Source organism: Oncorhynchus masou, chromosome 15 (genome assembly GCF_036934945.1).
Source record: "Oncorhynchus masou masou isolate Uvic2021 chromosome 15, UVic_Omas_1.1, whole genome shotgun sequence".
Taxonomy (NCBI): Eukaryota; Metazoa; Chordata; class Actinopteri; order Salmoniformes; family Salmonidae; genus Oncorhynchus; species Oncorhynchus masou.
This window is the reverse complement of record NC_088226.1, coordinates 62152288-62221864: the sequence shown is the minus strand read 5'-3', so window position 1 is coordinate 62221864 and position 69577 is coordinate 62152288. Positions and strand designations below refer to the sequence as shown.

Genomic DNA, 69577 nt, shown 5'->3' with positions numbered 1-69577 from the left:
CATGTATGCCTACATTTCCCTAACAAAGACATATTGAGTTGGCCTTCATTAAACAAATCAAATCAAATCAAATTGTATTTGTCACATTCACGTGTTTAGATGTTATTACGGGTGTAGCAAAATGCGTGTGTTCCTAGCTCCAACAGTGCAGTAATATCAAACAAGTAATATCTAACAATGCACACAATCTAAAGTAAACTAAGCTGCAGTTGAATAGGATAGAATATAGTATATACATGTGAGATGAGTAATGCAAAATATGTGAGCATTATTAAATTAACTAGTGTTCCATTATTAAAGTGCCAGTGATTTCAGGTCTATGTATATAGTTATGGCTATTTAACAGTCTGGTGATCTTTTTGGCCTTCCTGTGACATCTGGTGCTGTAGGTGTCCTAGAGGACAGGTAGCTTGCCCCCGGTGGTGTGTTGGGCAGACCACACAACCCTCTGGAGAGCCCTGCGGTTGCGGGCGGTGCTGTTGCTGTGCCAGGCGGTGATACAGCACGACAGGATGCTTTCAATTGTGCCTCTGTAAAAGTTTGTGAGGGTTTTAGGTGCCAAGCCATATTTCTTTCGCCTCCTGAGGTTGAAGAGGTGCTGTTATTGTGACCACAGTAAAGATATTTACATATCAAAGTGGGCCTTAATAAGGACTATTGTGTCTGTTGTATTTTGACAATGATTCCGCACACATGCATACCAACATACACACACTTCCTCTCTCACACACACACACTCATTCTCGCTCTCACACACACACACATTGGTTTTACTATCCAAGTGGGAACATTTATTCCCATTCAAAATTATATTTTCCCTAACCCCTAACCCTAAACATAACTCTTAACCAAACCCTTAAGCCTAACATTAACCCTAAGCCCAAATCTATGACCCTAAAACTAAACCTAACCCTAATCCCAACCCCTAACCTTAATTCTAACCCTAAACCTAACCCCTAAGCCTAAAATAGCATTTTTCATCTTGGGGACCTGTGAAATGTCCACACCTGTCAAATTGTCCATGTTTTACTATCCTTGTGAGGACTTTTGGAACTCCAAAAGATAGTAAAGTGGACCACACACACACATGGGCACGCACATTATTTTCTAGAAAACTCTTTCCAGTTTCTTATGTAAGATCCCCCCACATCTAATTGCAATTGGCGCCCTCTCCCTTTGCAGTTCCCTTTTTCCGAGTGCAGAGAGAAAAACCATGACCCCACTCTCAGGATACATGGCTACTGAGGTTGTCTCCAAGAGAGACATGGAAACTCAGCAGTCATTTTCGCCCACCACTAACACGGAGCAGGAGAAAGGGAAACCACTGATGGGAATGTGATTGCTCCATTAATTTAAGAATTCACTCACTCCTAGGAAAGCAGCTTTGTATGTACAGGCAACAGGCTCATTGTATGTTGTCAAATCAAATCAAATCCAATCCTATTGGTGACATACACATATCTAGCAGATGTTTTTGCGGGTGTAGCGAAATGCTTGTGTTCCTAGCTCCAACAGTGCAGTAGTATCTAACAGTGCAGTAGTATCTAAAAACAATTCACAACAATACACACAAATCTAAAAGTAAAAGAATGGAATTAAGAAATATATAAATATTAGATAGACAATAATCAAGATAGATTTCGGTTTAATTTTGACTAGTAACTGATTCTGGGGGATTTTCAAACTTATTTTGTTATTCATAAATGTTTCAAACCAGAAAGAACCATATGGTTGTTGATGTTTTGGGTAATTAACTACTGTGCCACTCCACAGAATTCCTGAAAATGAATATGTAGTTATAACTGAAGAGGAAAAGGCTTTAGGCAGGGAGTCCTGTACCATGCTTTGACGGTCAAACTGTATAGTAATCACTGCCCAAGACAAACAGTCTGTGGTGAAGTCTCTCAGGCCGTCCTCAAACCACAACTAGTCACAGTGCCTCCAGAAACACCACTCGTCCTAGCCACTAAAAAGACCCCCCCCCCCCAAAAAAAAAAAAAAAAACAATGTCTGAGTCAAAATGGACAAAAGACTTCATATTTGATGTCATGTCTTTCCTCAAATAGACACAATTGCACTCAAACGGGAGCCAAGTTTCCTGACTGTGCTGATTGATTCCAGATGAACGTAGCAGTGGTGAACTTTGAGAATGGAAGCTAACCTTTCTCTTAAAACTTCAATGAGCAGACGAAGCAAGTATCATAATCACTTGCTATAGGATAGCATGATCTGTCCATGTACATATGGACTATGTTCAATCAGTCATTATAAAAATGTAATACATTATCCTCTATTAATGTCATTACTTAGCAATACTGACAGTTATGTCTTGTATCATCACTAGCTTTCAGTTCATATATCTTTCATACTTTGACATATGAACTGCAATTTTGCACGGAAAATAATCATCAAACTATTTGAATTTGTTCCCATAAAATACTGGGAGCAGCTAAAATGAAATGAGTCCCTCGGCAATAGTTTGTTGTAAGAAAATAATATATATACTGTATGTGTATATATGTGGCATATCGTCACCATGTGTGTGCAATTGTCATATATGTTGCTCAGGGCAACTTATCCTCATCCATGGTTTGCATGAAGACCCTGTTCGTACATGTGTTTCATTCACAGGCTGTTCATGTAATTTGGAAAATATGTGACCAACATTGGAAGTAAATGACCCATCTTTAAGTACCATGCCTACGGGCTCTAGCCTTTGTGTAGAACAATCATAGTCATTATATCGCAATTACATTAATTGTACAGTGTTTACAGTAACATTTGTGCAACAAAACTGTGTATCCTAAAGTGTGTGTATGTGTTTGTGTGTTCGGATGTGTGCATGTTTGGGAAGGTGTACAGGTGTGAGTGCATGCATGTGTCCTGGCCAGCACTGCACTGTCTGTGGATCTTTTGTCAATGTGTTAATGTACTTCTGGGGGAGCTGGGATGGCGTGAGGTTGAATGTTGAAAAGAACGAGTGTGGAAATAAAAGTAAACATGTGGAGACACTAATCTGCACCACAGTCCTGGGCAGAACAGATGAGTCAGACTCTTTCTCTCTGCTTATTTTGGATCCAACGCTAGTCTCGTCAGCATCCAGGGAGATGTTTATTGATGCTATCCCTGTGATCTGCATATCATGTGTAAGGTCTTTCCACCGTGTGTGTCTGTGTTCCTATCTGTGTAATCATGGGTCTGACAATTGTTATGAAACAGGTTGGCCTTGATGAAAGCAGGCTATTGTCGGCTTGTCATGAACTTGATGCACTTGTCACTATTCCAGTTCTCATTAACATTATAACAAACTGTGCTCTAATAACACCCTCCCTACATAATTCACACATGAAATTGTGCACGCACGGTATGCAGGTACACCACCACCCATGAACTCATTTGTGGGCTGTTCAAAAGCTTTGATCCGGTCCTCAAATCTTGTGGTCTTTCTACCCCCCTCATAATTTCCATATGTGATGGTGGTTGTATTCATATTCCCTGCCAGTTCATCTACTGTGGCACCATGGCACCATACTTTTGGCTCAATACGTCATCTTTGAGTTTCAATCTTAATGATCCTGCAAGTCTTAAATATTATCATTATCAGATGCTGCAAATTTGATCCCCTCAATGATATGTACTGTAAGGCCTATGAAACGAAAAGCTGTAGAAGTGAATATGTCTTATGATAGAAATAAGCTTGATCTGAGCTGTGATTACTACTTCTTTATTTTTTTAATTATTATTTTTATCTTTATTTAACCAGGAAGGGCTCTTTGAGATTTGAAATCTCTTTTTGAAGAGCGTCCTGGCCAAGATAGGCAGCACCAAGTCATTACACAATTATAGACAGACAACATGAAAAACAACAAGTAATCTATAAAAAAAACGTAGAAATCAAAGAGTATAAGGAAAATCATAAAACAACAAATTAAAACATTGACAGGTCATGACACAAGGCGAGACCCAGATGCAGACACAGGAGGCAGATGGTTGGAGTCATACAATGTTTATTAATCCAAAAGGAGTAGGCAAGAGAATGGTCATGGACAGGCAAAAGGTCAAAACCAGATCAGAGTCCCGGAGGTACAGAGTGACAGACAGGCTCGTGGTCAAGGCAGGCAGAATGGTCAGGCAGGCAGGAACAGAGTCCAGAAACAGGCAAGAGTCAAACCGGGAGGACTAGAAAAAGGAGAATATCAAAAAGCAGGAGAACGGGAAAACCGCTGGTTGACTTGGAAAAACATACAAGACGAACTGGCACAGAGAGACAGGAAACACTGGGATAAATACACCAGGGAAAATGAGTGACACCTGGAGGGGGTGGAGACAATCACAAGGACAGGTGAAACAGATCAGGGTGTGACAAGGTCAAGGAATCAGCTTCAAAATCCTTCATCAATGATTTAAAAACACCAATTTGGATATAATACCATGAGTAAGACTTAGCTATGATCTAAAGCAGGGGTACTCAACTCTTATCCTATGAAGTCCAGAGCATGGTGGTTTTCCGTTCTACCTGATAATTAAATCAGTCTCTGATTAGACGGGAGCAATGAAAACAAGCACTGGAACTGGCTTTGAGGTCCAGAGTTGAGTTTGAGGAATCTAAAGTCTCACATACCTCTTTCCAAGCTTCTACTGATCTAGTCTTGTCCTGTGGATCCTGAGGCACATGTCCAGGTCCTCTTGAAACGATAAGTGTCAAACGATGCTTTCCTCTCTCTGAGATGCCTCTTTATATGGGTTTTTGGGGGTTTTGGGGTGCAGCAGTGCCCTTCACTTTGGAGCCCCCCTTGGTATCTATGTGGCCAGAGATGCCCCTCTTTTGTTGGATTGGCACCTCCTCATTGACCTGGCTAAGTCAGGCAGTGGAGATGGCACAAAGGCCAGGCACAGGGGTACACCGCTCTTGCAATAGAGGGGACCCATCTCTAGCAGTCGCTCTCACTCTGCTAACTATCTCTTCTCAACTGGAGGATTTTAACCATAGAGTGTTATGTTTCAAACATGAAAACAGATGGCATGTATCATCATGGACTTCAAAAGAGACCTGTTACAATGTAACCAAGCTTTTTAAATTATTTTTATACAGAATTTGTGTACTGTTAAAACCCATGACTACATCTACAAGGTAGACTCCGCACACAGGTACAGTAGATGCTTTCAGTTTTCAGGAAAAGAAATGTGTGGCTAAGGTGCATATGGATAAGGTGCAACGTGGGTAAGGTGTAGAATATTACCATGGACGACCATTGTAATAAGGTGTAGAATATTACCATGGACGACCATTGTAATAAGGTGTAGAATATTACCATGGACGACCATTGTAATAAGGTGTAGAATATCACCATGGACGACCATTGTAATAAGGTGTAGAATATTACCATGGACGACCATTGTAATAAGGTGTAGAATATTACCATGGGCGACCATTGTAATAAGGTGTAAAATATTACCATGGACGACCATTGTAATAAGGTGTAGAATATCACCATGGAATACCATTGTAATAAGGTGTAGAATATTACCATAGATGACCATTGTAAAAAAGTGTAGAATATTACCATGGACGACCATTGTAATAAGGTGCAGACTATTACCATGGACGACCATTGTAATAAGGTGTAGAATATTACCATGGACGACCATAGTAATAAGGTGTAGAATATTACCATGGACGACCATAATAATAAGGTGTAGAATATGACAATGGACGACCATAGTAATAAGGTGTAGAATATTACCATGGATGACCATTGTGAAAAAGTGTAGAATATTACCATGGACGACCATTGTAATAAGGTGCAGACTATTACCATGGACGATCATTGTAATAAAGTGTAGAATATTACCATGGACGACCATTGTAATAAGGTGCAGAATATTACCATGGACGACCATTGTAATAAAGTAGAATATTACCATGGACGACCATAGTAATAAGTAATAAGGTGCAGAATATTACCATGGACGACCATAGTAATAAGATGCAGAATATTACCATGGACGACCATAGTAATAAGGTGTAGAATATTACCATGGACGACCATAGTAATAATGTGTAGAATATTACCATGGACGACCATTGTAATAAGGTGTGGAATATTACCATGGACGACCATAGTAATAAGTTGTAGAATATTACCATGGACGACCATAGTAATGAGGTGTAGAATATTACCATGGACGACCATAATAATAAGGTGTAGAATATTACCATGGACGACCATAGTAATAAGGTGTAGAATATTACCATGGACGACCATAATAATAAGGTGTAGAATATTACCATGGACGACCATAGTAATGAGGTGTAGAATATTACAATGGACGAACATAGTAATAAGGTGTAGAATATTACCATGGACGACCATAATAATAAGGTGTAGAATATTACCATGGACGACCATAATAATAAGGTGTAGAATATTACCATGGACGACCATAGTAATAAGGTGTAGAATATTACCATGGACGACCATAATAATAAGGTGTAGAATATTACCATGGACGACCATAGTAATAAGGTGTAGAATATTACCATGGACGACCATTGTAATAAGGTGTAGAATATTACCATGGAAGACCATTGTATTAAGGTGTAGAATATTACCATGGACGACCATAGTAATAAGGTGTAGAATATTACCATGGACGACCATAGTAATAAGGTGCAGAACATTACCATGGACGACCATAGTAATAAGGTGCAGAATATTACCATGGACGACCATTGTAATAAGGTGCAGAATATTACCATGGACTACCATAGTAATAAGGTGCAGAATATTGCCATGGACGACCATTGTAATAAAGTGTAGAATATCACCATGGACGACCATTGTAATAAGGTGTAGAATATTACCATGGACGACCATTGTAATAAGGTGTAGAATATTACCATGGACGACCATTGTAATAAGGTGTAAAATATTACCATGGACGACCATTGTAATAAGGTGTAGAATATCACCATGGAATACCATTGTAATAAGGTGTAGAATATTACCATAGATGACCATTGTAAAAAAGTGTAGAATATTACCATGGCCGACCATTGTAATAAGGTGCAGACTATTACCATGGACGACCATTGTAATAAGGTGTAGAATATTACCATGGACGACCATAGTAATAAGGTGTAGAATATTACCATGGACGACCATAATAATAAGGTGTAGAATATGACAATGGACGACCATAGTAATAAGGTGTAGAATATTACCATGGATGACCATTGTAAAAAAGTGTAGAATATTACCATGGACGACCATTGTAATAAGGTGCAGACTATTACCATGGACGATCATTGTAATAAAGTGTAGAATATTACCATGGACGACCATTGTAAGAAGGTGCAGAATATTACCATGGACGACCATTGTAATAAAGTAGAATATTACCATGGACGACCATAGTAATAAGTAATAAGGTGTAGAATATTACCATGGACGACCATAATAATAAGTTGTAGAATATTATCATGGACGACCATAGTAATAAGGTGTAGAATATTACCATGGACGACCATAATAATAAGGTGTAGAATATTACCATGGACGACCATAGTAATAAGGTGTAGAATATTACCATGGACGACCATTGTAATAAGTGTAGAATATTACCATGGACAACCATTGTAATAAAGTGTAGAATATTACCATGGACGACCATTGTAATAAGGTGTAGAATATTACCATGGACGACAATAGTAATAAGGTGTAGAATATTACCATGGACGACCATAGTAATAAGGTGCAGAATATTACCATGGACGACCATAGTAATAAGGTGCAGAATATTACCATGGACGACCATAGTAATAAGGTGTAGAATATTACCATGGACGACCATAGTAATAAGGTGTAGAATATTACCATGGACGACCATAGTAATAAGGTGTAGGATATTACCATGGACGACCATAATAATAAGGTGTAGAATATTACCATGGACGACCATAATAATAAGTTGTAGAATATTACCATGGACGACCATAGTAATAAGGTGTAGAATATTACCATGGACGAACATAATAATAAGGTGTAGAATATTACCATGGACGACCATAGTAATAAGGTGTAGAATATTACCATGGACGATAATTGTAATAAGGTGCAAAATATTACCATGGACGGCCATTGTAATAAAGTGTAGAATATTACCATGGACGACCATTGTAATAAAGTGTAGAATATTACCATGGACGACGATTGTAATAAAGTGTAGAATATTACCATGGACTACCATTGTAATAAGGTGCAGAATATTACCATGGACGACAATTGTAATAAGGTGTAGAATATTACCATGGACGACCATTGTAATAAGGTACAAAATATTACCATGGACGACCATTGTAATGAAGTGTAGAATATTACCATGGACGACATTGTAATAAAGTGTGGAATATTACCATGGACGACCATTGTAATAAAGTGTAGAATATTACCATGGACTACCATTGTAATAAGGTGCAGAATATTACCATGGACGACCATTGTAATGAAGTGTAGAATATTACCACGGACGACCATTGTAATAAGGTGCAGAATATTACCATGGACGACCATTGTAATACGGTGTAGAATATTACCATGGACGACCATTGTAATAAAGTGTAGAATATCACCATGGACGACCATTGTAATAAGGTGTAGAATATTACCATGGACGACCATTGTAATAAGGTGTAGAATATTACCATGGACGACCATTGTAATAAGGTGTAAAATATTACCATGGACGACCATTGTAATAAGGTGTAGAATATCACCATGGAATACCATTGTAATAAGGTGTAGAATATTACCATAGATGACCATTGTAAAAAAGTGTAGAATATTACCATGGCCGACCATTGTAATAAGGTGCAGACTATTACCATGGACGACCATTGTAATAAGGTGTAGAATATTACCATGGACGACCATAGTAATAAGGTGTAGAATATTACCATGGACGACCATAATAATAAGGTGTAGAATATGACAATGGACGACCATAGTAATAAGGTGTAGAATATTACCATGGATGACCATTGTAAAAAAGTGTAGAATATTACCATGGACGACCATTGTAATAAGGTGCAGACTATTACCATGGACGATCATTGTAATAAAGTGTAGAATATTACCATGGACGACCATTGTAAGAAGGTGCAGAATATTACCATGGACGACCATTGTAATAAAGTAGAATATTACCATGGACGACCATAGTAATAAGTAATAAGGTGTAGAATATTACCATGGACGACCATAATAATAAGTTGTAGAATATTATCATGGACGACCATAGTAATAAGGTGTAGAATATTACCATGGACGACCATAATAATAAGGTGTAGAATATTACCATGGACGACCATAGTAATAAGGTGTAGAATATTACCATGGACGACCATTGTAATAAGTGTAGAATATTACCATGGACAACCATTGTAATAAAGTGTAGAATATTACCATGGACGACCATTGTAATAAGGTGTAGAATATTACCATGGACGACAATAGTAATAAGGTGTAGAATATTACCATGGACGACCATAGTAATAAGGTGCAGAATATTACCATGGACGACCATAGTAATAAGGTGCAGAATATTACCATGGACGACCATAGTAATAAGGTGTAGAATATTACCATGGACGACCATAGTAATAAGGTGTAGAATATTACCATGGACGACCATAGTAATAAGGTGTAGGATATTACCATGGACGACCATAATAATAAGGTGTAGAATATTACCATGGACGACCATAATAATAAGTTGTAGAATATTACCATGGACGACCATAGTAATAAGGTGTAGAATATTACCATGGACGAACATAATAATAAGGTGTAGAATATTACCATGGACGACCATAGTAATAAGGTGTAGAATATTACCATGGACGATAATTGTAATAAGGTGCAAAATATTACCATGGACGCCATTGTAATAAAGTGTAGAATATTACCATGGACGACCATTGTAATAAAGTGTAGAATATTACCATGGACGACGATTGTAATAAAGTGTAGAATATTACCATGGACTACCATTGTAATAAGGTGCAGAATATTACCATGGACGACAATTGTAATAAGGTGTAGAATATTACCATGGACGACCATTGTAATAAGGTACAAAATATTACCATGGACGACCATTGTAATGAAGTGTAGAATATTACCATGGACGACATTGTAATAAAGTGTGGAATATTACCATGGACGACCATTGTAATAAAGTGTAGAATATTACCATGGACTACCATTGTAATAAGGTGTAGAATATTACCATGGACGACCATAGTAATAAGGTGCAGAATATTACCATGGACGACCATAGTAATAAGGTGCAGAATATTACCATGGACGACCATAGTAATAAGGTGTAGAATATTACCATGGACGACCATAGTAATAAGGTGTAGAATATTACCATGGACGACCATAGTAATAAGGTGTAGGATATTACCATGGACGACCATAATAATAAGGTGTAGAATATTACCATGGACGACCATAATAATAAGTTGTAGAATATTACCATGGACGACCATAGTAATAAGGTGTAGAATATTACCATGGACGAACATAATAATAAGGTGTAGAATATTACCATGGACGACCATAGTAATAAGGTGTAGAATATTACCATGGACGATAATTGTAATAAGGTGCAAAATATTACCATGGACGGCCATTGTAATAAAGTGTAGAATATTACCATGGACGACCATTGTAATAAAGTGTAGAATATTACCATGGACGACGATTGTAATAAAGTGTAGAATATTACCATGGACTACCATTGTAATAAGGTGCAGAATATTACCATGGACGACAATTGTAATAAGGTGTAGAATATTACCATGGACGACCATTGTAATAAGGTACAAAATATTACCATGGACGACCATTGTAATGAAGTGTAGAATATTACCATGGACGACATTGTAATAAAGTGTGGAATATTACCATGGACGACCATTGTAATAAAGTGTAGAATATTACCATGGACTACCATTGTAATAAGGTGCAGAATATTACCATGGACGACCATTGTAATGAAGTGTAGAATATTACCATGGACGACCATTGTAATAAGGTGCAGAATATTACCATGGACGACCATTGTAATACGGTGTAGAATATTACCATGGACGACCATTGTAATAAAGTGTAGAATATCACCATGGACGACCATTGTAATAAGGTGTAGAATATTACCATGGACGACCATTGTAATAAGGTGTAGAATATTACCATGGACGACCATTGTAATAAGGTGTAAAATATTACCATGGACGACCATTGTAATAAGGTGTAGAATATCACCATGGAATACCATTGTAATAAGGTGTAGAATATTACCATAGATGAGCATTGTAAAAAAGTGTAGAATATTACCATGGCCGACCATTGTAATAAGGTGCAGACTATTACCATGGACGACCATTGTAATAAGGTGTAGAATGTTACCATGGATGACCATAGTAATAAGGTGTAGAATATTACCATGGACGACAATAATAATAAGGTGTAGAATATGACAATGGACGACCATAGTAATAAGGTGTAGAATATTACCATGGATGACCATTGTAAAAAAGTGTAGAATATTACCATGGACGACCATTGTAATAAGGTGCAGACTATTACCATGGACGATCATTGTAATAAAGTGTAGTATATTACCATGGACGACCATTGTAATAAGGTGCAGAATATTACCATGGACGACCATTGTAATAAAGTAGAATATTACCATGGACGACCATAGTAATAAGTAATAAGGTGTAGAATATTACCATGGACGACCATAATAATAAGTTGTAGAATATTATCATGGACGACCATAGTAATAAGGTGTAGAATATTACCATGGACGACCATAATAATAAGGTGTAGAATATTACCATGGACGACCATAGTAATAAGGTGTAGAATATTACCATGGACGACCATTGTAATAAGTGTAGAATATTACCATGGACAACCATTGTAATAAAGTGTAGAATATTACCATGGACGACCATTGTAATAAGGTGTAGAATATTACAATGGACGACAATAGTAATAAGGTGTAGAATATTACCATGGACGACCATAGTAATAAGGTGCAGAATATTACCATGGACGACCATAGTAATAAGGTGCAGAATATTACCATGGACGACCATTGTAATAAAGTGTGGAATATTACTGTGGACGACCATTGTAATAAGGTGCAGACTATTTCCATGGACGACCATTGTAATAAAGTCTAGAATATTACTATGGACGACCGTTGTAATAAGGTGCAGAATATTTCCATGGACGACCATTGTAATAAAGTGTAGAATATTACCATGGACGACCATTGTAATAAGGTGCAGAATATTACCATGGACGACCATTGTAATAAGGTGTAGTATATCACCATGGACTACCATTGTAATAAGGTGTAGAATATTACCATGGATGACCATTGTAAAAAAGTGTAGAATATTACCATGGACGACCATTGTAATAAGGTGCAAAATATCACCATGGACTACCATTGTAATAAGGTGTAGAAAATTACCATGGACGACCATTGTAAAAAAGTGTAGAATATTACCATGGACGACCATTGTAATAAGCTGCAAAATATTACCATGGACGACCATTGTAATAAAGTGTGGAATATTACCATGGACGACCATTGTAATAAAGTGTAGAATATTACCATGGACTACCATTGTAATAAGGTGCAGAATATTACCATGGACGACCATTGTAATGAAGTGTAGAATATTACCATGGACGACAATTGTAATAAGGTGCAGAATATTACCATGGACGACCATTGTAATAAGGTGTAGAATATTACAGCGGACGACCATTGTAATAAGGTGCAAAATATTACCATGGACGGCCATTGTAATGAAGTGTAGAATATTACCATGGACGACCATTGTAATAAGGTGCAAAATATTACCATGGACGACCATTGTAATAAGGTGTAGAATATTGCCATGGACGACCATTGTAATAAGGTGCAAAATATTACCATGGACGACCATTGTAATGAAGTGTAGAATATTACCATGGACGACCATTGTAATAAAGTGTGGAATATTACCATGGACGACCATTGTAATAAAGTGTAGAATATTACCATGGACTACCATTGTAATAAGGTGCAGAATATTACCATGGACGACCATTGTAATGAAGTGTAGAATATTACCATGGACGAACATTGTAATAAGGTGCAGAATATTACCATGGACGACCATTGTAATAAGGTGTAGAATATTACTGTGGACGACCATTGTAATAAGGTGCAGAATATTACCGTGGACGACCATTGTAATAAGGTGCAGACTATTACCATGGACGGCCATTGTAATAAAGTGTAGAATATTACTGTGGACGACCATTGTAATAAGGTGCAGACTATTTCCATGGACGACCATTGTAATAAAGTATAGGATATTACTATGGACGACCGTTGTAATAAGGTGCAGAATATTTCCATGGACGACCATTGTAATAAAGTGTAGAATATTACCATGGACGACCATTGTAATAAGGTGCAGAATATTACCATGGACGACCATTGTAATAAGGTGCAGAATATAACCATGGACAACCATTGTAATAAGGTGTAGAATATTACCATGGACGACCATTGTAATAAGGTGTAGAATATTACCATGGACGACCATTGTAATAAGGTGTAAAATATTACCATGGACGACCATTGTAATAAGGTGTAGTATATCACCATGGACTACCATTGTAATAAGGTGTAGAATATTACCATGGATGACCATTGTAAAAAAGTGTAGAATATTACCATGGACGACCATTGTAATAAGGTGCAGACTATTACCATGGACGACCATTGTAATAAAGTGTAGAATATTACTGTGGACGACCATTGTAATAAGGTGCAGACTATTTCCATGGACGACCATTGTAATAAAGTATAGAATATTACTATGGACGACCGTTGTAATAAGGTGCAGAATATTTCCATGGACGACCATTGTAATAAAGTGTAGAATATTACCATGGACGACCATTGTAATAAGGTGCAGAATATTACCATGGACGATCATTGTAATAAGGTGTAGTATATCACCATGGACTACCATTGTAATAAGGTGTAGAATATTACCATGGATGACCATTGTAAAAAAGTGTAGAATATTACCATGGACGACCATTGTAATAAGGTGCAAAATATCACCATGGACTACCATTGTAATAAGGTGTAGAAAATTACCATGGACGACCATTGTAAAAAAGTGTAGAATATTACCATGGACGACCATTGTAATAAGCTGCAAAATATTACCATGGACGACCATTGTAATAAAGTGTGGAATATTACCATGGACGACCATTGTAATAAAGTGTAGAATATTACCATGGACTACCATTGTAATAAGGTGCAGAATATTACCATGGACGACCATTGTAATGAAGTGTAGAATATTACCATGGACGACAATTGTAATAAGGTGCAGAATATTACCATGGACGACCATTGTAATAAGGTGTAGAATATTACAGCGGACGACCATTGTAATAAGGTGCAAAATATTACCATGGACGGCCATTGTAATAAAGTGTAGAATATTACCATGGACGACCATTGTAATAAAGTGTAGAATATTACCATGGACGACGATTGTAATAAAGTGTAGAATATTACCATGGACTACCATTGTAATAAGGTGCAGAATATTACCATGGACGACCATAGTAATAAGGTGTAGAATATTACCATGGACGACCATAGTAATAAGGTGTAGAATATTACCATGGACGACCATAATAATAAGGTGTAGAATATTACCATGGACGACCATAGTAATAAGGTGTAGAATATTACCATGGACGACCGTTGTAATAAGGTGCAGAATATTGCCATGGATGACCATAGTAATAAGGTGTAGAATATTCTAACAGACCATATTGCAGAAATCATGGTACAGTCAGAGTTAATCTTTATTTCAACAGTTCTGAAAATAGCTCTCACAGCAGTTGCATGTACTTTTCGTAATGTAAAGCACCCAAGAAGTCTACTAAATCTACAATCTATTTACAAAAGTTATGGGCATGTCACACAAACATATGGACTACATGAGAAAGTAGGAATAACATTCTTTGCTAGTCACGGAATACTAACTAAAACTAGCTGTATGCTGTTTGGTGCATATACATGTGCCATCAAAGCACATTCCTCCAACCTAAATATTTCCTGTGGAAACAGCAGAAACACCCGCTAACAGGGGGAACATTTTATTGCATTCCAAGACAACATAAAAATGGCTGACTGGGCATTCCTGTCCTCCCTCTATCTGATTGTGATGGGGAGTGATGAGGTGGTGAGCAAGGTCCTTCCCCTCAGCTGCAGAAACACTGAAAAGGCTTACAACTTTTGACTATGGCTGCATCTATGAATGATTACACTCAGCTTTTCAGTTTCAAGCAGTCATGGACATTGTGAATTATTGACCTGCACTGATAAGGGAAGGAAGGGCTCCTACCCTCAATAGTTCCCATGTACTTATTTCCTAAAACATTTAATTAACAAACTAAGGAAAATTGAGCTCAAGGTATCTAGAGATCAAATAAATATTGGTGTCTGCCCAACTTCTTTGTCACACAGGGGACATACAAGGAACATATTGTGCCTATAGACCTTTTCATGATGGTGGTTCATTCAGAATTAGGGTAAAACAAATTAAACAGGCATCATATTTAGGACCTCTTTAACTTGTAGTTGTCTGGGTCTAGACACCAATTCTATAATAGGAAACATCATAGGCAAGGTAATTACATCAAGCCCTTCTGTGGCAGACAACATTAAATGCAATGTTGTTGTGTGAGTCCTTCTCTTCATAACCCAGTGGTGGAGTCAATTCATTATTTCATAAAATGTAAATGGCCTGCTATTGATACATTTCTTCCCATCTTCATTAATGAAAATTCAAGCCAAATCCTTCATTGACTGTTTAAATAAATAAACCCCAGCCATTGAATAGACCCCAGCCCTTGAATAAACCCCAGCCATTGAATAGACGCCAGCCATTGAATAGACGCCAGCCATTGAATAGACCCCAGCCCTTGAATAAACCCCAGCCATTGAATAGACCCCAGCCATTGAAAAGACGCCAGCCATTGAATAGACCCCAGCCATTGAATAAACCCCAGCCCTTGAATAGACCCCAGCCCTTGAATAGACCCCAGCCCTTGAATAAACCCCAGCCCTTGAATAAACCCCAGCCATTGAATAAACCCCAGCCATTGAATAAACCCCAGCCCTTGAATAAACCCCAGCCCTTGAATAGACCCCAGCCCTTGAATAGACCCCAGCCCTTGAATAGACCCCAGCCCTTGAATAAACCCCAGCCCTTGAATAGACCCCAGCCCTTGAATAAACCCCAGCCATTGAATAGACCCCAGCCCTTGAATAGACCCCAGCCCTTGAATAGACCCCAGCCATTGAATAAACCCCAGCCCTTGAATAAACCCCAGCCATTGAATAAACCCCAGCCCTTGAATAGACCCCAGCCCTTGAATAGACCCCAGCCCTTGAATAAACCCCAGCCATTGAATAGACCCCAGCCCTTGAATAAACCCCAGCCCTTGAATAGACCCCAGCCCTTGAATAAACCCCAGCCATTGAATAAACCCCAGCCCTTGAATAAACCCCAGCCCTTGAATAAACCCCAGCCCTTGAATGGACCCCAGCCCTTGAATAAACCCCAGCCATTGATTAGACCCCAGCCCTTGAATAGACCCCAGCCCTTGAATAAACCCCAGCCATTGAATAGACCCCAGCCCTTGAATAAACCCCAGCCCTTGAATAGACCCCAGCCCTTGAATAAACCCCAGCCATTGAATAAACCCCAGCCCTTGAATAAACCCCAGCCCTTGAATAGACCCCAGCCCTTGAATAGACCCCAGCCCTTGAATAGACCCCAGCCCTTGAATAAACCCCAGCCCTTGAATAGACCCCAGCCCTTGAATAAACCCCAGCCATTGAATAGACCCCAGCCCTTGAATAAACCCCAGCCCTTGAATAGACCCCAGCCATTGAATAAACCCCAGCCCTTGAATAAACCCCAGCCATTGAATAAACCCCAGCCCTTGAATAGACCCCAGCCCTTGAATAGACCCCAGCCCTTGAATAAACCCCAGCCCTTGAATAAACCCCAGCCCTTGAATAAACCCCAGCCCTTGAATAAACCCCAGCCCTTGAATAGACCCCAGCCCTTGAATAAACCCCAGCCCTTGAATAGACCCCAGCCCTTGAATAAACCCCAGCCCTTGAATAAACCCCAGCCCTTGAATAAACCCCAGCCCTTGAATAAACCCCAGCCCTTGAATAGACCCCAGCCCTTGAATAAACCCCAGCCCTTGAATAAACCCCAGCCCTTGAATAAACCCCAGCCCTTGAATAAACCCCAGCCCTTGAATAAACCCCAGCCCTTGAATAAACCCCAGCCCTTGAATAAACCCCAGCCCTTGAATAAACCCCAGCCCTTGAATAAACCCCAGCCCTTGAATAAACCCCAGCCCTTGAATAGACCCCAGCCCTTGAATAAACCCCAGCCCTTGAATAAACCCCAGCCCTTGAATAAACCCCAGCCCTTGAATAAACCCCAGCCCTTGAATAAACCCCAGCCCTTGAATAAACCCCAGCCCTTGAATAGACCCCAGCCCTTGAATAAACCCCAGCCCTTGAATAGACCCCAGCCCTTGAATAAACCCCAGCCATTGATTAGACCCCAGCCCTAACGCAGTGTCTACCTCCATCTAGTGGTGAATAATGAGTTGTCCTACCGTAAGTGAGAGAAAGGTTCAATATTAGAAGACATACAAGTCATTGAAAAATTGACCATACCATCTGAAACAGAATACCTCATTATAATCAGCCTATGGTTTGTCTATATGTTGACATGTGGCAGGTCTATGGTTGTTCATTTCAGTGATTTAACAGAGTAGGAGTCAAGATATAGACTCAATATAAAAGGCGTAACTCCTACTCCGAGAAGATGTATAAACACTGACCCTGACCGTATAGGTCCAAATAAGATCATGTTACAATTTTTTGCGCTGACAGTCCCTTAACCAAATGTTGCAGTTGTAACTATTGATCATAGAATGGTCCCGCTGGAAACAGATCCAGCCATCTTTCCACACAAAAAGGGTCAACTGCTGATCTCCCACGCTTTTCTACAACTACATTCCTTGCAGGAAGTGATAATATGGACTATTTTGGGGGTATTACAAACAAGTAATTATGGAAAGGAAACCCCTGCAATTGTATTATTCAAAACAATGAATGTTGTCTATTTGCATTGAAATACAAATGCTAAATTGTATATTGTTCTGACAAGAAACAAAACAAATGTCTGTTGTTCAGTTCTTCTTCATTAACCCTTTATAAGGTATGCATGAATGCAACATACATAATGTATACTTGTAAGCAAATGTGATGCAATAAATTTGGTGACAATATAAAAACAAGGTTTGTAAAGAGTTTGAGGCTTTATTAAACCGTTGAATGTAATATTACATATACATTGTTATGTCCAAAGTCTACTCTAGATATTGATGATTTGGCTAAAACCACTGATTGAAGTGGTTCAGGCTTTGTCTAGCCTAGGATCACTGGCCTATGATGAGCCCATGACACAGAAAGGCCTAATTGTGCCCACCATGTTGATCTGACGTCTGCTTCATGAATGCAGCACAGAATCTACTTGGGATGTGAATGGATGAATATTCACCAGCCCACATGTTACCGTCACCACCTGAAATGACGTGACCCATCTGAAGGAGAAAAACATACAGTGAATAATTGATTTTGGTACTTAGTTTAGTTGATTAATTCAACCATTTAAAAAAACAAGTACACGTACATTTTGAAAAACCATGCATGCACATTAGTAAAACCATTGAGGATAACACACAATAAAGTCTAGGAATGCACAGAAGAGGCCTAGGGAAAGGGAGGGGGGAGTGGTGGATGTCTCAACTGGGGTTCTTTCCTTTCTTCATTTCCTCTGTTCAGCCCATTCTCTTGTCTTAATGACATTCTCTGTCTCTCTTTGTTACACAATCCACTGGCAGTAGTCTGTGAATGTCGAACCACAGAAAAAACAACACTAGTGGAAATTGTGTGCCCTCCGCCGCTATTTCTGTCACCTTTGTGTGTGTGGAGATCAAGAGATGTGTAAGTGTATGAGAGATAACGAGAGGTGGCGAAGAGGTCAAAAGGTGTGTGTGTGTGTGTGTGTGTGTGTGTGTGTGTGTGTGTGTGTGTGTGTGTGTGTGTGTGTGTGTGTGTGTGTGTGTGTGTGTGTGTGTGTGTGTGTGTGTGTGTGTGTGTGTGTGTGTGTGTGTGTGTGTGTGTGTGTGTGTGTGTGTGTGTGTGTGTGTGTGTGTGTGCGTGTAATGTAATGGGATTACTTTCCCCTTAAGAGGCATTAGAAGAAGACAAAAAGGATCCATCAAACGCATTTGGTGTGTCATCATAGTGGTCTCTGATCTGTGGTCAGACTTGCTCAGGTGGAACAATCTTAAACGTGCACCTTTTTTCAATGCTGATTTTAATGTTAATTGAGAAAATAGAAAGGTGTCAAAATGAATTTTTGTTTCGCAAACATCCTTTATGAATGTAAAAGTAATCCAAGAATTTATCATCTACAGTAGTTTGTAAAACGTATCTGTAATCTGATTACAATATTTTTAATGGTAACATAACTGAATATGTTTTTTGCATGCATTCGTACGTGTGTGAGTGAGAAAAAGAAAGAGAGAATCTTGTGGCCACCACATAAAATCAATGTTTATTGGTCGTGTAAACAGATTTGCTGATGTTAGTGCAGGCACAGTGAAAAGCTTTCAATTCAAAACAATAGACACATCATCCATAAAGTGAGTTTTGTTTATTAAGAAGTATCAGAAAGAGCAATATCAGAACGAGCAATGTCAGAGTCAAATGGTAAGACTTATGCCGCAGCAAGTCTCTCCCCGCTAATGTTAGCCTCGTGTCGAATCCAATAACCTTTTAACGTCATACACCCAAACAGACAAGAAGTGTTGCTAGCCTAATAGATTAGCGCTTTGCTAATACCTCTCTGACAGGGTTTAAGGAAGGACCAGGTGGCACCTGGTAGGACACCCCCCTCAGTTAAAGTCTGTCCATCTGTCTACCTCTCTTCCTCCCTTCTTTATATGTTAGATGAAAGACATAGAGGAGCACTTAGAGGCAAATCTCCACCCCAGGGAGTATTGATTAAAGCTCAGTGTTTGGGGTGAGATAATGAAGCACACGGCAGTGTGGTAGCATAATACTTGAGGACATTAAACCTGAAAACACCAAGTGCAGTTGGAAAGGTTTCCTAAAAGCACTTTGGTGCTCCGTTTGACACCTATAGCCAACCTCAAGGCCCCATGGCCCAACATATTTCATTTATATCAGCCATAGATGTTCATGTTGAAATTCCAGTGTCACTAAATGCTGTTTGCACTACAGATGAAAATTCATAGTCTTGTTTGGAGCAATTTTACTGAATGAATGATTATATAATCAAATCCTGAATCAGATGAACATTAGAGTTTTAAGAACACAGATGCCAGCTTGAGGCTATCAAGTCAAAAAGCGGTCGACTATTTTACATGATTTTATTAAACAAGAGAATCTGAGAAATTACAGTCATATTTTATTCAATGTTAGTCATACTCAACTAATTATGTTCAAATTATGATATAGGTTTTTGACTTGTTTTAAAACTACAACAAAATATCCATATCGATAGCCATTGAACTCACTGAACTTTGTGTTTGAGAGAGAGAACTAGAGAAGAAGAGAAGAGAAGCAAAATATTACTTATTTTGTTTTTATATAGCAGGTTCATGTGCTCAAAATGCTTCTAGATGTAATAAGTAGGTTATATGCTGTACATATGTAACGTTGTATCGCTCTCTTTGAAAATATGACAACAGCAGTAGCTCCACCCTAATAAATAGCAAACATGTTCAGTTGCCAATCGTTCTACAACGTTGCAGATAGAAACCATGAATAGAGCCGATGTGATTCCTTATTCTACATGTCAGAGAAGCATGTTTGCGCTTACATATGATTTCTATCTGAACGTTCCAAAACGTTGCGTCCTGCTGAACGCGCCCCAGTCACGGTCCAGCTCTGCACGCACCCCCTTACAACGTAATGCATTCCTTTTGCAAAATCCACTGGGAAATAGGGCTAGACCATTCCATCCTTCGTGATATTTTTGGCATCCTCATTATATTGTAACACTACAACATTTACAGACGACATTTAAAATATATATATTTTAATGCAAATGAATTTATTTCGGAAGAGGGGGCCTTACTCTTACATGTTTATATGATGTTTTGGTTTCTCCACCCCCTCTCTCCATTGGAATGGTTGTTCCTTCACACTGCCTACTGTGCCATGTTGGATGGATGTAACGTTATCGATGTTGCAGCTGGAGTTACGAATGAAAGTTTAGATTTTGCCCTCTGCAGAGTTTGGGGTTCCCACGGATTCTTCGAGGACCCTGGGGCATGGTGACGTTATTCAACAACCGGGATCCAAAAATATTTCATTTTGCAGGCCTCTAGCTACCTTAGAAACAACGTAATAAGACGATGCAGTTGCAGGCCATGGCGACCAAAGGCTGCATGAATTGTTTGTAATATTCAAGAGTAAAACAGTTAACTTTGTTTATCTGGAAATTATTTGGGAACATGAATAGCCATCCTCCGCAACGCCGGGTTGGAAATATTGGCTCCATACTCCTCACCCCGCAAGAGAACGAATGCCTCTTCAACTACCTGGGAAGGAAATGCATTGTAAGTTGTCTTGTTTACGACCACACCAAGCTCTCAAGTGCAATTTATCTACCTGTAACTTTGCGAAAATATGTGTTAGGCTATTTGCAAAATGTTAGTGTACTGTTTTGTAGGCTAATGTTAGGCAATAGCCTGGCTGCAGGCCGATAAGACGCATAACAGCTCAGCAGCTTTTTCCATGGCTTTGCTGGAACGATGCAGGGAAGAGTATGGGAAAGCAGAGATGTTTGCCTGTCAAGGGGATTTGTTGTCAAGAAATTGGCTTGGAAATGTAAACATTTGCCCCTGGCGTATTAGTTTACCTCGGCCTGTAAACAAATGCAAACGCCATTATTATAATTCAGTGCATACCCCATTATTAATAAACAGGTCAACATTGTATCGGCTAATGTTGCACGCGACTGTGTGTTTATAAATTGACTGCACTGCTGCTAATGTATTAAGTGCTGCCTACTGACGCACTGCAGTCTGGCATTTTTGCACTTCAATATTTTGTTTTAGTTTGACAGCCATTGCAACTTCCCGAGGGAAGACATTAGCCTGTATGTTTGCACAATAGGGAATATGGTCAGAACTATCCCAATAATGGACTAAAAGAGCCGAACGTTAATCCTTATAGTCCAAGGACCCTGTTCCGTTTAGAGGTGAATTGGCTCTGGCAGCCAAAACAACCAACTTCATCTAAACGAGAATCTATTCTCAATTGCGGTACAGTTCTAGAAACATAAACCCATCAACTTTCATATCATATCAAAACAAATGCAAAATATACTCTGTTTTAACAGTTGCAGCTGACAGTATTTTTCAGTGAAAGCACGTTTGTGGTGTCCATCTTTCGTTTACACACAGTTGTAGAAATAACAGCTCTGTAACATGGAAATATGTCCGGCTAGGAAACCCTAACCTTATAACGTTGTGTAGTCATTTGACATAAAAGAAAATATTAAAACATTTAAAAAAATCCCTTGCTGATATGAAAAATATACTGAACAAAAATATAAATGCAACAATTTCAGACATTTTACTGCGATACAGTTCATATAAGGAAATCAGTCAATTGAAATAAATTAATTTGCCCTAATCTATGGATTTCAAATGACTGGGCAGTGGTGCAGCCATGGGTGGGCCTGGGAGGGCCCGCAGTGGTGCAGCCATGGGTGGGCCTGGGAGGGCCCGCAGTGGTGCAGCCAGACACAGCCAATCAGAATGAGTTTTTCTCCATAAAAGGCTTTATTACAAACAGAAATACTCCTCAGCACCTCCCCGCAGACGATCCCAAAAGGGAAATGGCAGCTTAATGCTCTGGCAACAGCTCTGGTGGACATTTCTGCAGTCAGCATGCCAATTGCAAGCGCCCTCAATACCTGTGGCATTGTGTTGTGTGACACAATTGCACATTTTATAATGGCCTTTTATTGTCCCCAGCACAGTGCACCTGTGTAATGATCATGTTGTTTGATCAGCTTCTTGATATGTCACACCTGTCAGGTGGATGGATTATCAGCATAGGATAAATTCTCACTAACAGAGATATAAACACATTTATGCACAACATTTGAAAGATATAAGCTTTTTGCATGGAACGTTTCTGGGATTCTTTTATTTCAACACTTTACATGTTGCATTTATGTTTTTGTTCACTGAAGCGTTTTAACTTTCAGAAAGATCGTCAGGGCTCTTAACAAAATTCCTCTGGCCAAAAGATACTATCATCAATAGGCGCTAAAGGAAGTTAGCTTCTGCTAAATGGTTAGGTCAGAACATACATCATTTCCCAATGCTGAAGGCTAATAAGGTATTTGTGAAAGTCAAATCAGTCTATTCTTGAGAAGCTGCATTAGATGAACAAAAGTGTCAAATGACAAGCCAGTGGAAAGACTACAGTAGTCTACAGTACCCTGTCCAGATAAATATTATATTAGGAGCAACACCATATGCCAAAGTCAAAGCCCTAGCTCGATGTGTGTTCTTTCTATTCCCTTAACCTTTTTCCTACCATGGGATTTGGGAACATTTAGACTTAGCCTATGGTCTGGCCAGTGACCTTTCCTGTGTTATGATGAGGTGTGAGTATGGGGCGAGAATTGCTTCCTCGTTTTCTCTCGCTCATACCTGCGATAATAAATGGTAGACAAGGAAGAGGAAGCAAGCCGGAGTGGTATTTCCTCTTCCTTGTGGTCTCCTTGGTGATTGGCATAGGTCGCTCTCTGTGTCCATGGTGACAGAAAACCAAGCTTTGGTTTGTGTGGCTACTGGCTATGTCTATCATTCTCTATCAGGTCTGCTCAGGCTGTCTGATTTGCAAACCTTGTACTATATTCTCCCGGGGCATCTAATCAGTGTTTCTTGTTCGTGGATGTGTTCCTCTTCCTCTATACTGTCATAACTTACTTATTGGCCCCTAGAGGCATTCCACTAGTTAGGCTTGTTAACAACGGGGCCCATGTAACAAGTTGTAGAATGTAGTCAGTCAGTTTCATGTAGAAAAAAAGTGACTTGCAATCCAACACTGCACTTTTGAATCACATTGAATTAACATTGTGTCACTATAGTGTTTTTACTTTGCTGTACGTACCACACTCCCATTGTGATGATGTCCTCAGACCCTGTGCACAGCAGTGGTCCAGGTGTATGGGGCAGACAGGAGCTCGTCCTGGGTGAAGAGGTGCTGCGGAGTGGCCTGTCTGATCAAGGATAACCCTCTGAGGTCCTACTTCATCAGGGTCTTTGACATCAAGGTGAGTGAGTGCATTATAGTGAGGATGGTTGAAGTTTGCCTAGCCTCACTAGCTTAATACCTCTCCTGAGGAAATTCATCTGTGCTGCCAATATAGGAATTTCAGTGACTGTTATTTCTCTCTTGTCAGGAAGGGAAAACCATGTTTGAACAGGAGCTCTACAATAACTTCTCAATCAACAGCTCGAGGTCCTATTTCATTTCGTTTTCAGGAGATGTAAGTATACTACCTCTGCTTGAAAGCTTGTGGACCCAACATAGACAGTGTCTTTAAAAAAATGACTGATCTCTCTTTCCTCACTCTATCTCCAGAACTGCCAGGTAGGCCTGAACTTCGCTAGCGAGGAAGAGGCCAAGCGATTTAGAGCCGCACTGAAAGACCTACTCAGCAGACGGCAACGTAAAACGGGTAACGACAGTGGCCCGCGGGCTCAGTCTACACGCCTTCTGCTTTCTCATCACCTCAGCCTTTGACCCTCTGGACAGGGAAAGCGAAGAAAGCTCAAATTTATCTCACTGCTCTACTACTAACAACCCCACAGGGGCCCAATCCCAAATCATCCCATCATTTGCCTTAGATGTATCTTGTAACTCCTCGAGGGGTTCATTTGGGGTCAACGAGGTTCTAGGAATGGGTTTGGAATTGAGCCCTGCATCAATTTTTTTTGCTGATTGCTGTTGGAAAGTCAGTGGTATGTCTGTTTAGTCAAAACAGCAGAGGGTCTCTGTGTTAAAAGCTGTGATGGTGTTCCTTTCTGGCTTCCCTCCATCTCTCTCTGTTCCTCTCTGCTTGCCAGCCTTTGACGTGTACTGCTCTTGCTGAGAGGAGTGAGTTTCCAAAGACGTGGGGCTGGGAAAGGGGCTACTGTAACGGTATGTTAGGGACAGCTAGTTTAATTCTGTTTTTCCACAATTTTTTTTCTTGCGTTTGCATCTGTTCTGGAATTTATCCTCCGTCCAGGATCTGACTGGTCAGAGAACTGTCATTCTCTCCAGCCTGCAGTGGCTACCTTTACAGACTTCCATCCTATTTGTCTGTCCATCGGACTCTCATAAACTAACTCTGAATGCTTTCCAAACACTGCTCTTCCTTTCACACTTCCACATACACTCTCTATCGCTCTGATAGCTGTGGCTTTTGCCATCTGAATTGGCTGAGAAATTATAATTGTGCCCATTTTGTTTTGCAGAGAAAAGACGTGACCCTGCAAATGGTATGTTGTCCATTCTTTGAATTGTACCGATTTTTATAGTCCAAATGTTGATTTTCAACATGTAATGGGACACAATCCTTTGTTATTTTACATTACAAAAGCATAAATCTCCTATAATCCGTCACACAAAATCAAATGTACAGTAATATGCATGTACACACACACACACCCCTTTGCGATATGGCATGATCAGATGGGTCAGTAATTGTAGAGAAATAGGCTAAATCAAAATCGTATGAGTACACATGCACTCACTCCGAGTATGACTTTGTTGACATTGTCATTTTTAGCCCTAACATTGGGTTTAGGGTTAATCTGTGCAGCATGAGGCACTCTGTGTGCCATGTGTAAACCATATGGGTCTCTCAGTGCGTGTCCAACTGCCAACTCTCTCTTTAAATCAGCCTTCTCACAGATACTTGTATACTTTAAATGTCATGTACTAATCACAGTCTATTGCATAGAATTTGGTATTTGAATGCAAATGAACCCAAATGTAGTGATCCTGTAGAAGGACTATTCTCCATGGTGGAAGGATATTGTTTGGGATATGTCAGTCCCATTATTGAGTGTGAAACTAACAAGGTGACATATTTGCCCTAGATTCGCTCTTTGCTTTGGGAGTTATTTCCTTTTTTGCTTCCCTCTCCTCCAATATGTTAATTTTGTTTTCCTTGTCATAATTCACTGTCATGTTGGCAGTGTGTGCTTTGGGAAAGGAAGCACGTCAATATTTATTGGTATTGAATGATTACATTTGAGATTTCTGAAGCCTAAAATGGACAGGAGGACAACCGTTAGCTTGGTCTGTCAATCATTGATTTACGTACAGCCAAACAGCTACATCTGAATGGTACCACTGCATGGACTCTTTGCAAGTTCTCCATTGAAAGCTCCCAATGAAGTGGAAGGATGAGGGTAAACGTGTCTCAAGGCAAGGGAGCTTTCAAAGTCATGCTTGCATGTCCTCGTCGATAGCTGAGACTTCTAACATTTCTAGGGAATCCAGGGATTTGGTTGGGATTAGCTGTGGATTACTGATTATGTCAGATCCAACTGCATTTTGTGGAGATTAACATGGACTCAAGGAGAGCGCTCAAATGCCTGGACTGGGGAGGTTTGACCACAGCCATGTACTGAGGGCTTCTGCATTCCAGAAGACTGTTAGCCCACTGATCTGAAGCCTAACCTAGGTATCAGCCAAGGTTATTCATCATGCAAGACTAGGTAACAGACCGAGCTCCGTTACAGTTGGCCGTTGCAGTTTCAATCAGAAGGCGTTATTATCAAGTTCCTAGACATAATCCATAGCAGCCATGTTAGTGTCTCCTGGGTAATATTGACCAATAACAGTACAAGGAATTAGCTGAATTTTAAACCAAGCGCTAGATGTTCATCATGAATGGATGAATTGAATTGTCCAAGGCAGCAGCATGGCTCCCGGCTCAAAAGTTGACCAAAACTGTCTTTGTGTGACTCTGGGTTTGACCTAACTGATGTCACATAAGTTCCAACAAACACACACACACACCAGGAGGACAAACACGGGTTTTCAACCAGATTGATTCTGTCAATGTTTCTTTAGTCTTTCAGTTCTTTAGTCTGTGAAAGACTGCTGTGCTATTCACTGGTGCAGCCACAGGTAGTTTGAGAGCCTCCAAAGCCTCGCCGGTCAGTTAAATAAACAATCCATCAACTGAGTCCATTGGTCTCTCCAACGCTGTATCATCTGAATGGAACAAGGATGTATTGCACCAACTTCTTTATCAAGTCTGTCTTTATCAGAGTAATGGGACAGTGAGTTGAAGTTGGAAGAGTGGTTGGGTATCCAGTGCTGCTTGTGGATGGGTTTCATATGCCGTTGTCCTGCCCTTGTTCTTTTGAGAAAGAGTGTGGTGCTAAAAGACCTGAGGACTAAGAGCTGGCTGAGAGAGGTGTTTAACGGTAGGGTTGTTGTCATGCAGATCCCATTTCAATTCTAGTGAATTAAGAAATGAATGCATATGATTGACATAATGATGTAATTATTTTTTGGCATAAATGTAAAATCTTTTGCTAATCTGAATTAGAATTTAAATGGAATGTGACACGCTGGTGTTAGGGTTCTAGATATTCACAAAGGCATGTGTGTAGAGGCATGTGTGTAGAGGACAGTTAGTGCCCTCTGTTAGTTGTCTTTACACTAACTTGAAATAGTTCTAAATACCATCAAAAGACTGGTATTTAATTGTGTGTGGTCCTGCATTGTCAGCTGTGAGATTGACCTGGCCTGAACTGTTGATGGGTTTTAGAGACTACCATAGTCACAACAAAGACCAAGTTATACAGTAAGCTTTTTACGGCCAGTCAAGTATGCAAATTATTGTTACCCTCGGGTCTCTTATGAATAATTAAAAAGGGCTGTATAATCGGACCTGTCTGTATTACAACTTGTTGGGTAGGCTAAGAAATGAAAGAATTACCTTTTGGATTGGCTCCCACTCATTTTGTGAGAGCTTCCCAGCACTGGTTCTGTTCTGTGCTTCCCAGCACTGGTTCTGTTCTGTGCTTCCCAGCACTGGTTCTGAGCTTCCCAGCACTGGTTCTGAGCTTCCCAGCACTGGTTCTGAGCTTCTAGTTCCAACAGTTTCTCCCTTTCCTCCTTCTCTCCCTCCTCTCGCTCCTCTCCCTCCTACTAAAGGCCCAGCTCTCCCTATGGCCACTGTGGACATCAAGAACCCGGAGATCAACAATGTGCGCTTCCACAACTCCCACCATCATCAACACCACCAGCAGCAGCATCAGCCACACCACGTCAACAACATGCTGCACAGCAGCTTCAGCAAGAAGGAGAAGAAAGTCAAGGGCAAGAGAAAGAAGCTCACCAAGGCTGACATAGGCACCCCCAGCAACTTCCAGTGAGTGGACCACCCTTCTGTCTATAGAGTACACTTCAGACGGGTCTTTGTGGAGAGATGTAGCGCAGCAGGAGTTTCCCTGTATGTATGTTATGTTCTGTGAAGTTGTTGTGTAACGTATTGAGCTCGTCACTTACGTTTGAGGGCTTCATTGTGTCTTGTGAACTTCTTCAATGGCTCAATTGTGTTTGTGTGCATTCAGAACTGCGCCCGTGCATGTGTGTGTGCACAAGCCAGTGGGTTTACATGAGGGTTTGTGCTTGGACATGTTTGTTGCTGCATGTGTAATGCGCAGCTGCACGCATGTTTGTGAACCGGCTTGCGTGTCGGTACACGTGTATGTATGTGCTCATCCCTGTCTGTCCTGTGTGTCTGTCTCTCTTCAGGCACATCGGCCATGTGGGCTGGGACCCAAACACAGGCTTCGATGTGAGTACCACACACACACACACACCCTTCATGGGCACACAATGGTGACCTGTGTGGCCGACCCATGATTGACCCACACAATGGCCTCTGTTGGATACAGTGCATACTTATCATACATTCAATGCTGTCATACAAGCCCCACTTGCAACCCCGAATATTCCAGGAAATATTTTGTCACTGTTTAGGGAAGCTATGCTTCAAAAACATTAAGTGGTTTTGCTAATATAGGCCAGATGAGTTATTGTTAGGTCTATCATTGTCATGCTATTCAAACAACTGTCAGAGAAATTGGCTTAAGCACATACAGTACAGGTCTAGGACCAGGCTAAATAATAATAATAATGCTTTATTACATTTGTAAAGCGCTTTGCATTTGACAGAATAATCCCGAAGTGCAAAAAATAGAAAAACCGAATAGAAAGAAAAATGGACACAACTAGACAGGACAACTGACACAGAACCCAGCTGACATTACAAGGGACAACTGACACAGAGAACCCAGCTGACATTACAAGGGACAACTGACACAGACAACCCAGCTGACATTACAAGGGACAACTGACACAGACAACCCAGCTGACATTACAAGGGACAACTGACACAGACAACCCAGCTGACATTACAAGGGACAACTGACACAGACAACCCAGCTGACATTAAAAGGGACAACTGACACAGACAACCCAGCTGACATTACAAGGGACAACTGACAGAACCCAGCTGACATTACAAGGGACAACTGACACAGACAACCCAGCTGACATTACAAGGGACAACTGACAGAACCCAGCTGACATTACAAGGGACAACTGACACAGAGAACCCAGCTGACATTACAAGGGACAACTGACACAGAGAACCCAGCTGACATTACAAGGGACAACTGACACACAGAATCCAGCTGACATTACAAGGGACAGCTGACATTACAAGGGACAACTGACACACAGAACCCAGCTGACACTACAATGGACAACTGACACCAAAGAACCCAGCTGACACTACAAATGACAGCTGACACCAAGGAACACATCTATGAACAGAAAGCCTTCCTAAAGAGAATGGTCTTTAGGCCCGTTTTTTAAAGGAGCACCGAGTCTGTGGTGACTTCAGGTGGTCTGGGAGGGCATTCTGGAGGCGGTCAAACTAAAAGTCTGATTCCCCCAAGGAGTGGAGCTTAGTCCTGGGGGCATGGATGAGCAGGCTATCGCTTGACCTGAGGGTGCGGGTGGGGTTATGGAGGGTGAGCAGTTGTTTGAGATAAGGAGGGGCATTTCCATGAATACACTGGAAAGTCAGCAGAAGGGTTTTGAATTCAATCTGGAGTGAGACAGAGGAACACATCTAAAACACAGTCTGAATCTGCAGTCAGTGATGCATGTCACTAAGAACAAAGTGGACCAGAGAGCTTGTTAATGGACAGAATACAGTCTGTTTTAATGACCCTAATGAGCATGACTGATTGAACCCCTTTCCCTTGGGCTTAATTGCATGTCTATTTACTTGACTAGTCATGCATACAGAAGTATCACGCACACTCTTTCATGCCGAAGCAAAGAAGACTAGCTGCAGAGATCACTATTACCCAATTATGATTGAACAAACAAAAAGTAGTCAGTTAAAGGCCATGTGATGTTGTGTGCACAATCTGGTGCAATACCCATGTTCATCCAGAAGATGGCAGAATGCCACTTAGATTTTCAAAATAATTAGATTCTTGTCGTGCTATATTACGTTTTATTAGTTAAATGGAATTGGCATTGCATTTTTGTATTTGGCAGGCCATGGTTATATGTAGAGCATAATTTAAGCCATTTTCAAAACATTACAGATTCCATCCGCTCAGGATAAAATGCAGAGAGAAACAAATATGTTGGTTTTGAATTATCCTGACCCGGTCTATCTCTATTTCTCTGCCCCAGTTGAATAACCTGGACCCAGAGCTAAAGAACCTGTTTGACATGTGTGGCATCTCAGAGGCCCAGCTGAAGGACAAGGAGACCTCCAAGGTCATCTATGACTTCATCGAAAAGAAAGGAGGGGTGGAGGCAGTCAAGAACGAGCTCCGTAGGCAAGGTGAGTTCACTGGAATCATCCTCAGTTCCTTGTATCTCAAGCGATGATGTGTATATAAACCCTGGAGATCTGATGCTATGTATTGGCCTCCAACTGCTCTTAAATACAAGTAAAACTAAATGCATGCTCTTCACCCGATCACTGCCTGCACCTGCCCGTCCGTCCAGCATCACTACTCTGGACAGTTCTGACTTATGAATATGTGGACAACTACAAATACCTAGGTGTCTGGTTAGATTGTAAAAGTTCCTTCCAGACTCACATCAAACATCTCCAATCCAAAGTTACATCTAGAATTAGCTTCCTATTTCGTAATAAAGCATCCTTCACTCATGCTGCCAAACATACCCTCGTAAAACTGACCATCCTACCGATCCTCGATTTCGGCGATGTCATTTATAAAATAGCCTCCAATACCCTACTCAATAAATTGGATGCAGTCTATCACTGTGCCATCAGTTTTTTTTTAATCAAAGCCCCATATACTACCCACCACTGCGACCTGACGCTCTTGTTGGCTGGCCCTCGCTTAAATCTCGTCGATAAACCCACTGGCTCCAGGTCATCTACAAGACCCTGCTAGGTAAAGCCCCGCCTTATCTCAGCTCGCTGGTCACGATAGCAGCACCCACCTGTATGACATGCTCCAGCAGGTATATCTCCCTGGTCACCCCCAAAACCAATTCTTCCTTTGGCCGCCTCTCCTTCCAGTTCTCTGCTGCCAATGACTAGAACGAGCTACAAAAATCTCTGAAACTGGAAAAACGTATCTCCCTCACTAGCTTTAAGCACCAGCTGTCAGAGCAGCTCACAGATTACTGCACCTGTACATGGCCCATCTATAATTTAGCCCAAACAACTACCTCTTCCCCTACTGTATTTATTTATTTTGCTCCTTTGCACCCCAATATTTTGATTTCTACTTTGCACATTCTTCCACTGCAAATCTACCATTCCAGTGTTTTACTTCACCACCATGGCCTTTTTTGCCTTTACCTCCCTTATCTCACCTCACTTGCTCACATCGTATATAGACTTATTTTTCTACTGTATTATTGATTGTATGTTTGTTTTACTCCATGTGTAACTCTTGTTGTTGTATTTTTTAAATGTATTTTACCTTTATTGAACCAGGTAGGCAAGTTGAGAACAAATTCTCATTTACAATTGCGACCTGACCAAGATAAAGCAAAGCAGTTCGACACATACATACATAACATAACATACATACATACATACATACTCTGTGTTGTTGTATGTTATGTTTTGTTATGTTAGTATGTGTCGAACTGCTTTGCTTTATCTTGGCCAGGTCGCAATTGTAAATGAGAATTTGTTCTCAACTTGCCTACCTGGTTAAATTAAGGTAAAATAATAAAACATATTTAAAAAATTGACCATTGAAAAGCTAGTCAGCCATATTGGCCCCCCTCAGTAGGAGCAGTCCTCTATTTGAATGAATAATTTTACAGTATTTCAATTAAATGTTTCAAGGATAAAATGACATGTATTTTGTTTTTGTAGTGTGGACAGTTACATTAGTAATCTTACAAATGTTTTCCTTAAAGTATGTATATTCTTTTAATGTTTGTCACATAATTTAAAAGTATGCATTACGGTGTCTGTACTAGAATAAATGTGGCAAAAAGTAATGTAGTCATTAATAAATGCAATGCTATCCACCTGAGTTAAAGCAGTTCTACATGCGACAATGTGCCAAAATCCCTCCACAGTGATGTGAGAGACTGATCAACAACTACAGGAAGCATTTGGTTGCAGTCATTGCATATGAAGTTGGCACAACCAGTTATTGTGTGTCAGGGTGAAATTTACTTTTTCACACAGGGGAATTGGGTGTTACATAACGTTTGTTAATTAGCAATGAGGCAATGACATGCTGTATGTTTAAGAGATGCGCAGGCTACGTTTAAATATGCATTACTATATTATTTTTCATTAGGCCTACATGTACTTTGAAGTATTATTTTCAGTTGTCACGATGACAATGAACACACCCTAAAAGCACTAAATGCTCCGAACCAGTATCTGTGGGTTGGAGACCTGGTCTTGTTACCACCCTGTTAATAGCAGCGTACAGTAGGATGCATTGAACAGTTGATTGACAGGTGTAGGCCTGTAGAACGATACACTTTCCTCTAGTGTGGATGCCCACCAACGTTTTATAGTTTTTGGCTTTGTTGAATGGTCCGGGCCTCAACTCCGACACAACACAACTAACGTTATTATCATAACAGAATTAGCCTACCAGTAGGTCTAGATAATGTTAGTGAACTTGAATGAAATAAGTATAAAATTACACTTATACATTTTATACTTGTTTACTTTACTTTTATTTTCTATAAATTGACTCAAATAATTTTCTCTGGCAAGTTTGCCACCGGAACTCTGCAGTAGGGCAGTAAAGCGGAAGCAGCAACGTAAAAAAAATGCGGTAGGTAGCTTCCACTAATTTTTTACAATTGTGGGGTGTATGAAGATTGAGGCACGGTGGCTTCAACACAGTGCCCCCTATCAGTCATCTAGTATATATCAATCATTGATCTCAAGTATCAAGAATTCCACCCACTGTAAATGTGATGAACTTCCTTGTAACTCTGAAGTTAATGAAGTCAATGGTGAGAATGTACTCCACTGGGAATGAGATGGTGAATGCCAGGCGGGGCTTATTCATGTGGTCTTTTCCCAGGGCCGCCCAGGTGGTGTGGTGGGTAACTATCGGTTTGTTTCCATAGAGTGGTGGTTCGTGTGTTTCTGCCTCAGGTATTGACTGTGTGAACTTTGACCTGCATAACTGGATAAAGCTGACTGGTTTGTCTGAATTTAAAATGAACAGAATCGAAAGGCTATAATGTAAAATTTCTTAGCTCAATGATTGCCAAGTTGCTGGGGGGGTTGATTTTTAACAGAGTATCTAGATGACAGGGTTTGAATTAGGCGTTAACTCCTGGTGGATGACCTATAATTGGGAACAACATTTTAGGGGATGCATGCACAAGTTATTTTCAGTGCTTATAAGTGAGAGAGCCCTGATTTTTGTAATGGGATCATTCAGAACTCTCGTTCTCCCCAGTAATTCAAACCCCTGCTGAATGGGATATTGTAACTGTCAAACTGACGTCTCTGTCTCTCTCGCTCTCCTTTTCCATCTTTCTCCTTTTCCATCTTTTTTTGTCCTACCAAGCCCCACCACCTCCTCCCTCTCGGGGTGGCCCACCTCCTCCTCCCCCACCCCACAGCTCGGGCCCAGCTCCTCCCCCACCACCACCACCCCCATCGCGAGGTGGCCGGGGTGCCCCGCCACCACCTCCACCCTCTCGGGCCCCCACCTCTGCCCCTCCCCCCCCTCCCCCCTCCAGGCCTGGTGCCCTAGGAGCCCCCCCTCCTCCCCCGCCCCCCAACAGAGGGGGCCACGGCCACCATCACTACCAGCCACCGCCTCCACCCTCACATGCCCCCCAGGCCCCACCGCCACCTCCCCCACCAGCAGCACCACTCTCCGGTGGTGGGGGAGCCCCTCCTCCACCTCCTCCTCCACCACCCCCACCTGGACCCCCACCCCCTCCAGAGCTGGACGGTTGTGTGGAGTCGCCCCACTCACCCCCGGGCCCGGGGGGTAAGTCGGCCCTGCTAGAGCAGATCCGTGGTGGCACCCAGCTGAAGAAGGTGGAGCCACCGGACTCCAAGCCACCGGCCACCGCCGTAGGGCGCGACGCCCTGCTCGACCAGATACGGCAGGGCATCCAGCTAAAAACCGTAAGTGCCACTGTCTGCCTGTCTGTGTTTGAGTGTATTTCCATGTTTGTTTGTGTGATTAACTGTGTGTGTGCGTGTCTCAGGTACCAGACGGCCCTGAATCGGGCTCCCCTACACAGGCCCCCTCGGCAGGCATCGTGGGGGCACTTATGGAAGTCATGCAGAAGAGGAGCAAAGCCATCCACTCCTCAGGTAGGTTCCAACTGGCAGGTTTATTTATTTCACCTTTATTTATCCAGGTGAGTCAATTGAGAACCAGTTCTCATTTACATTAACAACCTGGCCAAGAGGCATTGCAACAGTGAACAGGACAACGCACAATACCACTAAAAATAAAACACTATACAGGGGAGTACAAATTCATGAATTATAAACCGAGTGGTTCGAACCCTGAATGTTGATTTGGCTGAAAGCTGTGGTATATCAGACCGTATACCACGAGTATGACACAATTATTTTTACTGTCCTAATTAGCAATAAGGCACCTCAGGGGTTTATGGTGTATGGCCAATATACCACGGCTAAGGGCTGTACCCAGGCACTCCACGTTGTGACGTGCCTAAGAACAGTGTCAAGCCGTGGTATATTAGCGAAATACCACACCCCCTCAGGTATTATTGCTTAAATATACAGCAATGCCGAATATTTACAGTGAGTTATAGCAGAAAACTCCAAGGCAACACAGCCGACTGTGTGATGGAAGTGATTCGGGTTAACAGCACTTGCTTGATGAATAACCTTGCCTGAGACCTGAAGACTTACGTTGACTCCCTGAGCTAATGCCTTGACTTGAGCTCAATGGGTGAATACAGTCTTGTGCCATGCAGCCATTGGTGAGCAGCTGCAAGTCAAGATGCTGAATTGAACTACTTGCGTTCTTTGAGAATTAATCCGGATTGTGTTATTACCAGTTGCCCTTAATATAAAGATGTAGATCTCTTTATATTTTGTTAACAAGTCTGCTTTGACATTTCCTAGATGAAGATGAGGATGATGATGACGAAGAGGATTTTGAAGATGACGACGAATGGGATGACTAGTAAAGTTTCTCGTCCTCCTCCCCAACACAACTGACACTAAACTGATCCTAAAATCTTCCAAAAACGGACTAAAATTGAGAATGTGATTCTATGATTTTGCTCTATTTATTGTTGCCTTTTTTGCTTTTATTAACCTGTGCAATACCTTGTTCATTTAATCTGTAAAGTGTTGTCACATACCCTCTGTAGAGTATCTCTGGTAACACTTTCCTGCGACTCTGTCATAGAATGCTCACATCACCGTTAAAAGCATGATATACAAATATTATAAGCTGTCATAACTGTTCATGGTAATACGCTGACTTGCTCAGGCTGACCACCACTGCATGTGACGCTGCGAGATTGCTTGTCGTACGCTAATACAAGGTGTTATAAATCACCAATGACACCTGGCGTCTGTTTAGGAGGGGGCAATGTCACGGAACGTCCAGAGAAACGTATTGTGTAGAATAGATATGATTCTCGGTCCTCAAGAATAGTTCTTATTCACTTACAGTATCAGCTAACATTATATTTCCATCTGCAACGTTCTGAACACTTAGCCCTATGGAATAACACACTGCTGCTATGTCATGGTTATGACAGCCTAAAGACAGCAGGTTCAAGTAGTACGGTATCTGATGGATTAACAGTGTGCAATTCTAGTAAGGATATATTTGTTTGGTGTGTTACTTTAAATGTTCTGTTCCCCTGTCCGTAAAGAAAGGGAGAAAGATATATATATATATACAGTGCCTTGCGAAAGTATTCGGCCCCCTTGAACTTTGCGACCTTTTGCCACATTTCAGGCTTCAAACATAAAGATATAAAACTGTATTTCTTTGTGAAGAATCAACAACAAGTGGGACACAATCATGAAGTGGAACGACATTTATTGGATATTTAAAAATTGGGCGTGCAAAATTATTCAGCCCCCTTAAGTTAATACTTTGTAGCGCCACCTTTTGCTGCGATTACAGCTGTAAGTCGCTTGGGGTATGTCTCTATCAGTTTTGCACATCGAGAGACTGAAATTTTGTCCCATTCCTCCTTGCAAAACAGCTCGAGCTCAGTGAGGTTGGATGGAGAGCATTTGTGAACAACAGTTTTCAGTTCTTTCCACAGATTCTCGATTGGATTCAGGTCTGGACTTTGACTTGGCCATTCTAACACCTGGATATGTTTACTTTTGAACCATTCCATTGTAGATTTTGCTTCATGTTTTGTATCATTGTCTTGTTGGAAGACAAATCTCCGTCCCAGTCTCAGGTCTTTTGCAGACTCCATCAGGTTTTCTTCCAGAAAGTCCTGTATTTGGCTCCATCCATCTTCCCATCAATTTTAACCATCTTCCCTGTCCCTGCTGAAGAAAAGCAGGCCCAAACCATGATGCTGCCACCACCATGTTTGACAGTGGAGATGGTGTGTTCGGGTTGATGAGCTGTGTTGCTTTTACGCCAAACATAACGTTTTGCATTGTTGCCAAAAAAGTTCAATTTTGGTTTCATCTGACCAGAGCACCTTCTTCCACATATTTCGTGTGTCTCCCAGGTGGCTTGTGGCAAACTTTAAACGACACTTTTTATGGATATCTTTAAGAAATGGCTTTCTTCTTGCCACTCTTCCATAAAGGCCAGATTTGTGCAATATACGACTGATTGTTGTCCTATGGACAGAGTCTCCCACCTCAGCTGTAGATCTCTGCAGTTCATCCAGAGTGATCATGGGCCTCTTGGCTGCATCTCTGATCAGTCTTCTCCTTGTATGAGCTGAAAGTTTAGAGGGACGGCCAGGTCTTGGTAGATTTGCAGTGGTCTGATACTCCTTCCATTTCAATATTACCGCTTGCACAGTGCTCCTTGGGATGTTTAAAGCTTGGGAAATCTTTTTGTATCCAAATCCGGCTTTAAACTTCTTCACAACAGTATCTCGGACCTGCCTGGTGTGTTCCTTGTTCTTCATGATGCTCTCTGCGCTTTTAACAGACCTCTGAGACTATCACAGTGCAGGTGCATTTCTACGGAGACTTGATTACACACAGGTGGATTGTATTTATCATCATTAGTCATTTAGGTCAACATTGGATCATTCAGAGATCCTCACTGAACTTCTGGAGAGAGTTTGCTGCACTGAAAGTAAAGGGGCTGAATAATTTTGAACGCCCAATTTTTCAGTTTTTGATTTGTTAAAAAAGTTTGAAATATCCAATAAATGTCGTTCCACTTCATGATTGTGTCCCACTTGTTGTTGATTCTTCACAAAAAAATACAGTTTTATATCTTTATGTTTGAAGCCTGAAAAGTGGCAAAAGGTCGCAAAGTTCAAGGTGGCCGAATACTTTCGCAAGGCACTATATATATATACACACACACACACACACACACACACACACGTAACAAACAAGAGGTCATTGTTGTGTCGTTATTGTTGTTAATGCAAGATAACACTATTTTCTTACCCTACTTTTCTGTACCTTCGATTTTCTTAAAGAGATCCTAGTTTAGCACAGTTATTTTTTCATATGGAGGCCACTTATTAGAATTGTAAGCCCAAATTGACTGGTGTAAATGTGTTCAATGCTTTGTTCAAAGCTGTTATATCTTGGCACAATTTCAAAATTGAATTTACTATAAGAGTAACAGTGCAATGTCATAGTTGTGTTCCAACAATCTGCTAAAGTGATGGGGAAAACAAAGCTTACGATGGGCTGGATCAGTATACTTATTATCTTAATTTGAGCCTGTTTGCTACAGCAGGAAAATAATCCAGGAACTGTGAATTTTTTGTTGTATTTTTCATGCGTTTTTTCACCCCAATTTCGTCGTATCCAATTGGTAGTAGTTAGTCTTGTCTCATCGCTGCAACTCCTGTACGGACTCGGGAGAGGTGAAGGTCGAGAGCCATGCGTCCTCCGAAACACAACCCAACCAAGCCGCACTGCTTCTTGACACAATGCCCATCCAACCAGGAAACCAGCCGCACCAATGTGTCATAGGAAACACCGTACACCTGGCGACCGTGTCAGTGTGCACTGTGCCCGGCCCGCCACAGGAGTCGCTAGTGCGCGATGAGACAAGGATATCCCTGCTGGCCGAACCCTCCCTAACCCGGATGATGCTGGGTTAATTGTGCGCCGCCCCATGGGCCTTCCGGTCGTGGCTGGCTGCATCAGAGCCTGGCCTTGAACCCAGAATCTCTAGTGGTACAGCCTTAAACCAATGTGCCACTCGGAAGGCCGGAACTGTGAATTTTTATGTGGATTATAATGAAGGGACATTTTTCATGAGGGAAAATCAAGTCTGGAAATTAGAAACTTCAGAAGCCTTTTTAAACCTCAAATATACTACAAGTTAAAAATGTCCTACATTGTGGAAAAGTTCTCCAGCAACAGGATGATCAAATTTAAGATTTACATCTGTATACTGCCTGTCAGTCATTGACTAATGGAATATATAATATATGCTATTTAGCAGACGCTTTTATCCGAAGTGATTTAGTCACAAGTGCGTACATTTTTTTAACGTATGGCTGTCCTGGGAACCAAACCCACTATCTTGGCGTTGCAAGAGCCTTGTCTACCAAATGAGCTACAGAGGACCAGAGAGGATCATGGAAGCTCTTAATTCAGCTTTTATTAGAATCCATTTATGATTGACACTACGGAAATGTCCTGCTCATTATGGGTTTACAGAGGTGTCCTGTGTTAACTTTCAGAGGGGAAATTATCACTACAAAAATGTATAACTTATCCAAAAATAGGATTCATTTAAGGTTTTGTTTTGTCTCTTTTCTCATACTTACTGTATCTGTTACAATAAATATTATTCTCTCCTCCCTGCTGGAATTAGAATAATATTTATGTTACTAGCTATTAGGTCAGTGTTTATATTCAGCAGATCTAGAAACATCTTCCAGTTTTTCTTGAACTTTTATGGGATGAATCTGTAAATGCCTCCATACAAAGCTAATAAGGAACCAAAAGTGTCATTTGCACGAAGCGTCTGCAAGGCTTTGGTTTCACTATCCTAAATGCTTTCATGGTGATAATGCTGATAATGATGCCTGTGAAACTCAATTGTAAGGTATATACAGAAGTAGCCAAATGGATGATGTTTGAACCGTATTGCCTGTCTCAATTTCTACCATCCTCCACCGAGGTGATTGCTGCATTAAGAAACCGTAATACTGACATCAAACCTTCAAAAGAGGTTGGAAAAAGCAATGGAAATACTAAATTGTATACTTAAATAAATGTTAATATTTACAGAGACCTTGTCAAGTGTTCCTTTTTTTTTTTTTTTTACATATTAAATGTCCTATTTCAACTGGTATTTACCTAGTATGTGTTTTAAAGATTTAAGGGGATAACAATGGATCATTTCAGGTACTTCACTTGTAGGTAACTTTATGTAACCACAACTTTAGCCTGCAACATACAAGGTCAATATAGGACTGAAGTCAAAGTTTTGATTGAGAGCATGGCAATAGTTGTTGTTCCTATTGTAGATGACTCCATTATGGACCATATTCAGTCTGGAAGGCTAAAGCGTTACAGATTTTGCAATAGAAATTGAAAGGTAACTTCCGATTGAGCCAACATATGCAACGTTTACCGTGAATGCAGTCTCCGCAAAAGCGGGAACATTGCCTTTAAATTTAAATCATGCTGTAAAGCTGAACTTCCACGATGCGGATTGAGCAGATCCCAATGATTAACAGGATGACAAAAGTTGTTCCTTTTGTAGATGACTTCACTCAATTGCATTACTTCGCTTGAGTGAAGTTGTACAGTGAAAATATTCTATTCTATGCATTAGTTCCATTCACCCTGTGATGCACCTTAGTGATAGGGTCAAAAAATCAATAGTTACATATTGGGTTATTATTTTTGACAATCGTTCTGACAATCGTGATATTATGGTTGTGCTAGTTGTCTGTACCTGCACCAAAACTACAGTATTTTTCCTTCATAGCTTGTTCTCCATCTTCTTTTTAAATGGGGAAACTTTGTTTTCAGGTCTTTTGTTTCCACGACTGAAAAAACTGTTTTCTCCTGTGTGTCTCTTCTTTCTGCAGCAGACATATGGTGAGCAATATGTTTGGAACTTCGAATAACAATAAAATCACAGTATTAAATCGCAATATATATATATAGTATAGTGATATCGTATTATGAGCTCCCTGGCAATGCCCAGTCCTAGTGCATCTGATATGTCACTTTCATAACATAGTAACACTACTCCTTGGTTTGACTCCATTCCCAGTCCTAGTGCATCTGATATGTCACTTTCATAACATAGTAACACTACTCCTTGGTTTGACTCCATTCCCAGCCCTAGTGCATCTGATATGTCACTTTCATAACATAGTAACACTACTCCTTGGTTTGACTCCATTCCCAGCCCTAGTGCATCTGATATGTCACTTTCATAACATAGCAACACTACTCCTTGGTTTGACTCCATTCCCAGCCCTAGTGCAACTGATGTCACTTTCATAACATAGTAACACTACTCTTTGGTTTGACTCCATTCCCAGTCCTAGTGCATCTGATATGTCACTTTCATAACATAGTAACACTACTCCTTGGTTTGACTCCATTCCCAGCCCTAGTGCATCTGATATGTCACTTTCATAACATAGTAACACTACTCCTTGGTTTGACTCCATTCCCAGCCCTAGAGCATCTGATATGTCACTTTCATAACATAGTAACACTACTCCTTGGTTTGACTCCATTCCCAGCCCTAGTGCATCTGATATGTCACTTTCATAACATAGTAACGCTACTCCTTGGTTTGACTCCACTCCCAGTCCTAGTGCATCTGATATGTCACTTTCATAACATAGTAACACTACTCCTTGGTTTGACTCCATTCCCAGCCCTAGTGCATCTGATATGTCACTTTCATAACATAGTAACACTACTCCTTGGTTTGACTCCATTCCCAGTCCTAGTGCATCTGATATGTCACTTTCATAACATAGTAACACTACTCCTTGGTTTGACTCCATTCCCAGTCCTAGTGCATCTGATATGTCACTTTCATAACATAGTAACACTACTCCTTGGTTTGACTCCATTCCCAGCCCTAGTGTATCTGATATGTCACTTTCATAACATAGTAACGCTACTCCTTGGTTTGACTCCATTCCCAGTCCTAGTGCATCTGATATGTCACTTTCATAACATAGTAACACTACTCCTTGGTTTGACTCCATTCCCAGCCCTAGTGCATCTGATATGTCTCTTTCATAACATAGTAACACTGTAACACTACTCCTTGGTTTGACTCCATTCCCAGCCCTAGTGCATCTGATATGTCTCTTTCATAACATAGTAACACTGTAACACTACTCCTTGGTTTGACTCCATTCCCAGCCCTAGTGCATCTGATATGTCTCTTTCATAACATAGTAACACTGTAACACTACTCCTTGGTTTGACTCCATTCCCAGCCCTAGTGCATCTGATATGTCTCTTTCATAACATAGTAACACTAACGCTACTCCTTGGTTTGACTCCATTCCCAGTCCTAGTGCATCTGATATGTCTCTTTCATAACATAGTAACACTGTAACGCTACTCCTTGGTTTGACTCCATTCCCAGTCCTAGTGCATCTGACATGTCACTTTCATAACATAGTAACACTGTAACGCTACTCCTTGGTTTGACTCCACTCCCAGTCCTAGTGCATCTGATTATGTCTCTTTCATAACATAGTAACACTGTAACACTACTCCTTGGTTTGACTCCACTCCCAGTCCTAGTGCATCTGATATGTCACTTTCATAACATAGTAACACTACTCCTTGGTTTGACTCCATTCCCAGCCCTATGAATCTTGTCTAAATGACCATTTCCACAGTGAAAATCTCCATGTATGACATTTACTGTAATTTTGAAGATATGAGACGACAATAATAAGGGTTCTCTCTGAGACTAGAGGGAAAACGTGTTAGCTTTGAACAGCTGCAAAATGAACTGGAATGAATTGGGAACAGTTCCAAGAAACACACGAAGCAGCCAGGTGGGATTAGAGCTGATTCAGTTACAGATACCACTGTGTTCTATTTTTGTTGCAAGTCATTTCAATCCTGGCGAAGATGGGACAAGGCTTATCTTTAGGATATTCCATAAGCCTAGATTCAGCCTGTTTGTAGTTAAGATTTCTGTGATGTGTGTAGCTCATTTTTGCTGTGCCTTTGTAGTGACCCCCCAGGCACTTCATTCATTTCAACATCTAGTTTTGAATTACACTTGGTTGAGTTGTCAACTAACGGGGATTCAATGTTAAATCAACAAACCATTTCACTGTGTCATTAGATTTACGAAATTGCCTTATGTTGATGACTTTTTGCAAATCCAATCCATTTTCCACCTTCATTCAACGTCATCAGCTTGATTTTGTGTTGAAATGATGAGGAAACAACATTGATTCAACTGGTTTTTGCCCAGTGGGGATTGACACTGAGCGGCAGGTGTTACAGAAGAAGTGGTAACACTGCACTTGAACTCTGAGTCAAAGACCATTGCATTTCTCTCAGGAATTACAGAACACATTTATAACAACTGATGACTGATTGTGTATTTTCAAATTATGAATATTATAAACTGGGATGATATATAAACCATTTAACAGAACAATTCACTTGCTCTTTTCTCCGTCCTCCCCCCAACCCACTGCCCATCAATCATTAATTGAAATGACCATTGAACAGGAGGAAATCTTACTGATTGTGCCTTTAATCTATATGCAATCAACTCCAGTATAGTATTTTAAACTAAATTACAGATTTGTTTTTACATATCTACCCAAATGTATCCTTAATGCAGGGGTCCCACAAGGGTGCGTGCTCAGCCCCCTCCTGTACTCCCTGTTCACCCATGACTGAGTGGCCACGCACGCCTCCAACTCAATCAAGTTTGGCGACGGCACAACAGTAGTAGGCCTGATTACCAACAATGACGAGACAGCCTACAGGGAGGAAGTGAGGGCACTGGGAGAGTGGTACCAGAAAAATAACCTCACACTTAATGTAAAAAAAAAACAAAGGAGCCGATCGTGGACTTCAGGAAACAGTAGAGGTCGCACGCCCCTATCCACATCGACAGGACCGCAGTGGAGAAGGTGGAAAGCTTCATGTTCCTCAGCGTACACATCACTGCTGATCTGAAAGGGTACACCCACCACAGACAGTGTGGGGAAGAAGGCGCCTCTTCAACCTCAGGAGACTGAAGACATTTGGCTTGGCCCCTAAAACCCTAAAACTTTTACAGATGCACAATATAGAGCATCCTTTCGGGCTGTATCATCGCCTGGTAAAGCAATTGCACCGCCCGCAACCGCAGGGCTCTCCAGAGGGTGGTGTGGTCTCCCCACCGCATCACCGGGGTCAAACTACCTGCCCTCCAGGACATCTACAGCACCCGATGTCACAGGAAGGCCAAAAAGATAATCAAGGACATCAACCACCTGAGCCATGGCCTGTTCACCCCTCTGTCGTCCAGAAGGTAAGGTCAGTACAGATGCATCAAAGCTGAGACCGAGAGACTGAAAAACATCTTATATCTCAAGGCCATTAGACTGTTAAATTGCCATCACTAGCCGGCTTCCACCCAGTTACGCAACCCCGCAGGCTGCTGCCCTATATACATAGACTTGAAATCAATGGCCACTTTAATAATGGAACACTAGTCACTTTAATAATGTTTAAATAATGTTTACATACTGCTTTACTCATCTCATATGCATATAATTCTATTCTATTGCATTTTAGTCAATGCCACTCTGAAAATGCTCGATCTAATATTTATTTATTTATTTATTAATTCCATTCTTTTACTTTTAGATTTGTGTGAATTGTTAGATACTACTGCACTGTTGGAGCAAGGAACATTTCGCTATTTCATCTGCAATAACATTTGCTAAATATGTGCATGTGACCAATCAGATTTGATTTGAAGTGGGTGCAATATGTAATAGGTGTAGACCTTACCGGGTAATGCTAACTATCAAACCCTTAACCAATAATGCAGTTAAGAAAATATTTACTAAATAAACTAAAGTTTAAAAAAAAGAAAGAATATAGCAACACAATAAAATAACAATAATGAGCTTATATACAGGGGGTACTGGTATATGTAGGTAGGGGTAAAGTGATTATGTATAGATAATAAACAGAGAGTAGCAGCAGTGTAAATGCAAATAGTCCGGGTGGCCATTTGATTAATTGTTCAGCAGTCTTGTGGCTTGGATGTAGAAGCTGTTAAGGAGCCTTTTGGACCTAGACTTGGCACTCTGGTGCTGCTTGCCGTGCAGTAGCAGAGAGAACAGTCTATGACTTGGGTGACTGGAGTCTTTGACAATTTTTTGGGCCTTCCTCTGACACTCCCTAGTATATAGGTCCTGGATAGCAGGAAGCTTTGCCCTAGTGATGTACTGGGCTGTACGCACTACCCTCTGTAGCACCTTACGGTCAGATGCTGAGCAGTTACCATACCAGGCGGTGATGCAACCAGTTCAGATGCTCTCGATGGTGCAGCTGAAGAACATTTTGAGGATCGTTGACCCATGCCAAATCTTTTCAGTCTCCTATGGGGGGAAAGATGTTGTCGTGCCCCTTTCATGACTTTCTTGGTGTGTTTGGACCATGATAGTTTGTTGGTGATGTGGAAACCAAGGAACTTGAAACTCTCGACCCGCTTCAGTACAGCCCTGTCGATGTGAATGGGGGCGTATATTCGGCGTTCCTTTTCCTGTAGTCCACAATCTTCTCCTTTGTCTTGATCACATTGAGGGAGAGGTTGTTGTCCTGGCACCACACTGCCAGGTCTCTGACATCCTCCCAATAGGCCATCTCATCGTTGTCGGTGATCAGGCCTACTACCGTTGTGTCATCAGCAAACTTAATGATGGTGTTGGAGTCGTGCTTGGCCACGTGGTCCTGGGTGAACAGTGAGTACAGGAAGGGACTAAGCACACACCGCTGAGCAGCCCCCGTGTTGAGGATCAGTGTGGCAAATGTGTTGTTGCCTACCCCTACCACCTGGGGGTGGCCCGTCAGGAAGTTTAGGATCCATTGCAGAGGGAGGTGTTTAGTCCCATGGTCCTTAGTTTAGTGATGAGCTTTGTGGGTACTATGGTGTTGAACGTTGAGCTGTAGTCAATGAACAGCATTCTCACATAGGTTCCTTTTGTCCAGTTGGGTAAGTGCAGTGTGGCGTGTCCTAATAATTTTGCCATTTTCAACTGACAGCCTCATGGTGATCCATGCTGTAGTTTGTTTGGTCTCTCAGCACACTGTCAAGCTGTGTGCATCAGTGCTCCAAGGCATTAGGCTTATCGAGTCGGGTGAAAATGTCCAGCTATTTATAACTGCATTAAGTGCGAGGAATTCACAGGTTTACAAAGGCTGTCATCTGTTGATAGCACTGTTTACACTAAGGCTGTTTAATGACTTTTGGAAGAGTGTTTCACTCATTTAGAATTCCCTTCAGTTAAGACGTTATTTGCAGCATTGTATGGAAAGGACAACTGAGCCCTGGGGTACACTCCAGTAGGTTTATCCGGTGTAAAAACCAAAGCACACCTTACCCCACGGGCATGTGAGTCTGAAGGGTTTGAGTTGGTTTATGCAATATGTTGAAAGTTCCATCTAGCCTATCAGGGGGCAAGATGGAGCTGTTGTTATTTCACCATTATGAATAAGGATCTCAAGAACCTGAGTGGGCGTACTCTGCTGCAATGGCCATTGTAGTCACTCTGTCTTGAACTGCTGCAGCGACCTGGCCTCCATGTTCCAACAACAGCTCCATGATACCACCTTGCCCACCTCGTGCATGGCAATCGACTGCTACAGTCTTCAGACAGACTTCAAACAGACCTGCTCCTCTCGTGATCAGGGCTTATGCCATTTCTTACAACCCAAATCTAACAGCTGACTGGGAAAAATCACAACAAATGTTGAATAGCAGGGGAATAATATACTAAGAGTCATTCCAACAATGATACTTGTTGTGATGCCAAGGACACAGACTTTATACCAGGGATCATCAACTAGCCGCGGGATAATTTTTTTATTGAGCGGATGGTCGGGGGGCTGAAACATAATTACAAATAATTTGTAGACCGCAAATGAACAGGAAGAAGCTCAAACAGATATGTTAGACTAAACATAATAATTTCAAACCTTGCTTACATTTGTGTACAATCACATCTCTCTATTATGCATGGGAATACTTGTATTTTAATTTTTTGGCTCAGAAAACTTGGGAGACCAAATAAAACCATGCAGAGACACTCATGGTCAAGTAGCATCTTTATCGTCCACCAGACCAGCCATAGCTGATAGAGTTAGCAATGTTTCTCGCTCTATTGTCTTCTCCTCCAGGGCCAACTTGAAAGACGCTGCTGGAAACAACACGAGACCATGAACCAGTTCCAGTTCCTCATACTAGGGGCACGTCCAAGTCATGTGGTCTATAAATCAGTAAATATCCACGGCCGTAGATTAATTAGATACCCAGTCCATAATAATATATGCCATTTAGCATATGCTTCTATCCAAAGCCACTTACAGTCATGCCTGCATACATTTTACGTAAAGGGGTGCCTCAGCGGGAATCGAAACCCACAATTAGGGTTGTTGCGGTGACTGTGTTACTGGTTGTCACGAGTCATGGTAATTAGGCTTCTCCAAGCTCTGCTGCTGATGATGGTCATTAGTAGCCTACCAACCTTGCTAATTGCCTGGTACTCATCACTCTATTGCCTCTCTAATCACTCTGACATCAATGCAAATGTAATCGGAAATCTAATCAAACACTTCATGAGAGCCCATGTTGCCCAACATTTCTATAGGCTGTGCAATTGCGCAAGATTACAGAGTGATGGCCTTTACTGAAAAGAGGAGGATCCCATCAGCTTTCTATAGACTAGGCCTACTAAATTTAATTCTCAACTTTCCTAATATTAAGCACATTGCTTATCTTTACAACAGGAGTATAGCCTACATGGATGGCATGAAAATGCAGCACGTGAAAAGCTTCCTCCATTCGCTATTTAAGTGCATAGATGACGTATTTTTTCCTGTTGCCCCTGTTTCGAGACAGGTACATGATAATGGTCCATTCTAAATCAAAACAAATTTCACACATATTATTTAGTATATGTAAAGACAAGATTAAATCAAGAATATTCTGATGGGTGATAATATTTGCCTGTCACATGTGGTTTAAATATTATCACTTGTGAAAGATGCCCAGCTTAAGGCAATAAACAATGCCTTTTTTGTGTGACTTTTTCGAATCATAGTTGCACACCTCATGTAGCCTAGCCCATAGGCCTATATATTTTGATAAGGTTTGCATCACAACTAAAGTGGCCAAATAACGTCTTAAAATTAAGCAAATTAATCTGCTTTACAAGGGGTGTAGAGCCGAACTGGTATACATATTCAGCGTATGAGTTTGGGGAAGATCATTTTCACCATAGAAATGTACCTTTATAATAAAAGGATTACATGCATAATCTCTGTCAAAGGTGTGTGCGGGTGGCGAAGTCAGGAGAGCAGAGTGTAGTGAACAGGCGCACTTCAATTCCGCTCCAAAATACACAGCACATAAAAACAATAAAGTGCCAAAAACACGGAACATGACAAAAGTAAAGCGCCCGACAAATAATCCACAATACCAAACAAACAATTACACACAAAGACATGATGGGAAACAGAGGGCTAAATACATGTTGAATGTCTAGGGAATGAAAACCAGGTGTGTATGGGACAAGACAAAACAAATGGATATATGAAAAATGGAGCGGCTATGGCTAGAAAGCCGGTGACGTCGACCGCCGAATGCCGCCCAAACAAGGAGAGGAGCCGACTTCGACGGAAGTCGTGACAATCGCATTTGTGGTCACTTTTGATAATGGTGTTTTCCCGCTAATTGAACATTTTCAATTATAGAGCACTTATAATGTGAAGAAAAAGCCTAATAGTTTATCAACATTTTAAGCTAAAAGTTCTGATCTGTTGGGTCAGCCAAATTGTGTAAAAAAACTGTTTTGATGCTTGGTTGTATTCATTTGGGAGCTATTGCATACCACAACTGTCCCAGAATATCTTTGGAATATTTATTTCTCCCACAGAATAGAATAGGTCGACGTTTGTACCATGGGGATAGGAAATTGACATAGGCTAGTGCTGTTTCTGTTCGTTAGGTCTACTCATCATGTTGGCTGACAAAAACTAAATGTGGACAGTTCTTCCAATATCTTCAATATGCACCTCAGAATTGGATAAGGACTCTGCAGTTGCGTAAGACCCGATCACATGATAGAGAGCCATGTGAATGAGAGGTGCTTCGGAGCGCGCAGCACTCCAGGCCAAGGGCACAAAGGCCACCGGCCGCAAAGGGCATGTATTTTTTTAGGGTGCATTATGGCCACACAAAGGGAATGCCGCCGGGAAATTTGAGGCATTACCAAGTGCTTGTTAAATTGTGAATGAGAGACTGATGAAGTTTGTACAGCCTGAGCAAAACCAAGCAGAGCTCTAGCCTTTCAAGCGACTTTTTTCAAATCATCATTAGAGTCACATCATGCAGCCTTACAATGTATTAAAAATCAAAACATATAGCCCAATGTTTGTAGAACAACTAAAGTTACATTAATAACTCTAACCTAAGCATATAGAAGTACCTATTTCTTTGTTAACTTCTCAACACAGCTGCATATGCGCACTCCCTCAAATCATTGGAGAAAATATTGTTTCTATTCTATTCAGCTTTGTTCAATTGTATTCTTCGTACTATAAAATAATATAAAATAATTCCACGGAATTCTAAGCAAATCTTGTCTGCTAAATTAACAACTGTAGTCCACAGCCATATGGCATAGCCAGATCAGGACTTCTGACGTGCCCCCTCATATTTGGCCTGTTAATTATTATTAATTATTTATTTCTCTGTGATACTTCTAGTCGCTTAGCAACTTAATTACATTGTTCTTGTTTGCATACTGTACATTACATCAGTAGTGGGAGATATACAGCCATGGATTGCTTTGTGTGGGCCGTGCATTCATTTAGAGGGCAAATGTAATATCATGTTGCAAAAATGGCTATCCAACTGGTCAATTGTTCACGTAAAACACTAATAGTGAATATGATGTTTACATGACCTCAGTAATCAGAACATTCACCTTGCTCAATGTCCTTTTTGAGAATATCAGAGCAGAGGAGATCCTGTTTAATGTTTAAGCAGGCATAATGTTAGTTGTTCATATAATTTTGCTCTCAACAATGACAATGTTGTTGTTGAACATGCAGGACAGTGCTTTCAGAAGTGAAAATTTATCATGGTGACAATCTCTAAAGGTGACAATTATTATTTTTTGGCATGACTCGGATGCTCATCTGAATAGCATGATCAAGCAGTTTATCTTCATCCATGTTGTCTGGATCCATATATTCAGAGGAAATAGCAGTGTTAGCACGTGGCTCCAGAAACATCTGAACCATATTTTCTGTTTTATTAGATATATTGTCCTATTCATCAGTCAGGCAGATTTTAATTCTCACCTGTGTAATCTAGTTCTGTTGAAATTACAGGAACTACCCAGCCGAGCAGGAGAGATTGTAGTGTGCAATTATTGTCATGCCTGAACTGAATTCCCTCTCGATCAACGCACACACACACATTAGGTGTCACCTGTTCTTGTTGAAGTCGTGTGTTTAGCATGCAGGCCATACCACAACATCCAAATGTTGTGTCTTATATACACTTATAATCCATAATGTCAACAGTAATAATGACAGAGTTTTTAATGAATAGAGAAAGTTTTCATAACAGATGGCAAATATTAGACTTGTCAGAAAGACAATTGTTCACATAAGATCCGGTTTCTCTGGCAGACCATGAAATGGGCTTGAAGAGCTCCCTGATGGGTAGGGTTAACATTTGATTAACATTTAGAAAGAAATCCAGTAGTTTGTTTTCTCGAGACACAAAGATGGCTCAAACTATTGTGCTGAAACGGAATAGGATCTCTCAGAAGCTTCATCAGAACTGCAATACCTGCAGCATGAATTCACTTTTAAAGGATAATTATCAAACATCCATACTTTACTTATTGCTTTATGGCTGATATTTTACAGAAAAAAATACAGGACAAGTCTTTATCCAATCTCTAATGTAAAACATCCCCTAGCTCTTAAACATTGCAGATGTAAATTAGCTGTTGGCTAAATCTGGTGCAACGCATCTCACTTCTGAGACATGTTTTTGGTGTGCAATGTCCCTGTCCAAACAAATTTAATTCATAAATAAATAAAAATTTCAGTCAGCCAATCAAAGGTAAGATGAGTTGGTTGGTGGGGACCGGATGTGTTGGAGAGGGGTGTGTGCCTCTTTGTGCCCCCGGGGCCAGGATTGGGAGACACTGTATTGGACATAAGCAATCATTATATGTAATCTGATATTCCAACATGGTTATTTTAGATGTGAGCAGATACATTATTCCTTATTATATATTTTTTTTCAGGGTGCATCTCTGATGGCCTGTACAGGTCTGAAACGATGCACCCATTTAATTTAATTTTCCTAGCCCAAGCTCACAACCTGGCTAGCACCTTAAAGGAGCTAACTGTATCATTATTGTCACAATTGTTTCTTAGAGTTGTTTTGTCTTTTATTGTATGAATTTGTTGCTTATGAATGTTGTGTGGTTGGTTTGCCACCAGGTGGCATGTTGTGTTTTATCCTGCACTAAAAAAAGGAAAAAACTCAAGTAAAATATATAAAATGTAATGTAAAACATTTAAGCTTAAAAACATATGTAAAACCATGTGAAACAGAAATGCACAATATGCTCAACAATTGAAACAAATACAAGCTCCATAGTCAGTAAGGTGGCATGGCGGGAAATTCACTTGTGTCTCTTCTCCCAACATGTCGGCCATACAGATCATTCTCCCTGTACATCAACTCGCTCTTCAGTCAGAGAGAAGGTCAGAGCTCAAGATCATTCATTATTTTCAACGTCAGCTGTTTCCTGACCTCCAGTCTGCACAGGGCTTGAGTGATTGGGGGTTCCCTGGGTAAAAAGGAAGAAAAATAAACACAAGTAATATAACAGCACATTTTTTTATGTGATTTATTCCATTTAAATTGTGAATGTAGAATAGTAAAATCATTGTATTTGAAAATACACAGAACATCACATACAGCACTTTCAGAAAGTATTCAAACTCCTTGAACTTATCCACATTTTGTTGATTAAATTGAGATTTCCTGTCACTGGCCTACACACAATACCCCATAATGTCAAAGTGGAATTGTGTTTTTTACAAATTAACAAAAGAGGAACAGCTGAAATGTCTTGAGTCAATAACTATTCAACCCCTTTGTTATGGAAAGCCTAAATCAGTTCAGGAGTAAACATGTGCTTAACAAGTCACATAATAAGTCCCTTTTGCAATAAGGCACTACAGTTAAACTGCAAAAGATTTGGCAAAGCAATTCACTTTTGCAAAGCGTTATGTTTGGGGCAAATCCAACACAACACATCACTGGGTACCGCTGCATCATGTTATGGGTATGCTTGTCGTCGGCAAGGACAAGGGAGTTTTTGATGATAAAAAAACAACGGAATAGAGCTAAGTACAGGCAAAATCCTAAAGGACAACTTGGTTGTCTGCTTTCTACAAGACACTGGGAGACAAATTCACCTTTCAGCAGAACAATAACCTGAAACACAAGGCCAAATATGCATTGGCATTGCTTAGCAAGACGGCATTGAATGTTCCTGAGTGGCCTAGTTACAGTTTTGACTTAAATGGGCTTGGAAATCAATGGAAAGACTTGAACATGGCTGTCTAGCAATGATCAACAACCTACTTCACAGAGCTTTAAGATTTTTTTAAAGAATAATTTGCAAATATTGTACAATCCAGGTGTGCAAAGCTCTTAGATGCTTACTCAGAGAGACACAGCTGTCATCACTGCCGAAGGTGATTCTAACATGTATTGACTCAGGGGTGTGAATATTTATTTAAATTTGATATTTCTGTATTTAATTGATTGTTGATATGTTTATCAAGCTCAGACTCCATGTCATCAGATAAGACATTGTGTGCCTCTGCTACGTTTATCGTAGCCTCTCTTTCACACAGGTACAACTTAGTTTAATTGTTTGTGCCTTCAGAAAGTATTCACACTCCATTACTTTTTCCAGAGTCTGTTGTGTTACAGCCCCAATTTAAAATAGATTAAATCATGTCAAAGTGGAATTATGTTTTTTTAATGTTTGGGCAAATCCAATACAACGCATCACTGAGTACCATACTCCATATTTTCAAGCATAGTGGTGGCTATGTAATGGGTATGCTTGTCATTGGCAAGACAGTGTTTTATTTTGAATAATTCTTTTCACACGTTAGAATTTTTAGTCAACAATTAAAGAGTATTTTGAGTAGATCGTTGACCAAAAAATGACAATGACATCCATTTTAATACCACTTTGTAACACAACAAAAAAGTGTAAAAAGTCAAGGGGTTTGAATACTTTCTCTAGGCACTGTACCTCTTCAGTGTAATTCAGTCTTTTTTCATCCCTTACTGAATGGACTTTCCTTCTCTTATTTCCTTGCCTGCTCTCTCAAGGACCTCAAGTGGGCTAGGCCGCTGCTTGTATACACAGGGCATGATGTTGTCTGCTCTGTAACAAAAATGCCCAATGTTGAGTTCATATGCATGACACACAAAAACTTTGCATACAACAGACAAAATGTAAATCATCATTTGTATGGGTTACGGTGACCATTGGCTCAACTTACCTCACGGCAAACATTTTGACCATATTAGCCCACACAGCTTCAAGAATGCCCTTTCATACATATTGTAGCTTACAAAGTTTTATAAATCTGTTGGGGTCTATCTACTTTGGTTGAGATACAAGCATCATGAAACCTATAACAATGGAAATCTGTTTTTTGGACCTAACTTGGTTTGCCACTATTCCATGTGGTTTCTTCCTTCATAGACTCCATGAAATAATGACCTCTTCTTAAATATTTGGCCACATTATTAATTTTGTGTATGGTTTCCTAGAAACAAGGGGTGGCTCAACTAACCCCTCTCTCCCCTACAGTTTACATTACATTTACATTTAAGTCATTTAGCAGACGCTCTTATCCAGAGCGACTTACAAATTGGTGAATTCACCTTCTGACATCCAGTGGAACAGCCACTTTACAATAGTGCATCTAAATCATTAAGGGGGGGGGTGAGAAGGATTACTTATCCTATCCTAGGTATTCCTTGAAGAGGTGGGGTTTCAGGTGTGTGGAGAAGCTCCATTCTTCAGCAGAGTCTTCACATTCTCCACCAGACCGGCTTTGGCTGCCAGAGTCAGTACTTAATGTCCGACCAACCATTATGCTGCATGGGTGCTGTCCTGACTGGCAAATGTCTACTGACATCAGATTGATATAGAGCCAGACAGAGGAGCATCTCAAATCTGGATGGCATCCAGTATATCCAGGCTACCAAGCAGAACAGTTATTTTAAAGTATGTAACAAACTGCAAATGGAACAAACCAACAAGAAATAACAAAAATATAGTAACTTGTTGATAATACAAGGGCTCCCGAGTGGTGCAGCGGTCTAAGGCACTGCATCTCAGTGCTAGAGGTGTCACTACAGACCCTGGTTCAATTCCAGGCTGTATCACAACCAGCCAATTGGCCCAACGTCGTCCGGGTTAGGGTTTGGCAATTGTAAGCCGTCATTGTAAATAAGAATTTGTTCTTAACCGACTTGCTTAGTTAAATAAAGGTGAAATAGAAAGAGTTTTTGTACTTACTGCAATTAAATCCATTGGAGCGACCTGGTGCCAGTGTGTAACCATGAGAGAACTATCATGAAATTCAATTTCAAGATAAATACCAAGAAAACATACTGAATAAAAATATAAAACGCCACATGCAATATTTTCAAAGATTTTACTGAGTTACAGTTCATATAAGGAAATCAGTCAATGGAAGTAAAATCATTAGGCCCTAATGTATGGATTTCACATGACTGGGAAGACATATGCATCTGTCAGTCACAGATATTTTTCCTATTTTGTTGCCTTACAACCTGGAATTAAAATATATTTTGGGGGAGTTTGTATCATTTGATTTATACAACATGCCTACCACTTTGAAGATGCTAAATATTTTTTATTGTGAAACAAACAAGAAATAACATTTAAAAAAATGAAAACTTAAGCGTGCATAACTATTCATCCCCCCAAAGTCAATACTTTGTAGAGCAAGGTGTTCCATATAGGGGGGAATACATATGCATCCACCACTTTATCCACCAGTTATTTTTTTCATTTCACTTCACCAATTTGGACTATTTGTGTATGTCCATTACATGAAATCCAAATAAAAATCTTTTTAAATTACAGGTTGTATTTCAGCAAAATAGGAAAAACGTCAAGGTGGATGAATACTTTTGTAATATATAATAATATATATATTACAAAAGTATTCATCCACCTTGACGTTTTTCCTATTTTGCTGAAATACAACCTGTAATTTAAAAAGATTTTTATTTGGATTTCATTGTAAGACACTGTACCTTAAAAATAAAAGGTAAGGGTGTGGATCAGAAACCAGTCAGTATCTGGTGTGATCTCATGCAGCACTACACATCTCCTTCACATGGAGTTGATCAGGCTGGTGCTTGTGGCCTGTGGAATGTTGTCCCGCTCCTTTTCAATGGCTGTGCGAAGTTGCTGGATATTGGAACACACTGTTATACACATCAATCCAGAGCATCCCAAACATGCTCAATGAATATTTATAAACATTGACAATGTAAACATACACACAGAGGAGCCACTTATTTTGAAGGATTTTCTTTTGAGGGTTTAAAATACAGAAGTACCCAGTTTCTCCAGCAGATGTAACTAAGAAAACATCACTGATATTAACAACTATATATAGATAGTATTAGAGTAGCAGAGAGAGAATAATTCTAGGCTATATTATGTAATGGATTTTAATACCACTAGCTAGATGGGAAAGTCTAAAGTATCAACCCCAGTTGACTAAGGACAGGCCTATGGAGTGGTGTTCATTCGGAAGGTGAAACAAACGCGTGCTGGCAAATAAGTACTTCTCCCAGATCTCCGTCAAAGCTAAATACCTCCAGGATGTGGACTTGCAGCCGGCCGCCCACGGCAACCTGCTGGTCGCCACGGCGATGTCCAGGTCCCGGACTACCATCCCACAAGCCCTTATCCTCCCCCTGCCTCTCTCCCCTCTTCCGCCCTCTGCCTGTCTATCAGTCTGTCTATCCCTCACTCTCCTCTTCATCTCTCCTGCATGTCAAATAAAAATAGTATTTTTGATCATTATTGAACTGGTTTTGCTTATGCAACTTCGAAATGGATGTTCAATGTAATTTTATAATCAATTCTATCAAATCATATCAAAGATACTATAAACTACAATCTGAATGGATGTTTGTGTGCAAAAAAAAATATCCTATAAGATCTTAACTCATGATCATAGGAACCTGGTACAAGGATCCTGCAAGATACAACCCCGCTAAGGTCGATGCCTGCACGGAAATCTAATTAGCAAAATGCAAAAATCAGTTTAAGCTACAGTACCAGTCAAATGTTTGGACACCTACTCATTCCAAGGTTTTTCTTAAATTTTGACATTTTGCACATTGTAGAATAATAATGAAGATATCAAAACTATGAAATAACACATATGGAATCATGTAGTAACCAAAAGAAAAGTGTTAAATCAAAATATACTTTATATTTGAGATTCTTCAAAGTAGCCAACCTTTGCCTTGATGACAGCTTTGCACACTCTCAACCAGCTTCATGAGGTAGTCACCTGGAATGCATTTCAACTAACAGGTGTGCCTTGATAAAAGTTGTGCAATGTCTTTCCTTAATGCGTTTGAGCCAATCAGTTGGTTTTGTGACAAGGTAGGGGTGGTATACAGAAGATAGCCCTATTTGGTAAAAGACCAAGTCCATATTATGGCAAGAACAGCTCAAATAAGCAAAGACAAAAGACAGTCCATCATTACTTTCAGACATATAGGAACACTGACATTCCTGTCTTGCAGGAAATCACGCACAGAACGAGCAGTATGGCTGGTGGCATTGTCATACTGGAGGGTCAAGTCAAGATGAGCCTGCAAGAGGGAGGGGGATATCTTCCCTGTAACGCACAGTGTTGAGATTGCCTGCAATGACAACAAGCGCAGTCCGATGATGCTTTGACACACCGCCCCAGACCATGACGGACCCTCCACCTCAATCCCGCTCCAGAGTACAGGCCTCAGTGTAACATTCATTCCTTCGACGATAAATGCAAATTCGACCATCACCCCTGGTGAGACAAAACCGCGACTCATCAGTGAAGAGCACTTTTTGGTAGTCCTGTCCGGTCCAGCGATGGTGGGTTTGTGCCCATAGGCGATGTTGTTGCCGGTGATGTCTGGTGAGGACCTGCCTTACAACAGGCCTACAAGCCCTCAGTCCAGCCTCTCTCAGCCTATTGCGGACAGATGGCGGGATTGTGCATTCCTGGTGTAACTCGGGCAGTTGTTGTTGCCATCCGGTACCTGTCCCGCAGGTGTGATGTTTGGATGTACCGATCCTGTGCAGATGTTACACGTGGTCTGCCACTGCGAGGTCAATCAGCTGTCCGTCCTGTAGGGCTGTCTTAGGCGTCTCAGTACGGACATTGCAATTTATTGCCCTGGCCACAAATACAGTCCTCATGTCTTCTTGCAGCATGCCGAAGGCACGTTCACGCAGATGAGCAAGGACCCTGGGCATCTTTCTTTTGGTGTTTTTCAGTCAGTAGAAAGGCCTCTTTAGTGTTCTCTTAAGTTTTCATAATTGTGACCTTAATTGCCTACTGTCTGTAAGCTGTTAGTGTCTTAATGATGTTCCACAGGTGCATGTTTGAGGGATTTCTTTCAACTCAAACACTCCAACACAATGATGATCTCCCAGGAAAACAAATCTTTACACAAAAAAGGAACACAAAACGAGTATCTTTAAACTAACATAAATCACAGATTTGTCACCGTCTTAATGGTTCGTTCGTGGATAGCTCCTCTCTCGTGGTGGCCATCCCTGCAGAGGTAGTTTGTCTTCTTCTTCTTCACCTTCCAAAAGGTACGTCTTCCCCTTTGGAGGAGCAGACACTCTTTTCTTTCTTTTTCACCCCTCACTGCCGGTTCCCTCCTCTCTCACCCCTCACTGCCGGTTCCCTCCTCTCTCACCCCTCACTGCCGGTTCCCTCCTCTCTCACCCCTCACTGCCCGTTCCCTCCTCTCTCACCCCTCACTGCCGGTTCCCTCCTCTCTCGCCTCTCACTGCCGGTTCCCTCCTCTCTCACCCCTCACTGCCGGTTCCCTCCTCACTCACATTTACATTACATTACATTTAAGTCATTTAGCAGACGCTCTTATCCAGAGCGACTTACAAATTGGTGAATTCACCTTCTGACATCCAGTGGAACAGCCACTTTACAATAGTGCATCTAAGTCATTAAGGGGGGGGGTGAGAAGGATTACTTATCCTATCCTAGGTATTCCTTGAAGAGGTGGGGTTTCAGGTGTCTCCGGAAGGTGGTGATTGACTCCGCTGTCCTGGCGTCGTGAGGGAGTTTGTTCCACCATTGGGGGCCAGAGCAGCGAACAGTTTTGACTGGGCTGAGCGGGAACTGTACTTCCTCAATGGTAGGGAGGCGAGCAGGCCAGAGGTGGATGAACGCAGTGCCCTTGCTTGGGTGTAGGGCCTGATCAGAGCCTGGAGGTACTGCGGTGCCGTTCCCCTCACAGCTCCGTAGGCAAGCACCATGGTCTTGTAGCGGATGCGAGCTTCAACTGGAAGCCAGTGGAGAGAGCGGAGGAGCGGGGTGACGTGAGAGAACTTGGGAAGGTTGAACACCAGACGGGCTGCGGCGTTCTGGATGAGTTGTAGGGGTTTAATGGCACAGGCAGGGAGCCCAGCCAACAGCGAGTTGCAGTAATCCAGACGGGAGATGACAAGTGCCTGGATTAGGACCTGCGCCGCTTCCTGTGTGAGGCAGGGTCGTACTCTGCGGATGTTGTAGAGCATGAACCTACAGGAACGGGCCACCGCCATGATGTTGGTTGAGAACGACAGGGTGTTGTCCAGGATCACGCCAAGGTTCTTAGCGCTCTGGGAGGAGGACACAATGGAGTTGTCAACCGTGATGGCGAGGTCATGGAACGGGCAGTCCTTCCCCGGGAGGAAGAGCAGCTCCGTCTTGCCGAGGTTCAGCTTGAGGTGGTGATCCGTCATCCACACTGATATGTCTGCCAGACATGCAGAGATGCGATTCGCCACCTGGTCATCAGAAGGGGGAAAGGAGAAGATTAATTGTGTGTCGTCTGCATAGCAATGATAGGAGAGACCATGTGAGGTTATGACAGAGCCAAGTGACTTGGTGTATAGCGAGAATAGGAGAGGGCCTAGAACAGAGCCCTGGGGGACACCAGTGGTGAGAGCGCGTGGCGAGGAGACAGATTCTCGCCACGCCACCTGGTAGGAGCGACCTGTCAGGTAGGACGCAATCCAAGCGTGGGCCGCGCCGGAGATGCCCAACTCGGAGAGGGTGGAGAGGAGGATCTGATGGTTCACAGTATCGAAGGCAGCCGATAGGTCTAGAAGGATGAGAGCAGAGGGAGAGAGTTAGCTTTAGCAGTGCGGAGCGCCTCCGTGATACAGAGAAGAGCAGTCTCAGTTGAATGACTAGTCTTGAAACCTGACTGATTTGGATCAAGAAGGTCATTCTGAGAGAGATAGGGGGAGAGCTGGCCAAGGACGGCACGTTCAAGAGTTTTGGAGAGAAAAGAAAGAAGGGATACTGGTCTGTAGTTGTTGACATCGGAGGGATCGAGTGTAGGTTTCTTCAGAAGGGGTGCAACTCTCGCTCTCTTGAAGACGGAAGGGACGTAGCCGGCGGTCAGGGATGAGTTGATGAGCGAGGTGAGGTAAGGGAGAAGGTCCCCGGAAATGGTCTGGAGGAGAGAGGAGGGGATAGGGTCGAGCGGGCAGGTTGTTGGGCGGCCGGCCGTCACAAGAAGCGAGATTTCATCTGGAGAGAGAGGGGAGAAAGAGGTCAGAGCACAGGGTAGGGCAGTGTGAGCAGAACCAGCGGTGTCGTTTGACTTAGCAAACGAGGATCGGATGTCGTCGACCTTCTTTTCAAAATGGTTGACGAAGTCATCTGCAGAGAGGGAGGAGGGGGGGGGGAGGGGGAGGAGGATTCAGAAGGGAGGAGAAGGTGGCAAAGAGCTTCCTAGGGTTAGAGGCAGATGCTTGGAATTTAGAGTGGTAGAAAGTGGCTTTAGCAGCAGAGACAGAGGAGGAAAATGTAGAGAGGAGGGAGTGAAAGGATGCCAGGTCCGCAGGGAGGCGAGTTTTCCTCCATTTCCGCTCGGCTGCCCGGAGCTCTGTTCTGTGAGCTCGCAATGAGTCATCGAGCCACGGAGCGGGAGGGGAGGACCGAGCCGGCCTGGAGGATAGGGGACATAGAGAGTCAAAGGATGCAGAAAGGGAAGAGAGGAGGGTTGAGGAGGCAGAGTCAGGAGAAAGGTTGGAGAAGGTATGAGCAGAGGGAAGAGATGAAAGGATGGAAGAGGAAAGAGTAGCGGGGGAGAGAGAGCGAAGGTTGGGACGGCGCGATACCATCCGAGTAGGGGCAGTGTGGGAAGTGTTGGATGAGAGCGAGAGGGAAAAGGATACAAGGTAGTGGTCGGAGACTTGGAGGAGTTGCAGTGAGGTTAGTGGAAGAACAGCATCTAGTAAAGATGAGGTCGAGCGTATTGCCTGCCTTGTGAGTAGGGGGGAAGGTGAGAGGGTGAGGTCAAAGAGGAGAGGAGTGGAAAGAAGGAGGCAGAGAGGAATGAGTCAAAGGTAGACGTGGGGAGGTTAAAGTCGCCCAGGACTGTGAGAGGTGAGCCGTCCTCAGGAAAGGAGCTTATCAAGGCATCAAGCTCATTGATGAACTCTCCGAGGGAACCTGGAGGGCGATAAATGATAAGAATGTTAAGCTTGAAAGGGCTGGTAACTGTGACAGCATGGAATTCAAAGGAGGCGATAGATAGATGGGTAAGGGGGAGAGAGAGAATGACCACTTGGGAGAGATGAGGATCCCGGTGCCACCACCCCGCTGACCAGAAGCTCTCGGGGTGTGCGAGAACACGTGGGCGGACGAAGAGAGAGCAGTAGGAGTAGCAGTGTTATCTGTGGTGATCCATGTTTCCGTCAGTGCCAGGAAGTCGAGGGACTGGAGGGAGGCATAGGCTGAGATGAACTCTGCCTTGTTGGCCGCAGATCGGCAGTTCCAGAGGCTACCGGAGACCAGGAACTCCACGTGGGTCGTGCGCGCTGGGACCACCAGATTAGGGTGGCCGCGGCCACGCGGTGTGGAGCGTTTGTATGGTCTGTGCAGAGAGGAGAGAACAGGGATAGATAGACACATAGTTAACAGGGTACAGAAGAGGCTACGCTAATGCAAAGGAGATTGGAATGACAAGTGGACTACACGTCTCGAATGTTCAGAAAGTTAAGCTTACGTAGCAAGAATCTTATTGACTAAAATGATTGAAATGAAACAGTACTGCTGGAGTAGGCTAGCTGGTAGTGGCTGCGATGTTGACACTACACTAATCAAGTCGTTCCGTCGAGTGTAATAGTTTCTACAGTGCTGCTATTCGGGGGCTAGCTGGCTAGCTAGCAAGGTTGATTGCGTTCCGTTACTTAAAAGAACGACAATAGCTGGCTGGCTAACCTAGAAAATCGCTCTAGGCTACACAATTGTCTTAGATACAAAGACGGCTATGTAGCTAGCTAGCTACGATCAAACAAAACAAACCGTTGTACTGTAATAGTTACAACAGTGCTGCTATTCGGGGGCTAGCTGGCTAGCTACGTTAGAAGAACGACAATAGCTGGCCAGCTAACCTAGAAAATCGCTCTAGACTACACAATTGTCTTAGATACAAAGACGGCTATGTAGCTGGCTAGCTACGATCAAACAAATCAAACCGTTGTACTGTAATGAAGTGAAATGAAAATGTGATACTACCTGTGGAACGACGCGGAATGTTGACCGGGTAGTTGGAGTTCAATTCGGTAGAGGTTGGCTAGCTGTTGGCTAGCTAGCTAGCAGCATTTCCTACGTTAAGGACGACAAATAGCTGGCTAGCTAACCTCGGTAAATTAAGATAATCACTCTAAGTCTACACACTCTAAACTGCACAATTATCTTGGATACGAAGACAACTATGTAGCTAGCTGACACTACGCTAATCGAGTCGTTCAGTTGAGTGTAATAGTTTCTACAGTGCTAGTGGACAGTGGATGTTAGCTAGCTGCTTAGCTGCTTAGCTAGCTGCTTAGCTAGCTGCTGGGCAGATACGTTAGGACGACGAAATACGATAATTATGCAATTGTCGTTGATACAAAGACGGCTATGTAGCTGGCTAAGAAGAAATTGCTAAGATTAGACAAATCAAACCGTTGTACTATAACGAAATGTAATGAAAAGTTATAAAAAGTTATACTACCTGCGGACCGAAGTGTAGATGCGGCCGCTCGCTCCAACCGGAACCGGAAACTATGAAGACTCACCTCTCACCCCTCACTGGTAGTTCCCTCCTCTCTCTTGTAGGCGAAAGAGAATAGGTCATTAGTGCAGTCAGTTGTGCTTAACTGCCTCAGATCACCTTGACTCACATGCCTGGCTGAGCTACTATCCGTGAGCCCAGCCTGCCCTCTGGTGGTCCTTCCACAGTTATTTCATAGTTTTGATCTATTCATTATTATTCTACAATGAAGAAAATTGTCAAAATAAAAAAAAACCCTTGAATGATTAGGTGTGTCCAAACTTTTGACTGGCACTATATATATGGAGACTGTTAAGTGTAAAAAATAAGGGGTTAATTATACAGTGGCGAGAACAAGTATTTGATACACTGCCGATTTTGCAGGTTTTCCTACTTACAAAGCATGTAGAGGTCTGTAATTTTTTATCATAGGTACACTTCAACTGTGAGAGACAGAATCTAAAAAATCCAGAAAATCACATTGTATGATTTTTAAGTATTTCCTTTGCATTTTATTGCATGACCTAAGTATTTGATCACTTACCAACCAGTAAGAATTCCGGCTCTCACAGACCTGTTAGTTTTTCTTTAATTAAGAAGCCCTCCTGTTCTCCACTCATTACCTGTATTATCTGCACCTGTTTGAACTCGTTACCTGTATAAAAGACACCTGTCCACACACTTGATCAAACAGACTCCAACCTTTCCACAATGTCCAAGACCAGAGAGCTGTGTAAGGACATCAGGTTTAAAATTGTAGACCTGCACAAGGCTGGGATGGGATACAGGACAATAGGCAAGCAGCTTGGTGAGAAGGCAACAACTGTTGGCGCAATTATTAGAAAATGGAAGAAGTTCAATATGACGGTCAATCACCCTCGGTCTGGGACTCCATGCAAGATCTCACCTCGTGGGGCATCGATGATCATGAGGAAGGTGAGGGATCAGCCCAGAACTACTCGGCAGGACCTGGTCAATGACCTGAAGAGAGCTGGGACCACAGTCTCAAAGAAAACCATTAGTAACACACTACGCCGTCATGGATTAAAATCCTGCAGCGCACGCAAGTTCCCCCTGCTCAAGCCAGCGCATGTCCAGGCCCGTCTGAAGTTTGCCAATGACCATCTGGATGATCCAGAGGAGGAATGGGAGGTCGTGTGGTCTGATGAGACAGAAATAGAGCTTTTTGGTCTGAACTCCACTCGCCATGTTTGGAGGAAGAAGAAGAATGAGTACAACCCCAAGAACACCATCACAACTGTGAAGCACGGAGGTGGAAACATCATTCTTTGGGGATGCTTTTCTGTAAAGGGGACAGGACGACTGCACCGTATTGAGGGGGGGGGGATGGGGCCATGTATCGCGAGATCTTGACCAACAACCTCCTTCCCTCAGTAAGAGCATTGAAGATGGGTTGTGGCTGGGTCTTCCAGCATGACAATGACCCAAAACACACAGCCAGGGCAATTAAGGAGTGGCTCCGTAAGACGCATCTCAAGGTCCTGGAGTGGCCGAGCCAGTCTCCAGACTTGAACCAAATAGAAATTATTTTGAGGGAGCTGAAAGTCCATATTGCCCAGCGACAGCCCTGAAACCTGAAGGATCTGGAGAAGGTCTGTATGGAGGAGTGGGCCAAAATCCCTGCTGCAGTGTGTGCAAACCTGGTCAAGAACTACAGGAAACATATGATCTCTGTAATTGTAAAGGTTTCTGTACCAAATATTAAGTTCTGCTTTTCTGATATATCAAATACTTATGTCATGCAATAAAATGCAAATTAATTACTTAAAAATCATACAATGTGATTTTCTGGATTTTTGCTTTAGATTCCGTCTCTCACAGTTGAAGTGTACCTATGATAAAAATTACAGACCTCTACAAAATCGGCAGTGTATCAAATGATCTTTGGTATGACCTTAAAACAAGTCTATATAGTAGAATCCATGAATACACAAATATGCTACTAGCATTGACAGTGTCCCCTGACTCCACCCCCTGTATCTCTACTGCAATAGGCTATGTGCCAGGGGGCTAGGGTCAGTCTGTCCTATCTGGTGTAATTCTTGTGTCTTATCTGGTGTCCTGTGTGATCTTAGGTATGCTCCCTTGAATTCCCCATAATTATTACGTGATTAAACTAACTTAATCATGTAAATGTAATTAACTAGGGAGTTGGGGCACCAATGAAAATATTCAGATTACAAAGTTATAATTTTCCTAATATATTATAATTTTAATATCTGATCAATTAGTCTTCTAATTAATGAATTATTCTTTACCTCACGTTAGTCTAATTCCAAACGTCGTAAATTGTTGGTTATCTGCACGAACCCAGTCTTCACTAAGAGTCATCCATACATCAATTGTCTCAATCCTTTATTTATTAACTAACTAAGTCAATCACAGAGATACACACACAAACAAACTAGTAGATATGGTTACAAGGAAATGATAGGGGAATGTGCCCTAGTGGGCTAAACCGGCATGGCGGCTTGTTAGACAAAGGGACTGAGAAGGGCGCGAAAGACAGAGTCACTACACAGTTGATAATTATAACAAATAAAATGCTACTCCTTTGCACCTGAATGCTCACTCATTCGGGAATAATTGCAATCAATATATATATATATTCACACTCAGTGTGTCGTCGTGATCTCTGTTGAATAGTTTGTTTCTGTTGGAGAGTTTGCCCGCCCTCTCTCTCTCTTCAGCGGTTAGAATGGATAGTTCAGAGTCCCATTCAGAAATGTGGTTGTTGCTCCTCGCAATCACGGGTACATAATTTCTAGCTGCAGACTAGTAATTAGTATCGAAGATTTGTTCTTATTCTGTCAGTATCAATAGTCTCAGAGTGGAATGGTGGTATGATGGCATGGTTAAAAGATTCAGCAATCTATTCAAACCTTAACTCCCTCTGTGATGAGGTACTGGTCTCCTCTCAAACCTTAGCCCTCTCGTAATTGAGGTAAGCTTGGTCTGAAGATGATTCTCCAGGTGGGGGTTATATTCGGAAGAGCAGAAAAAGGCTGTTCCATGACGCCAGATCAATGTCTGCGCTCATGGGGCGGGCCAATGACTTAGCTAACTTTAAAGGGAATTGGGTTCCCTTTCATTAAACAGTTTAAAATCACATTACATAATTTCACAAATAGTTTCATCTTTACTCATTCATTTTATACAACAATTAGATGCAAGCCTCATAACTGAAACTCTTGTAATAGCAGAGTTATGGTAATGTGGCTGTATTGTCTCTCATGAGTTTCACAAACACTAAATGAAATGGACCGGTCATAGCTGGATTCTTCCCCGACCGTGTACACCTTCTCCAAAACATGTACAGTGTTCAGTTCTCAAGTTCTATGCTGGAGAAGAGGTTCTTTTGTTCTCCTGTGAAACATTGTCTCTCTATATACTGTCTGGCCATGAGGAAGAGAGTCTCCTCCAGGAATTTACGACCTGAGATAACAGCAGCCTGGGCGTAGGCGAGAGAGAGAAGGGGAAGGCACGCTATACCCAAAGAGGGCCATGTCATGACACCTTTTATTTATTTATTGATTTGCTGACACCTACTTTATTGAGGGAAAATGTAATTGCTAAGGCTGTGATATGTAGTTGTCTCACCCAGCTACACTACATGACCAAAAGTATGTGGACATCTGCTAGTCGAACATTTCATTCCAAAATCATGGGCAATAATACGGAGTTGGTCCCCCCTTTGCAGCTATAACAGCCTCTGCTCTTCTGGGAAGGCTTTCCACTAGATGTTGGGAAATTGCCGCATTGCTTCCATTCAGCCACAAGAGCATTAGTGAGGTCGGGCACTGATGTTGGCGTTACAATTCATCCCAAAAGTGTTTGATGGAGTTGAGGTCAGGGCTCTGTGCAGGCCAGTCAAGCTCTACCACACCAATCTCGACAAACCATTTCTGTATGGACCTCACTTTGTGCACGGGGGCATTATCATGCTGAAACAGGAAAGGGCCTTCCCCAAACTGTTGCCACAAAGTTGGAGGCACAGAATCGCCTAGAATGTCATTGTAAGTTGTAGAGTTAAAATGTCCCTTCACTGGAACTAAGGGGCCTAGCCCGAACCATGTAAAAAAGCCCCAGGCCATTATTTATCCACCACCAAACTTTACAGTTGGCACTATGCATTGGGGCATGTTGTATTCTCCTGGGATCCATCAGACTGCCAAATGGTGAAGTGGGATTCATCACTCTAGAGAATGCATTCCACTGCTCCAGAGTCAACGATATTTACGCTCTACACACTTCAGCACTCTGCAGTCCCGTTCTTCGAGCTTGTGTGGCCTACCACTTCGCAGCTGAGCCGTTATTGCTCCTAGACGTTTTCATTTCAAATTAACAGCACTTACAATTGACCAGAATACCTTTAGCAGGTCAGAAATTTGACTAACTGACGTGTTGGAAAGGTGGCATCCTTTGACAGTGCCACGTTGAAAGTCACTGAGCTGTTCAGTAAGGCCATTCTACTACCAACATTTGTCTATGGGGATTGCATGGCTGTGTGCACGATTTTATACACCTGTCAGCAACGGGTGTGGCTGAAATAACCGAATCCACTAATTTAAATGGGTGTTAACATACTGTTGTATATATAGTGTCTGAAGATAAATGCAATAATTGTAATTCACTCTGGATAAGAGCGTCTGCTAAATGACTAAAATGTTATTTATTTCATCATATTGAACTTCCACACCTTTCTGTTCTTGTTGGTCTGTTCATATAGTCAGCCATACATCAATTATTGAAGTTATTAACTGTCAGGAGGCATAGATAGGGTCATTCTCTGTGCTTTGTACTGTATGGTCAATGCCTACTAGGCTAGCCTGATCCTATGCTTGCGAGATCAGGATTGGCTTGCGAGATCAGGTTTGGCTTATGCAACTTCAAAATGGATGTACAATTTCATGATATAATTTATTATATTAAATCATGAAAGATACTGTAAAATAGAATCTGAATGGACCTTTGTGTAAAGATTCCCCCCTCCCCCCGGGTGTGTCCACCTCTGAATGCTTGGCTATGAAAAGCCAACTGACATTTAGTCCTGAGGTGCTAACCTCTTGCACTCTCTAGAACCACTGTGATATTCTTTTGACCCTACTGGTCATCTACTGTATGAACGGATGAACATCTTGAAGAACGAGTTGCCCTTAAATGACCACGTACTCGAATAATCTCCACCCGGCAGAGCCAGAAGACCATTTGCCACCCCTCAGAGCACGGTTCCTCTCTAGGTTCCTGCCTTTCTAAGGAGTTTTCCTAGCTTCTGCATTGCTTGCTCTCTGGGGTTTAAGGCTGGTTCTGTATAAGCACTTTGTGACAACTGCTGATGTAAAAAGGGCTTTAAAAATCTATTTGATTGATTTATTTGCTAATAACTACTTTATTGAGGGAAAATGTACTTGCTATGATTGTGATATGTGGTTGTCTTACCCAGCTATCTTAAGATAAATGCAATATTTGTATTTCGCTCTGGATAAGAATGCCTGTAAATTGACTACAATATTAATTATTACATCACACATTTACGGTCTTGTCTGTCTTGTAATTTATTGAGCCATAATTCTTATCAATTATCTAAGTTATTAACTGTCAGGTGGCATAGGGTCATTCTCTGTGCTTTGTACTGTATGATCAAAGACTACTATGCTAGCCTGATCCACATGTAAGTTTGAGAGATCAGGTGGTTCGTACGAAGCTTAAAGACTACAATAGCTATAAGCAATATACTATTATAAAATGCTACATTTGGCTCTTTTTTCATTACAGTGATGTGCAATTGTATTAATCCTCCCAGCTTGGTTGGCTTGACTTCCACTTCTGCATAAAATCACATCTCCTTCCAACGGTTCATGTTACCTTGAAAGCCTTGTGCAAAATACAAATCAATTTACTCAGCTATGGTCAGTTTTTAAACATATTAACCACTATATCCTTGAATGTTGATCCCCAATTCACCACATGTAAATAGGTGATTGGTCATTGAATTACTGATGTACAAGACTCACTCACTCAGTTACTTAGGTATACCCCTCTTTATCCTTCGCAGGTCATGAGTCACAGCATAAACACATTACCTTAAAACATGGTGACACACCTTTAACTCTGTTAGGCGAGGGAACATCACCTCCAAAGCCAAATTTGTCATTGAGGTGTGATGAAAGATGAACAAGAGGTGAAGAAAGTGTCATTTCCTGCTAGACCTGTTTGTTGACCTATCAAGGCTGCACATATTTAATACAAAGATGAACTCTTGAATAATCATTTCAGGATTATTTCAACCCTAAATGGAAATTTAAAAGGATTCCAATTAGTGTGGAATGGAAAGAAAAATACCCCTAGGATGAAAGATGAACATGTCAGAGATGTAGTAACTAAGAGAAAGTGGTCGTTCCCTCTCTTCAGATCCTTTTGAGAGTTTTCCAAATATGCACTGAAACAAAAATATTTGAGAAAAAGTTAATTATTTTGGTTTCCAGGGTTATCCTTTAATTCAAGGACACCGCAAAAGACAAACACGGATACAAACGACAACCCTTCCCACACAATAACACAAACCGACTCATTTCTCAAAAGTAGATCGGTATCTAATGCTATGCATCATTAGCCAGTGTACAAGCCTGGGGATTAAAGGTTATAAATGTGGAGTGAGGTTACTATTTAACAGCCCACTAAGGAACTAGCTACAGATGAAGCTGGTGTTAAAGAGATAGGAATGTTTTATCGTGTCTGTTTCTGTGACAACAGCACAGGGAAAGGAGTCAAGAGTTCAAAAGAACCCAAGCTGCTTCCTCAGGCCTATTCAAAGGTGAAATTTAACAGATGATAATGTTCAGTAAAAAAAATGTGTTTTGTTA

General features: G+C 41.4%; 1 protein-coding gene and 1 long non-coding RNA gene across 3 annotated transcripts; one reads left to right on the top strand and one right to left on the bottom strand.

Annotated features, from left to right (window-relative positions):
* The first annotated feature begins 21329 nt into the window (after positions 1–21329).
* Positions 21330–38244, top strand: LOC135556614 (actin nucleation-promoting factor WASL-like). Of its 2 annotated transcripts, XM_064989953.1 has the most exons (11): positions 21330–21869; positions 24473–24607; positions 24737–24823; positions 24919–25015; positions 25797–25820; positions 28501–28717; positions 29104–29146; positions 31069–31222; positions 34425–34996; positions 35080–35188; positions 35975–38244. In XM_064989953.1, exons 1-11 carry the CDS (start codon positions 21765–21767, stop codon positions 36034–36036), a joined length of 1605 nt encoding a protein of 534 aa, XP_064846025.1. In that variant the 5' UTR covers positions 21330–21764; the 3' UTR covers positions 36037–38244. The 2 variants fall into 2 exon arrangements, with proteins under 2 accessions (XP_064846025.1, XP_064846026.1); XM_064989954.1 differs by lacking the exon at positions 25797–25820.
* A 21647-nt stretch (positions 38245–59891) lies between these two features.
* LOC135555154 (uncharacterized) lies at positions 59892–62707 on the bottom strand. Its single transcript, XR_010457846.1, has 3 exons — positions 62655–62707; positions 61218–61529; positions 59892–60178 (listed from the first exon to the last, which is right to left on the bottom strand). It is a non-coding gene; the product is annotated as an uncharacterized LOC135555154 (long non-coding RNA).
* Between the last annotated feature and the right edge of the window lie 6870 nt (positions 62708–69577).

Excerpts from the sequence above, each read along its gene's own strand:
- LOC135556614 (XM_064989953.1), top strand. The coding sequence starts at position 21,765 with ATGAATAGCCATCCTCCGCAACGCCGGGTTGGAAATATTGGCTCCATA. Across the intron at positions 21,870-24,472 it reads ACCTGGGAAGGAAATGCATT|ACCCTGTGCACAGCAGTGGT; the intron begins GTAAGTTGTCTT and ends TGATGTCCTCAG. Across the intron at positions 24,824-24,918 it reads TCATTTCGTTTTCAGGAGAT|AACTGCCAGGTAGGCCTGAA; the intron begins GTAAGTATACTA and ends CTCTATCTCCAG.